The sequence below is a fragment of the Oncorhynchus mykiss genome, chromosome 4 (genome assembly GCF_057628025.1).
Source record: "Oncorhynchus mykiss isolate SJ-2025 chromosome 4, ASM5762802v1, whole genome shotgun sequence".
Lineage (NCBI taxonomy): Eukaryota > Metazoa > Chordata > Actinopteri > Salmoniformes > Salmonidae > Oncorhynchus > Oncorhynchus mykiss.
The window spans coordinates 60,789,789-60,853,145 of record NC_143025.1 but is presented as its reverse complement, the minus strand read 5'-3'; the positions used below and the strand labels follow the sequence as shown (position 1 = coordinate 60,853,145).

The following is a 63,357-nucleotide window of genomic DNA, read 5'->3' as shown; positions in this document are numbered from 1 at the left end:
TTTCAGCACAACGATGCCATTTGAACTTGTATTCTACTTTCAAATCTGATATTTGACGTGTTTAGCACTTATGAAACCTGTACAGTTATACAACTTCTCGTGTCCTGTTTCTGGTGTCTCCCTTATAAGGGAATCCTTATTTGAACATAAGGTGGGCTGTTTAGACACATAAGGGTTTGTGCTTATATGGTGAAAGGATCAGAGTAATTCCGAACAAAGAGGCGGACCAGCAGACGGACAACATCACATAACCCAGTGGTTCTCAACCAGGGGTACTAGGACCCCTGGGGGTACTTGGCCTATCCACTGTGGGTACATGAGAAGCCTCATGAGACCATAGGTGTACTGGTAAAATACACACGAGGGGGTACTTCAGGGGTACTCCGGGCAGAGCAAAATTCAGTTGTCGGTACAGTAACCAAAAAAGGTTGGGAATCACTGATCGAACTAACCAATCCCCCCCAGACCCACTTCTCTGTTCTCCCTCTGATTACTACACTACCCTCTACAGGTCAATCTGTTGTTTTCGTAGTCATTAAAGGGGTTCTTATGCAACGCAACGGAGTTTCAACAGACAGGTGAGACTACGAAGTGCTACCACTTACACCCCGAATGGCAACCTGTTCCCTTCTTAGTGCACTACGTTTGGCCAGGGAATAGGGCGCCATTTGGAACGCAGCCCCTGAACGTGCTACAAAGGCCCATGAGCCACCGCACCCCGCCCCTCCCTTAAATTAACGACTGCGGTAAGCACTTCTACAGTGGAGGCAGTTCAAACACTTTAGGACTTAATGGTTCTTCCAGCACCAGAAGGTAACAACCACTTTCTCGCTGTGAGGCTATTATCACAACCAATCTCACTGATCCCCATCCTGATATTCCACGGCCACAGACAGGGTTTTTGATGGGGATGGAGAAAGCCTTTGCTCTCTGCCTGGAGAAGTGCTTGCCTTGCAGCAGCAGCATTAATACCAACAACATGTTAGCACTGTGAGAAAGCCCTGAAGTGCACAACGCATTATTTCTCTCTCCAGCTATGCGTGTGTGTCTAGACATCTCTCCACCACCACCACTACCGCCTCATAATTCCAGCTAAAAGCCCCAGGTGAATGCTGTGGGGTTGGTGATGATTGTGGAGATCGATCTGTGCCAGGAGATGGCTGTGGTGATGGCTGATGTGGTGGGGGGTGTGAGTGAAGGCCCCAAAGAGCTATCGATCACAGAAGCAAGGGAACCTGTATCAACCGAGGTCACACCTCCTTAATCCACCACCGTTCAATCAGGAGAGGAGTAGCCTCCATCCATCAAGCCGCACGTACCACTACTTACAGAATACAGGCTGAAGGACAAGACAGACAACTGTCCATCTACCATTCCTTCTCATCACTACCCACAGAGACTCCAGTTGGAGGATAGACAACTGTTGACCGCACAGGTGGCGTCTGAAAGTCATGTACTATCTCCCTTCTGAAAACATGAAGCTCAGGATTTAGAACCGCTTTCAGAGTACAAAATGAAAGTGGTACTCAGAACCCAATGAAACATGCAGAGGGTTGAATCACTTGGTGTGGAGATTGGAGTTGCCAGACAGAAGGATTGTTTGGAGCCAGTCGCCCGGGTGAGAAGATGGAGGTTCTGGCAGAGAGGGTCCCACCATGGCGATGGCGATCTACTCCCTCTCAGCACAGAAGGTCTGAGGATCCTGTCTTCCAGGCTGATGGCACACACTGATTGAATCCCAAATGGTACCCTATGCCCTACGTAGTGAACTACTTTTGACCAGGGCCCTCTGCGCAGTATGTATGGAATAGGGTGCCATTTGGGTCGTAGCCACAGCAATGAGCAGATAGAGGCCCCTCAGCCCTGCTGGCCGCTGGGGAGGGGCCTAGGACAGAGCTGGCTGGGCGCTTACCTACTGATAAATCACTTGGCTTCCTGTGACCGACAGCTGCCTACACTCCAATCACACCAGAGCCCCAGGGGTCCGCAGCAGACAAATGGAACAAGCAGCACTCTGCGCTTACATACAGAACACAAAGCTGAGGGGCCTGTCATATGGGACTATGGGGCGAGAGAAAAGCCCCCACTGATCCAGTGACTTACAGATGAGTCCTCTCAAGCAGAAACAGTCACTCACTCAGTCCCCATTCCATTGAAGCAGAGAATATGATTAGAATTGTCTTAAAACATTGCATGGTGGTTCCACAACCACGTTGGAAATGGAAAGCACCACCCACTCATTGCCATTCACCGTAGCTTTTGCGGTCCCAACCAAGATTGCCGGTAGTCTTTTTAGGCCATCTCCTCGTCTCCATTGGCAACGGCCCACCATCCATATCCTTTCCATAATTAAGATGCAAATACATCTCCATTGAGTGATTATATTGTCCTTCAATCCACGGATTTGCACTGCTGTAATTGGGAATCAACAACATGCCATATTGGTGAAAGAGGGGGGTTATTACAGCTAGTAAGGGCACTGGAGAAAAAGCAAGAAACACCCAGACACAACACAGTCATAGCTGAGAAACACACCCAACACACACATAGCATTATCTAATCATTCCATGCTTGTGAGCTGCAGATTACCAGAGGCCTCATGGCTTGCTGTGTGTCATTCCCAAGAGGAGAACATATTTAAATGCTGGTATTGAAGCGTGTAAATGCATAACACAAATGGCAAAAGCAGGTCCTCTCAGGTGCAACGCACTTTGCCAAATTTCAGATGATTGCAGCTTTCTAATAACAGAATGCAATGTGAGAGTAGTACAAATACGCTGAATGCGATTTCTCAGAATTCATAGAGCACGAAATTCACAAAAGTTACAAGGATTCTCTGAACCGAGACATTCAAAGCTCTGTTTCACATTGATTAGAAAAGTGGCGGATGAGACCTTTTAAAGTACCCTGCATAAAGCCATAACACACACACACACACACACACACCGCACCGAGCCATAGCGAGAACAAAAGCGTTTTGCACGGCCCTGATTTTTCATTACGATGTTGGACAGAGCAGATGAGGGAGGTAGTGGAGAGAGGATGCAGGCATCAGTTGAGCTTCCCTGGGATAGGAGGGCAGGACCGGGCACTGTTCTGCTGGCATTACCCACTGCCCCCGCCCTGCCAGGCATCATCCTCCAGGTTTGGCCACGGAGGGAGGGGGGGGGGCACAGAGGGAGGGAGGAATAATGAGCTCCATGCAGTAAGGGATTCCACTGACTAAAGGCGACATTCACACACACACATACATACATGCACGGACGGGTACACACACACACACACACGCGGGGGCACACACACACACACACACAGACAGTGCGGTCCTCATCAGGCACTTGACAGAAGCAGCTGTCGCTAACAGTGGCATGTTCATACACGGCACGTCATTCCAACGTGCTGCTGGTCTGATTCTGGCAGGTAGGACAAAGCACAACACATTGTCCCACAACAAACACTTCACTAACTGCATTGTTGATAGGGTAAAGAGAAAACACTTTCGAGAATTGCATCGCTCGCCCCATTACATGAGCAGTTTTATTCAACGGGTATACTGTGGTGTTACTGTTATTATGTGTGCATTCATTCATTTATTCATAAAGCACAGGGTAAATAGGTCAGAGTAAAGGTTCGGAATGACAAATGTCCTCTGCCAACGTACATTTTTTTCCCACCAAATCTATTGTAAAACATATAGCCGACTACAAAATGCAGGACTGACGGTCCATTTTAATCCATGCTTACAATTGCTCCACCTATTTGGACCTGGTTCAGAAAGGCCTTTAGGCAGTTGGCCTGAAACCCTGCCCCTGCTGTTCACTATTCATTTCAAATGTATTGGCAGAGATGCTCCGTAATCTATTTAATGTATATTGTCGACAAAGTGGAATTTCTTCTGAATTAAAACTGTACTGATTAAAATACCCCCTACCTCCATTCTCATTCTTTGTTATATCTAACCGTAACCTACAAGTTAGAAAATCAAGTTGAAGAATCCACAGCATATTCATGGTCTGGTCCTGCCGTCTTCACCAGAACACGGCCTGCGTCCCAAATGGCAACCTATTCCCTATGTAGTGCATTACTTTTGACCAGGGCCCATAAGGGCTTTGTTCAAAAGTAGAGCACTATATAGGGAATAGGGTGCCATTTGGGACGCACACACAGTCTAGATGACTGGCTATGGAGCCAGAGAGCCAGAGTCAGACATCCATTAGCAGGCTGGGCCTGGCGCTGCAGGAGTTTTGACAGGTCTGCGTGTGAGCATTAGGGCTGGGGATGCAGGGGGCTGCTGAGACCCACTGGTGCCGTGGAGCTGGGCCTGGCCAGCCAGCAGCACTCCTCCACGTCTGTGTCGGACGCAAGCTGCCGTTCGCCTGGGCCCCTGCCGCCCCTCCGCCCCACAGCACTTGGGCATCCACTTGGCCAGCCGTGCCATTGTCTGGGGTGTCCACACGCATCTGTCATGCATGGGCAACATTGGCACTGACAGACAGCCTATTGTCCCCAGTCTGAGGGGAAGACGGAGACACAGTTTGGGGTAGTTGCTGGTCCTAATTAGTCCCCACACACTCTAACAAACACAGGGTCGGTCGCTCACACACACACACACACTTGAATGGTTAGCTTTCAGGTACTGCTTAGTTTCAGATACCACCTTCTGCTTATCACAGGATAACATATAGAGTCATATGGTCTAAAATCTCAAGAACAATACATCCATTTCAAATGATCAGGGTGTAGCAGGGATGTTGCTTCCAGCTAGAAACAGAGTCGCCGCGTTGCCATGGATGTGGTAACCTGATAGTAGGCTGTGGGAATAAACGTAAGCGCCTCCACCTGGCCTAATCAGCAGAGCAGGGCCCTGTTCCCCCTCCCAGGGGCCACAGCTCTATCACAGCCTCCAAAGCCTCAGATTTAATCTGCTCATAATCAGGTGGAAAAATAGCACGTACTGGAGCAAGTTATAACCAAAGACAAGCAGGGACAATGGTCCAGTCTAACGCCATTAGGTTTCAGTATCATATTTGTTCCTTTGGTGAACTGGTATACTCCTTTTTCGACTTTTTTTTTTTTAGGTGTAATGTGAAGGGAAGCTGTTTTCTTGCAAACCCTGTGGATCTCCGTCTCTAGACAAAGGGTGTGACCTCACAAAACAGTGGTGCTCAGACGTATAGCACACCCACACACACACACACACACACACACACGTGGAGAGAGAGAGAGAGAGAGAGAGAGAGAGAGAGAGAGAAGAGAGAGAGAGAGACTCATCTACTTTTTATGTACATTTGTTACTGTAAGTAAGGCAACCAGCTGTTTGCTCAACAAAATAGCATTAAAGCTGATTCAATGTACAATTGTAAGGCAACCAGCTGCGATAAGAGCATGAGCTTGTTCAACATTTGGACATATAGCTAAGCCAATATACATTCTCAAGTTGAATTGCATTTTTATTTAACTTTTAACTTCAGTTTGAGTGAACATACAATTGAACTTGAGAATTTATTCAACATTATTTGCATATTTCCCTGTGTGCCTATACTTTTCGAGTGAATAGTAGTTACCACCCATGACTGTATTTGTTAGAGACAGAGACATGGTTGTTGCATTCAATGGCTTTCAGTCCTGCAGCATTCACCAAGTGAGTGTGTAAGTGATTATGTTATCTTTAAAATCAAACTCTTTATGACAATACATTACATAAAGTTCCTTCAGAGTCTAAGAGCTTTGCACACCTGGATTGTGCAATAATTGCATATTCTTTAATTAAATAATTATTCAAGCTCTGTCAAGTTGGTTGTTGACCATTGCTAGACAGCCATTTTCAAGACTTGCCATAGATTTTCAAGCCGATTTAAGTCAAAACTAACTAGGCCACTCATGAACATTCAATGTTGTCTTGGTAAGCAACTATAGTGTATATTTACCCTTGTGTTTTAGGTTATTGTCCTGCTGAAAGGTGAATGTTTGTTGGAAAGCAGACTGAACCAGGTTTTCCACTAGGATTTTGCCTGTGCTTAGCTGTATTCTGTTCATTTTTATTTAAAAAAAAATCCCTAGTTCTTGCCGATGACAAGCATACCCAAAACATGATGCAGCCACCACCATGCTTAAAATTATGAAGAGTGGTACTCACTGATGTGTTGTGTTGGATTTTCCACAAACATAACGCTTTGTAATCAGGACATAAAGTTTATTTCTTTGCCAATGTTTTTGCAGATTTACTTTAGTGCTTTATTTCTAACAGGATGCATGTTTTGGAATATTTGTATTCTGTACAAGCTTCCTTCTTTTCACTCTGTCATTTAGGTTAGTATTGTGGAGTAATTACAACTCAGTTTTCTCCTTCACAAATATTAAACTCTGTAACTGTTTTAAAGTCACCACTGGCCCCATGGTGAAATCCCTGAGTGGTTTCCTTCCTCTCCGGCAACTGAGTTAGGAAGGACGCCTGTAACTTTGTAGTGACTGGGTGTATTGATACACCATCCAATGTGTAATTAATAACTTCCCTATGCTCAAAAGGATATTCAATGTCTGCTTTTTTTTAAATTCACCCATCTACCAATAGGTGCCCTTCTTTGTGAGGCATTGGAAACCTTACTGGTCTTTGCAGTTTAATCTGTGTTTGAATTCACTGCTCGACTGAGGGACCTTACAGATAATTGTATGTGAGGGGTACAGAGATGAGGTAGTCATTCAAAAATCATGTTAAACCCTACTATTGCACACAAAGTGAGTCCGTGCAACTTATTTAGGCTTGCCATAAGAAAGGGGTTGAATACTTATTGACTCCAGACATTCCAACATAATTCCACTTTGACATTATGGGGTATTGTACATAGGCCAGAAACACAACATCTAAATTTAATCCATTTTAAATTCAGGCAGTAACACAACAAAATGTGGAAAAAGTCAAGGGGTGTGAATATCATAAGGGCTTTCTTTGAGGGCCTAGTTACACCCTAACACAGTGGTCAGAAACCCCTGGTTTACAGGTCATATCAAGCCTGCAAGTCACATTATGCTGGCTTGCAAAGTGATGTGTAATTCCCATTGGAATCCAGCCTGAGTGATGATATACATCAATTGGAACTTTGAATCACCCGTAACCTGCATTGAGAATGACTGCCGGGGTAGGGTAGATTGATTATTGAGACGACCTCAATCAACTAAACTGGAACAAACATCTCAGTAATGGGTGCAATAAGTCCAACTTCCAACATATTGGATTAGTTTAGAAAATCAACCAACCAATCATGCAAAAACACAGGTATTGAAACAAACAATTCTGAAAATCAACCTGCAATTGAGCATGCTGGAAAATATGATTATGATTGGTGTGGTTTTGAGCAAACACTAGTTTGTAATTTTACTCAACTAGCTTAATCAAATTCAACTCATTTTGAGAAGAGTAAAAAAAACAAACACATTAGCTCAACTCACAGAATAATGCTCATTAAGCAATTGGTTAAGTTGGCTTTTTTACAGTGTGCATGGACACTTCACACATCAGTTGGGACATGCAACATCCACAGCCCAGGTGGTACAGTTAACCTCAGGTTGAGAAACTCATCTGCTACAGTGTATTTACTTTCCCTTCATTTAACTAGGCAAGTCAGTTAAGAACAATGACGGCCTAGGAACAGTGGGTGTTCCTGTTCAGGGGCAGAACGACAGATTTGTACATTGTCAGCTTGGGGATTTAGTAACTTTCAGTTACTAGTCCAACTCTCTAACCACTAGGCTACCCTGCCGCCCCATATAGGCTTGCAAAGTTCAGAGATCAGTGTGTGTCTGAGAGCGAGATCATCCAGGACAACCCAGATGATTGATAGATAAACTCAGCAACAACAAAAAACGTCCCTTTTTCAGGACCCTGTCTTTCAAAGATCCTTCATAAAAATCCAAATAACTTCACAGATCTTCATTGTAAAGGGTTTAAACACTGTTTACCATGCTTGTTCAATGAACCATAAACAATTAATGAACATGCACCTGTGAAACGGTTGTTAAGACACTAACAGCTTACTGACGGGAGGCAGTTAAGGTCAATTATGAAGACTTAGGACACTAAAGAGGTGTTTCTACTGACTCTGAAAAACACCAAAGGAAAGATGCCCAGGGTCCCTATGCGTGAATGTGCCTTAAGCATGCTGCAAAGAGGCACGAGGACTGCAGATGTGGCCATGGCAATAAATTGCAATATCCGTACTGTGAGACTCCTAAGACAGCGCTACAGGTAGCTGATCGTCCTCACAGTGGCAGACCACATGTAACAAGACCTGCACAGGATTGTTACATCCGAACATCACACCTGCGGGACAGGTACAGGATGGGAACACAACTGCCCTAGTTACACCAAGAACGCACAATCCCTCCATCAGTGCTCAGACTGTCCGCAGTAGCCCGAGAGAGGCAGGTCTACACCAGACATCACCGACAACAACATGGCTTATGGGAACAAACCCACCGTCGCTGGACCAGACAGGACTGGCAAAAAGTGCTCTTCACTGACGAGTAGCGGTTTAGTCTCACCAGGTGATTCGCGTTTTTTTGTCGAAGGAATGAGCGTTACACCGAGGCCTGGACTCTGGAGAGGGATCGATATGACCCTCCAGGATGACAATGCCACCAGCCATACTGCTCGTTCTGAGCGTGATTTCCTACAAGACAGGAATGTCAGTGTTCTGCCCTGGCCAGCGAAGAGCACGGATCTCAATCCCATTGAGCACGTCTGGGACCTGTTGGATTGGAGGATGAGGGCTTTCCCCCCAGAAATGTCTGGGAACTTGCAGATGCCTTGGTGGAAGAGTGGAGTAACATCTCACAGCAAGAACTGGCAAATCTGGAGCAGTCCATGAGGAGGAGATGCACTGCAGTACTTAATGCAGCTGGTGGCCACACCAGATTCAGTACTGTTACTTTTGATTTTGACACCCCCCTTTTGTTCAGGGACACATTATTCCATTTCTATTAGTCACATGTCTGTGGAACTTGTTCAGGTTATGTCTCTGTTGTTGAATCTTGTTATGTTCGTACAAAAATGTACACGTTAAGTTTGCTGAAAATAAACGCAGTTGACAGTGAGAGGACGTTTCTTGTTTTGCTGAGTTTAGAGAGAGAGAGAGAGGGAGAGAGAGAGAGAGAGAGAGAGAGAGAAAGGTTCAATGTTTTTTTAGAATCCTGCATCTCAGAAAATAATAGAGTGATTCTGATCATATCCTGTCTGCAGAATAATCACAGTATAACTTCAGAGTTATATGGGCAAATACTATATGCAGTTTGTGTAATACATCACAAGTTAACAGGTGCACATTAGAGCTAGACCAGAGAGTACAGTAGGAACGATGCTCCTCCACAGCTCATAGTAATTAGCAGGTTTCAGAGCAGAGCCTATTGATTGGTCTGTATGGAGTGTGTGTGTGTGTGTGTGTGTGTGATGAGCTGAGCTGAGAGCAGAGCAGCTGCTTTCATCAGAGTGGATGGATACTGTCCTTTATTTCACAACAGTCTTTAGAAGCTGCTCTGCACCATCACTCTTATCAGCCTGGTTGTATACATCTGCCTCTACTGCCTTATGCTGTGGGACATTATGTTACTAAATACACCAAGGCCAGGCTCCTTTACTTATCTGAGCTGTCTGGATCTTGCTTAGTTAATTAACATGTATTTTTCCTGGTTTTGATCGAGCCGGCACGGTTTTTGGTTTCCATTGTTTACTGAACGTTTTCAATGACTGACTGCCGTCGAGTCTGAAGGTGTTCAATCAAATTAGTTGCAGCCAAATCATCATGCGGGTTGAATAACCCACGGTGAATAAACTTAATAGATTTCTTAAGTCAGAGATTGCTTCATGGTTCATACTGTGTGATGACAGGAATAGATATTAACAGCTCAAGGGGAAGACAGACAGAGAGCTCTCGGTGACATTGCATCAAAGTCTGAAGAGACAAGGAGAGCACGCATTAGGGCATCACAAACCCTCGAAGTGAAAGAGCACAAGTGCTAACACTCCATAGGCTTAATAACTGAAACTGGCTGCCTACGGTATGACAGAGAATGAAGGGGATATTTCACATTAGAGGATTGTAGGATTGTATGTTGAGCGGAAGGTAGCCTAGCGGTTAGAGCATTGGGCCACTAACTGAAAGGTCGCTGGTTTGAACACCCGAGCCGACAAGATGAAAAACCCGTTGATGTACCCTTACGCAGGGCCCTTAACCCTAATTTGCTCCAGGGGCACTGTACTACTACGGCTGACCCTGTAAAACAACACATTTCACTGCACCTCTTCGGTGTGTAGTATGTGATAATAAAACGTGTTTTTATTTTTTTTATTCCATAAACTCAGTCAGATGTAAAGGTTTAATTAACAGAAAGAAAAGCTAGGTGCTACTTCAAAAAGTGGTCATTGCCATAAATGTGCTGTATATTTCTTAGCGAGTGTTTCTGAGAGCTTACAGGGAGTTCTGCTACACAAACATTCTTGACATTGATCACAACAACTTCCCCCATCATCATCAGCTACCCAGGGTGAGGGGTCATAAACCACCTAACTGACCACATATCTTATCTCAGGCTGTTATGTGCTAGCCCCATCTGCCCCTGCCTCCGCCCTGCCTTCGTACTGCCTTCCTCCTGCCTCTATCCACCCTGCCTCAATCCATCCGCCCGCTCAAATCAGGCTGTTTAAACACTGACCAGTTTTACTGCCCTGCTCTGTAAATACCTGCCACGTTCTTTTGCTCCCCACCTGGAAAATCAATCAATTGCATGTTCACTGGGTAAACACCTGGCTATCGCAGAAATCACTTAATGTCTTTTACTACTTTCTTTCCTGTAATTATAGATAGAAGGAGGAAGAGAAAACAGCGTCTGGCGAATGGAGGCAAGAAGAGGGGAGGGGAGGGGCTGTTGTGTGATGTTTAAATAGTGAGCTTTTATTCTTCTTCATTTTCCATTCAGCTTACCGTTTCACTTGTGTTTGTTAAATGTACAAACTCCATCTGAAAGGACCGCGTGGACAGACCCTCCCCTCTGCGTTGGCAGCTGCTTAGGGTGCGTCCCAAATGGCACCCTTCTCTCTTTATAGTGCATTACTTTTAAAAGTGCCATTTGGAACAGTACGCACTCTTAGTCTTTACTCCAACAGAAAGCCAATCATAGGGAATAGGGTATAGGGTGCCATTTGGAATACAGACTTAGTATTTCCTCCATGAGAAAGCCTATTAGCTATTAGGAGAGGGCTACTAATCCTATACCTTACCCAAAGAGGGAGCTGCATTTTGAGATTAAGGTGTCCCAAATGACACCCTATTTTCCATAGGGCCTTGGTCAAAAGTAGTGCACTATGTAGGAAATAGAGTGCCAATTGGGACATAACTAAACACACTACATGACCAAATGTATGTGGACACCTGCTCGTTGAACAGCTCATTCCAAAATCACAGGCATTAATATGGAGTTGGTCCCCCCTTTGCTGCTATAACAGCCTCCACTCTTCTGGGAAGGCTTTCCACTAGATGTTGGAATATTGGACTTGCTTCCATTGAGCCACAAGAGCATTTGTGAGGTTGGGCACTGATGTTGGGCGATTAAGCCTGGCTCGCAGTCGGTGTTCCAATTCATCCTAAAGGTGTTCGATGTGGTTGAGGTCAGGACTCTGTGCAGGCCAGCCAAGTTCTTCCACACTGATCTTGACAAATCATTTCTGTATGGACCTCGCTTTGTGCACTGGGGTTTGACCTCGCTTTGTGCCAAAAAGTTGGAAGCACAGAATCATCTAGAAGATTGTATGCGTTAAGATTTCCCTCCACTGGAACTAAGGGGCCTAGCCCAAACCATGAAAAACAGCCCCAGACCATTATTCCTCCTCCACCAAACTTTACAGTTGGCACTATGCATTCGGGCAGGTAGCGTTCTCCTGGCATCCACCAAACCCAGATTTGTCCGTTGGACTGCCAGATGTGAATCATCACTCCAGAAAATGCGTTTCCACTGCTCCTGTAACGATCGTCATAATGGGTAGATGGGAAGACCAAGGCGCAGCGTGATTTGGGTTTATCATAATTTATTTAAATGTGAACCAGCAACAAAACAATAAAGAGAAACAAACAAACGAACGTACAGCCTTGTAGGGCTCAAAAGCAAAAACACAAAAACAGGATCCCACAAACAACAGGTGGGAAAAGGCTACCTAAATATGATCCCCAATCAGAGACAACGATAGACTCTGATTGGGAACCATACCAGGCCAACATAGAAATACAAAAACTAGACTACATATAGAAATAATAAACTAGAACACCCCCCCCCCCCCCAGTCACGCCCTGACCTACGCCACCATAGAAAATAAAGGCTTTCTATGGTCAGGACGTGACATCTCCAGAGTCCAATGGCGGCGAGCTTTACACCACTCCAGCCGACGCTTGGCATTGCGCATGCTGATCTTAAGCTTGTGTATAGCTGCTCGACCATGGAAGTCCATTTCATGAAGCTTGGAACTCGGTAGCACTTGACGGTCCCATTCTGTGAGCTTGTATGGTCTATCACTTCGCGGCTGAGCCATTGTTGCTCCTAGACATTTCCACTTCACAATAAAAGCACTTATAGTTGACCGAGGCGGCTCTAGCAGGGCAGAAATTTGACGACTTGACTTATCAGAAAGGTGGCATCCTATGATGGTGCCACGTTGAAAGTCACTGAGCTGTTCAGTAAGGCCATTCTCCTGCCAATGGTTGTCTATGGAGATTGCATGGCGGTGTGCTCAATTTTATACACCTGTCAGCAACGGATGTGGCTGAATTAGCCGAATCCACTAATTTGAAGGGGTGACCACATACTTTTGTATATAGTGTATATACAGGCAGCTCAGCCATATTGATATATGAGTTAACCTTGTTAATGTTTCCTGTAATTTTCCCCAACCTCTAGAAATAGCTATCCTCATTGACAGTTGTCCAATATAAAGCAATATAGTAAGCAGTGGCACTGTACTCTTATAACGCCATGCCAAAGGTACTCTGACAAAACCTTGTCATTGTGAGTGAGGAAATGAATGGCTGGCATTCAGGAGGAGCCTGATGTTATTTGATGCGGATATGACTTTATTTGATCTCACTGAGTGACTGGCTAGATGGTTTATGGCATTGTGTCAGGAGAGGAGAGGCGGATAAAGTGACCTCGGAAGGAAATGAGTGTCGTGTAGTGGAGTAGTCTTTTTGTGTCCTTTGTTTTCTGTCAACCACTCATATGAGCACTAGTGTCCTATGGTAACACTTTACAATAAGGTTCCTTTTGTAAAAGGGGTTATAATGACATTATTAATGGTTATTTAATCATTTGTAAATGCATTATAAACCATTAAACGTTTGCATTGGTCAAAAAAGTGCAATCATTTTTCATTTAACCTTTATTTAACTAGGCGAGTCAGTTAAGAACAAATTCTTATTTACAATGACAGTCTACACAGGTCAAACCCAGATGACGCTAGGCAATTGTGCGCCGCTACATTGGACTCACAATCACGGCCGGTTGTGATGCAGCCTAGAATTGAACCATGGTGTCTGTAGTGACACCTAAAGCACTGAGATAAACTGCCTTAGACCGCTGTGCCACTCGACTGGTCAGTGTTTGCCAAATACTGCGCCAATATTTACCTCCAGTTATTAATTATTTATTAATGCACATATAAATTTAGAATATGTTACGAACACAGTGCACTAAGTGTTATAGACTTGACCCTTTGGCAAAGTTTTTTTAAATGGTCGTTTAGAAGGAATGAATGGTTGAATTAAAGTTCTGCACAAGCTCACTTCATAGAGGAGGCGTTCCCTAACGGAAACATGCAAATACATCCTACAACAGGGCCAATAGGATCTCGCTAGCTCGTGCTAGGCTTTGCCCACCTCCTTGCTTGTTCTGCCCACTTTGCTTAATTTGCTCCCACTGTAAATGCCACAGATGACCTATCTTGAGTTAGTTATAAATATATTTGACACTAGTTAGCTAGCTAGTTAGTCTTAAAATTGGAACCACTCATGATAGTGTGCTGAAAAAAGGATGGCTAATAGATGGCTCACTAATTGGCAAGCACTGACTGGCTTTCACACAATTTTGACCAAGTTTTTAGAACCCATTTATTACTAGTTTATAATACATCTACAAATGATTAAATAACTGTTAATAATGTAACCGCAAACCCCTTTACAAATGGAACCTTAATGTAAAGTATTACTCTGCTTTTCTTTGTCTCCATAACACTCTTTTTTGATTTGGATGTTACAAAGAAAAGCAGTGCAATGCAGCGTTGTTGGTCACCTGACTCACCCTAGATGCTGGGTTTAAGAGTGCTAATACATATCTACTGTTTCATTTTAGACTCACTGTGTGAGTTTACAAAGGTATTGCTGCACAGGCTGGTCTCATGGACTAGACGTAACATAGTAAAAAAAAAGAATCCGGGACACTCAAATTAGAATGATATGCTACGTTTGGTATGGTTACATAAGACAGAAGGTACTTAAGGCAAAAATTAAAGGAGGGGGGTTGATAGGGTGGATGGGTATGTGTATAACACAAAAGTCTTGCAACCAAATGGTTGCGTGTTCAAATCTCATCACTTTAGCATTTGAACAACTTTACAACTACTAGCTAACTTTTTAGCTACTTTGCAACTACTTAGCATGTTAGTTAACCCTTCCCCTAACCTTACCCTTTAACCTAACCTTAACCCCTAACCTAGCTAATGTTAGCCCCCTAGCTAACAATTCTAGGGAGAGAGAACGTTTTGGTAACGTTACCAGTAATGTTCCCCTAATGTTTGAGTGTCCAGTTTTCCATTAATTAGGGGAACATTCTATGTTAGCAAAAACATTTAGATAACTTTTTTTTGCACGTTTTGTTTTTAAGAACGTTCCCTTAATGTCGAACAGATCTTATCTAGAACATGGTTGCCATTTTCTCAGAAAATAAGATATGTTCTAGACACGTTTCATATGACGTTGCAATATCATTCACGTGTCCAGTTTTCTGAGGGCGAGGAGAATGTCCCATCAACATCCCACCAAATATACTTAGAACATGGTTGGCATGTTCTCAGAATACACAATATGAATGTTCTAGACACCTTTCATGGGAACGTTGCAGGAACAGTTATGTGTATCAGTTGCCAGGACGTCGTCTGATCGTCCCAAGAAAACGTTCTCCCAACAAATCTGTTGCCAAGCCCATCAAGGCCACATCAGCTCTCGCCATTGCATTTCTATCTATAACATTCATAATTTGTTGCCAAAATACTGCCCAGGTGGTAGTGTTGCTTATGATAGAAACATACCAATAACCCAGAAGGTTTCCACATTCTCAGGACATCATAAATATGTATATTTACAGAAGCATATCTATACTTATTTATATTTGCCATTTAAGCAATGATGATGCAAGTTATACCAAAACAATACACAGCAGAGTTCCATCTCCAAGTTTTAATGGGGAAAAACAGACAAATTGCAAAAAGAATCCCTTGGGACCAGTGTTGGGGGTAATATATTACTTTGTGAGTAATGGAGTAATGAGTCACTGTCTTCAAATATTGTAATATTATTAGTTACTATTTCAAGTAACCCGTATATTACTTTCAGAAGCATCTCTCTCTCAAGTCTCATGCTAACGGAATTCATGCTATATTCTCATTTGTTTCCAGTAGGCTATTGTAAATCTGAAAATCTAAGAAAGATGCAGTTACTCTGCTTATTTTCCTTGTGCAAATGCTCCTATTATTTTGAGTTGATCGAGGAGAAAGACAACATTTTTGTAAAATGCAAACTCTGCAAAGGCAGCATTCATCCACAGATACCACATCAAACCTGAAAAAGCATCTGGAGGTTGTGCACAAAGGCACAAAGCTGGTAGCCACATTTCCAGAAATCCCTGAAACAGGAGAAATCTATGCACATTATGATACTAAACAAAGATGCATAAATAATATTTTCAAGTGTTCTAATTACATTTCCATATAACAATCTAAATGTCTGATAAATGCAATTAAAAACGACAATAATGACATTAACATATAGTTCTAAGAATGTTAGAGTATGGTGATTCCCCTTGTAGGTCATGAACCCAGGACACCAGCACCAATGACAAACAGCCTAGCCACTGTCCCAATAAGGGGTATCTCAGGGGCATGTGCTTATTGGGCCAGTATAGTTAGGCCTTGTCCAGAAGAAACCCTACCCCTCCTCACTAGGCACTTGTGTAAATCTGAAACAACGTGATAGATGCAGTGATGACCCTTCATTAAGGGCATATGGGTTGGTGATCTTCTCTAGCGTTCTGTCACTCATGTGGACACCACGTCACCCCGAAATCTACAGGCAGGCTAGAAGTTTTTTTATCCATTTTACCAAGTAAGTAGACTGAGAACATGTTCTCATTTACAGCAACGACCTGGGGAATAGTTACAGTGGAGAGGAGGTGGGATGAATGAGCCAATTGTAAACTGGAGATTATTAGGGGACCGTGATGGTTTGAGGGCCAGATTGGGAATTTAGCCAGGACACCAAAAGATGGCACCCTACACAGGGCAGTGTCCCCAATCACACATTGGGATATTTTTTAGACCAGAGGAAAGAGTGCCTCCTATTGGCCCTCCAACAACACTTCCAGCAGCATCTGGTCTCCCATCCAGGGACTGACAAGGACCAACCCTGCTTAGCTCCAGAAGCAAGCCAGCAGTGGTATGCAGGGTGGTATGCTGCTGGTTTAATCTCTCTTGGGTGCTGCCATATAGTTACATTAGAAGTGCCCATCCAAGAAGGCTCAAGGTCATTGGCCACAGATAAAATGACGTCAAATCATGTTATATCTACTCTAGCTTTGGTTGGCCTGATCTTAGCTAGCAAGATAGACAAGCAGTCATCTTAATGCAACACGTCGACAATCTACTGGCAAATCCTTATCATATGAAGAGAAATTATAGATAAAACGTTTCGGTGCTCGTCGGCCATTGGACATAGACATTACACAACATGTTGGAAATCGCAAAATAAACAATGAGTGGTTTGGAAGGTTTGCAAAGCAATCGCCATTTTGCTTCCCCTGCCTGCTATTCGGTGGAGAGGGTGTGTGGTCCAAATCTGGGTTTAAGGGTCTCTTTTCCCAGCTTAAAAGGCTAAACATTCACACGCAACACCATGGGCCAGAAAAGGTTGAAAATATTGGCCATGCTGTCAACACAGCTTGACTTTTGCCACATTCAAAACAAGTGGAATCTTGGAACTGGAAAATCTCAGACGTCAGTGAGTTCAAGACAATTGGGAACTTGGGGAAAAAACAAGCTCCGACTGGGAAAATACATATGGAACGGTCATCCAACTCAGAATTCCATGTTGGGAACTCCAGCCTCTTTCGAAAGCTCCGATTTGAAGATCACTGACGTCATGACTCAACCTTGTTTTTTTCCCCAGAGTTCCCAGTTGTCTTGAAAGCGCCATAAATCCAGAGAATGCTAGACTTTGGTGACAAAGTTAGCACAAAATTTGTCCACAAGAAGGACCGCCGCACCACCTTCCTGTTCAAGTGAGCACAGCACAACAAGGTGAGTCCAAAAATGTCTTGTATGCTGCTGCATAAATGATTTAATAGGCCAGGGAGATATGTATCACCCTAATAATTCCCCCCCTCATAACTTAGCCTACTGTTCTGACTTGGTGGTGCACATGCAGCCTATAGCCTGTTTTAGAGAAATGCCATCATCGAATAATGTAAGAGCTTTCATTGTCTGCTTATATGCGTCCTTTATTTATCCTACAGTTCTGACATGGTGTACAGGAAGAATACTATAAGAACGTCCCATAATCTGAATCCTGTCGCTGAACAAATAGTTATATAGACTAATGAGCGAGCTATGACAAATGTAAGGTCTTCATCAAAATTACGGATTGCCTCTTAACCGCTCGTTGTCCCCTTATGCCATAGTTTGTGCATCTCAATTGTCAGTAGAAACCACATTAGTTTAAGCAAGTCAGCCATTTCAGCTATGTTTTAAAGAAAGGCAGTAAATGAGGCTGAATGAACTGTTTCGCTGCCAGACAAGGCTCCGCTGAGAGCCAGGTGTAGTGATAGTAAGGAATTCACTCCATGGTGCTGAATAGAAAGCTCTGCTGTTGGGACAGCTTTATGTAGGCCCTAACAGTGTGTGGGCACCGTTTGTCACCGTTTGTGTAGTGTTGTGTAGTGGCTTTGCTGGCATGCATAAAAAATAAAATAAAAAGTTGAGTTTGCCTGACCTGGATTTACATGCTAAAATTGCCACTGGATAGGTGTAAGCAATTGGGTGAATGCACTTTGAAGTAAATCTCAGCTCTGCTAAATGTATACTCAAGAAAACAATTTTATTTAACCTAGTGATTCAGGAGCATCGTTAAAACAGGCTAATATGCCCCACCAACATTAAACAACTATACAGAAAGCCCTTCAATTGCTGAAATAAGTACATAAAATCAATGATGAGAAAATAGTCAGATTAATTGATACCTGACATAGATATGGTGGTGTAGCAGGAAGAGCTGGAGTACTGTGAACCTAGAGGTTGTGAGTTCAAATCCCAGGTGAAGACATGTTGAATAATAAAACTGGTGTACATACTCAATGTAATTATGTATGTCAAAAACATAAGTTACAAGTGTGTGAGTATCCTTGCCAACAGACAAAGAGTTATGAATGGATTATCAACCACACTTATTTATAAAGCCGATGTCACAAAGTGATGTACAGAAACCCAGCCTAAAACCCCAAAAAGCAAGCAATGCAGATGTAGAAGCACAGTGGCTAGGAAGAACTCCTTAGAAAGGCCGGAACCAGGCTATGAGGGGTGGTCAGTCCTCTTCTGGCTGTGCCGGGTGGAGATTATAACAGAACACGGCCAAGATGTTCAAACGTTCATAGATGACCAGCAGGGTCAGATAATAATAATCACAATGGTTGTAGAGGGTGCAAAAGGTCAGCACCTCAGGAGTAAATGTCAGTTGGCTTTTCATAGCCGATCATTCAGAGTTAGAGACAGCAGGTGCAGTAGAGAGAGAGTCCAAAACAGCAGGTCCGGGACAAGGTAACAGGTCAGGGTTCCATAGCCGAAGGCAGAACAGTTGAAACTGGAGCAGCAGTATGACCAGGTGGATTGGGGACAGCAAGGAGTCATCAGGCCAGGTAGTCCTGAGGCATGCTCCTAGGTCTCAGGTCCTCCGAGAGAAGAGAGAGAGAGAGTAGAAAAAGAGAGAGAATACTTAAAATTCACACAGCAAGGAGTCATCGTGCCAGATAGTCCTGAGGCATGGTCCTAGGGCTCATGTCCTCCGAGAGAGAGAGAATTAGAGAGAGCATACTTAAATTCACACAGGACACCGGATAAGAGAGGAGAAATACTCCAGATATAACTGACTGACCCTAGCCCCCCCAGACACAAATTATTGCAGCATAAATACTGGAGGCTGAGACAGGAGGGGCCTTGATTGGCTCTGAAAAAGTAACAAGATGTGTAATTACAGTTGAAGTCGGAAGTTTACATACATCTTAGGCAAATACATTTAATCTTAGTTTTTCACAATTCCTGGCATTTAAGCCTAGTTAAAAAAGTACCTGGCTTAGGTGAGTTAGGATCACCACTTCATTTTAAGAATGTGAAATGTCAGAATAATAATAGAGAGAATAATTTATTTAAGCTTTTATTTCTTTCATCACATTCCCTGTGGGTCAGAAGTTTACATACACTCAATATGTATTTGGTAGCATTGCCTTTAAATTGTTTAACTTGGTTAAAACATTTCAGGTAGCCTTCCACAAGCTTCCCACAATATGTTGGGTAAATTTTGGCCCATTACTCCTGACAGAGCTGGTGTAACTGAGTCAGGTTTGTAGGCCTCCTTGCTCGCACGCGCTTTCAGTTCTACCCACAAATGTTCTATAGGATTGAGGTCAGGGCTTTGTGATGGTCACTCCAATACCTTGACTTTGTTATCCTTAAGCCATTTTGTCACAACTTTGGAAGTATGCTTGGGGTCATTGTCCATTTGGAAGACCCATTTGCGACCAAGCTTTAACTTCCTGTCTTGAGATGTTTCTTCAATATATCCACCTAATTTCCCATCCTCGTGATGCCATCTATTTTTCCTCCAGCATCTTCACAAGGTCCTTTGCTGTTGTTCTGGGATTGATTTGCACTTTTCGCACCAAAGTACATTAAATCTCTAGAAGACAGAGCGCGTCTCCTTCCTGAGCGGTATGACAGCTGCGTGGTCCCATGGTGTTTATACTTGCGTACTATTGTTTGTGCAGATGAGTGGTACCTTCAGGCGTTTGGAAATTGCTCCCAAGGATGTACCAGATTTGGGGAGGTCTACAATTATTTTTCTGAGGTCTTCGCTGATTTCTTTTGATTTTCCCATGATGTCAAGCAAAGATGCACTGAGTTTGAAGGTAGGCCTTGAAATACAGCCACATGTACACCTCCAATTGACTCCAATGATGTCAATTAAGCTATAAGAAGCTTCTAAAGCCATGACATAATTTTCTGTAATTTTCCAAGCTGTTTAAAAGGTACCGTCTTGTGATACAGTGAATTATAAGTGAAATAATATGTCTAAACAAGTGTTGGAAAAGTTACTTGTGTCTTGCACAAAGTAGATGTCCTAACCGACTTGCCAAAACAATATTTTGTTAACAAGAAATTTGTGGAGTGGTTGAAAAACAAGTTTTAATGACGCCAACCTAAGTGTATGTAAACTTCCGACTGTATGTGCAACATTCTCATAAAAATGTGTCTAACAACATGTTCTGAGAACATGTCAACCATGTTCTTTGATGTTTGGTGGGACATTTAGTATTTGAAATATTTAGGTCTAACATATTCCTTGCCACCCATTCTGAAACTGCAGCTCTATGTTAAGTGTTGCAGTCATTTCAGTCACTGTAGTAGCTGATGTGTATGGTGATGAGTCATCCGCAAAGCTTTACTCAAAGCCAGTGGCATGTTGTTAGTAAAGATTGAAAAAAGCAAGGGGCCTAAACAGCTACCCTGGGGAATTCCTGATTCTACCTGGAAGTGCTTGAGAGGCTTCCATTAAAAAAACACCCTCTGTTAGACAGGTAACTCTTTAGCCACAATATAGCAGGGGGTGTAAAGCCATAACACATACATTTTTCCATACATTTTTCCAACAGCAGACTATGATTGATAATGTCAAAAGCTGCACTGAAGTCTAACAAAACAGCCCCCCCCCCCCCCCCCAATCTTTTTATTATCAATTTCTCTCTGCCAAGCATCAGTCATTTGTGTAAGTGCTATGCTTGTTGAATGTCCTTCTGTTGTCAATTTGTTTACTGTAAAATAGCATTTTATCTGGTCAAACACAATTTTCCCAAAACTTTAATAAGGGTTGGTAACAGGTTGATTGGTCAGCTATTTGAGCCAGTAAAGGGGACTTTCCTATTCTTAGGTAGAGGAATGACTTTTGCTTCCCTCCAGGCATGAGGGCACACACTTTTTAGTATAAATTAAATTGAATATATGGCAAATAGGATTGGCAATATCATCCTCTATTATGTTCCATCCAAGTAGTCAGACCCCGGTGGCTTGTCATTGTTGATGGACAACAATTTTTTCACCTCTTCCACACTCACTTTACGGAATTCAACGTTACAATTCTGGTCTCATAATTTGGTCAGATATACTTGGATGTGTAGTTTCAGTGTTTGTTGCTGGCCTGTCGTGCCTAAATTTGCTAATCTTGCCAATTAAAAAAAGCATTAAAGTAAATTAGCAATAGGAGTCGGTTTTGTAATGAATGAGCCATCTAATTCAATGAATGACAGAGCTGAGTTTGCCTTTTCCCTCAAAAAATTATTGAAGGTGCTCCAAAGCTTTTTACTATCATTCATATTTGTTTCATAGTGTAGTTTCTTATTTTTATTCAGTTTAGTCACATGATCTGGATACTGCTTTCAAGCAAATTTCTGCAGCACTAGTAAAGCTGTGATCAATACATGTTGATGATTTCATTCCTGTGCTGTTTGTAACTACACTGGTAGGTTAACTGATAACCCGAACCAGGTTGCAGGCACTGGTTACAGTTTGAAGCTTTTTCTTGAGTGAGCAGCTTGATGAAAGCCAGTCAAAAAATGTTAAATCACCCAGAAAATACACCTCTGTTGATATCACATACATTATCAAGCATTTCATACATATTATCCAGATACTGACTGTTAGCACTTGGTGGTCTATAGCAGCTTCCCACAAGTATGGGCTTTAGGCTGTATGTTCCTGTTTATATAGTAATAATGCCATTTAGCAGACACTTTTATCCAAAGCGACTTGTGTGCATACATGTTACGTATGAGTGGCCCCGGGAATCGAAAACACAACCCTGAAGGTGCAAGGGCCATGCTCTACCAACTGAGCCATATAGTACCACCAATTTTTCACACAGGCCATCTTCCCCTCGCCAAAATTGTTTGGGAAGTTTTTTGGCCAAAATTAGAGTGTACCACTTCTCCAGGCACCATCCACTGGATGGACATCCACAAAATAATACATACAGTGCAGTCGGAAAGTAATTAGACCCCTTGACTTTTTGTTACGTTACAGCCTTACTTTAAAATGGATGAAATCATTTTTTCCCCCCTCATCAATCTACACACAATACCCCATAATGACAAAGCAAAAACAGGTTTAGACATTTCTGCAAATGTATTTAAAAAAATATTTAAAAAAAAATGCAATATCACATTACAACCTCAACTCTTCTTGGTTATGACACTACAAGCTTGGCACACCTGTATTTGGAGAGTTTCTCCCATTCTTCTCTGCAGATCCTCTCAAGCTGTCAGGTTGGCTGGGAACATCACTGCAGAGCTATATCCAGATATGTTCGATCGAGTTCAAGTCCGGGCTCTGGCTGGGCCATTCAGAGACTTGTCTCGAAGCCACTCCTGCGTTGTCTTGGCTGTGTGCTTAGGGTCATTGTCCTATTGGAAGGTGAACCTTTGCCCCAGTCAGAGGCCCTGAGCGCTCTGGAGCAGGTTTTCATCAAGGATCTCTCTGTACTTTGATTCGTTCATCTTTCCCTCGATCCTGACTACTGTCCCAGTCCCTGCCGCTGAAAAACATCCCCACAGCATGATGCTGCCACCACTATGTCTCACCTTAGGGATGGTGCAAGGTTTCCTCCAGACATGACGCTTGGCATTCATTGCCAAAGAGTTCAATCTTGGTTTCATCAGACCAGAGAATCTTGTTTCTCATGGTCTGAGAGTTTTAGGTGCCTTTTAGCAAACTCCAAGAGGGCTGTCATGTGCCTTTTACTGAGGAGTGGCTTCCGTCTGGCCACTCTACCATAAAGGCCTGATTGGTGGAGTGCTGCAAAGATGATTGTCTTTCTGGAAGGTTCTCCCATCGCCATAGAGGAACTCTGGAGCTCTGTCCGAGTGACCATTGGGTTCTTGTCCACCTCCCTGAACAAGACCCTTCTCCCCTGATTGCTCAGTTTTCCTAGAGCTGGCCAGAGTTTTGATGCTTCCAAACTTCTTCCATTTAAGAACGATGGAGGACACTGTTCCTGGGGACCTTCAATGCTGTAGAATTGTTTTTGTACCCTTCCCCAGATCTGTGCCTCGACACAATCCTGTGTCAGAGCGCTACGGACAATTCCTTCAACCTCATGGATTGGTTTTTGCTCCGACATGCACTGTCAACTGTGGGACCTTATGTGTGCACCTTTCCAAATCATGTCCAATCAATTGCATTTACCACAGGTGGACTAAAATCAAGTTGTAGAAACATCAAGGAGGATCCACGGAAACAGGATGCACCTGAGCTCAATTTTGAGTCTCATATCAAAGGGTCTGAATACTTATGTAGAAAAGGTATCTGTTTTTTAAATACATTTGCAAACATTTCTAAAAACCCGTTTTCGCTTTGTCATTATGATGTATTGTGTGTAGATTGATGAGGAAAACATTTATTTAATCAATTTTAGAATAAGGCTGTAACGTAACAAAATGTGGAAAAAGTGAAGGTCTCTGAATACTTTCAGAATGCACTGTACCATACCATGTAAGATATTATACTAATTTCAGTGTCCAGGATTTGTGTTTACTGTGTTACGTCTACCCCTGATGCAGGTTGTGCTGCACTGTTACTCTAATGAAACAGCTATAATTTATGATGCAATTCACAGTTGAGGGACACATAGATGAACGCACACAAATGCTGCTACTCTATCACAATATGATGTGGCCAATATTTAATCATTTACAAATAACCTGTTTTGGTTTGTGGGCAGATTATGTTTATGTTATGACTACAAACACCCAGCCAGCTAGCGTTGGGTGAATTGCTAATAATGATAAAGGGATCTGGTAATTACAATCATATTTTAAGCCTGTCATTGTTTTGGGGTAGGATTGCGTTATCCCTTTACAAAAGGTTTTTTTGGACTGGCACTCGTCCAAACAAGTAATGAGTTGGAGCCAAATCTCTGTTGGCCAGCTTTAGCAAAGTGGCACCACAGAGAATGCTGCCCAATCATGCCCATAAGGAGGGTCTTTTATACTGGAGACATTTTAGAGGTAGACTTGGGCTGCGTCCCAAATAGCACCCAATTCCCTATATCACTTCTTTTGACAAGAGCCCTATGGGAGAATAGGGTGACATTTGGGACGCACACTTGTGGTGTGGGTAGAGCACTGCTGATGCTGAACCTGTCTTGCTAAGGTTATTTGCTGTGCTTTGGTATAGCAGCCAAATCCTTTGGCACATCTTTGAAATACTATCACCACAGCTATTTGTTAAATCATATATATAGTTCCTTTCCTCTATTTGAAAGGTGGGTTGAAGTGTGTTTTGAGTTGCTTGCTCTCTCACAATCACAATAGTTTGCCACTCTTCAATTAATATGATTATTATTATGATACCGGTGTAACACATTTGAAATGGAGAGAATCCCCGTTACACCTCAGCCTTGTGTCTTCTCAGCTGACTTTCATAATCAAAAGCTTGATTTCTTACACCACAGCGCCATCTAGAGAGTAAACAATGACAGAGCACCCTACCACAACTAGATTAAATGCACATGGCCAACATCAACATGCATGGCCCAGTAAACTACACGTTGTATATAGATCTTTGATGACATTTGATAAAAGGCATATAAAAACATTAATCTCACTCAAATTAAATTGTCACGTTTATTGCATAAGCATTATTTTACCCCTGAAGTATTATGAATTGAATGTAGCCTACTACAAATTTGAATAGAGTCAAATATGTTTATCTATTTAAATTGCTATAATAAACATATGCAGAATGCTTAGAGACTACACCTAAGCCTAAATCACTACTCCTCTCATGTTTATCAAGACAGACAGTCTAGAATGAATTGACCATTGCATTAAATGTATGAGACAGGATCAAATTCAGTGTTTCCTTAGATATATTTTAGCAGCGGTGGCAAAGGTCGCTTTAGCCATGGCAACAAAAAAAAATACGTTTGTTTTTGCCATGGCTAATTCTGTGTTCTTATACTCAAACATTATAATAAATTCAATGGGAACCCCAATCGGGGGCCCTGGGTATGCCCGGTCTGTAATCCAGCTATGCCAAATGTACTCCTAAATGCATTATTTTATTTTATTGGTTTAGCTTTTATTTTTGTGATTTCTAGTTCTCAAAGATTGTATTATCATTATTTTTAAACATATAAGTCAATTTTTCATTCATGAAATGCATTTCTAAAATTGGTATGGCAGCAGGAATTTAGCAGCAGTAGTGTGCCGCTGATAAACGAAACACAGAAATTGTGGCCGCTAGTGCATTAGGGTAACAAATGTAATACATTGTATTGCATTAGTTAGTCTCCATAGGCCACAAGGACCATCAACTGCCAACCTTCAGCTCAGTAAACACTTAGAGGGCAACAGCTTTCAAATTCACTTCATCCCCATTCCAACATAACAACATGTTTTGCACGCTGGAGCACAGGTGTTTACGTCCAAGGACACATAGCACAGCCCACACAAAAGGTCACTGCCAAGATGATTAGTGAAGAATGTGTCCTCTGCAGTGGAAATTTTTCTCCCTGTGTCTGAATAACACGTTTTCACAATTGATGCCCTTCGGTAGCATAGCAGGGGTGAGGAGGTCCGCGTGTGTGTGTGTATGAGAGAAAGAGAGAGGTCAAACAATTGAGTTGGGTGTTGATTTTACATAGGAAATAAACCACTAGAATTGTAGGCTGACTGTTCAATTAAAAACGATTACATTGCAGTAGGCTATTTACCAGAGTGTTTTAAAATAGTGAATAAATACCCTCTCTATGTAAGTTAGCCTACCTACTAGGGTATATTCAGCTTGCAGGCCTGTGTCTGGGGAGCCACAAAGACTCTGTCTAGTAATTATCAAGCAGGTTTGAGGCCATATGCGTGAAATAACATTATGATGAAGAGTACGTGATAACTGAGCAGTTTCAACAAAATTAGGCTCTGGCACCAACTATTCAACAGCAGGTGGCAGTAAAAGCCAATAAATTGGGGCAGAAGAAAATACGCTACGGGCAATAATATTCGGTTTATCATGTAGCGTAGGCTACTACGTAATGCCCATTTAATTACCAATATTTAGGATTTTAAGGGGTAGACTACAGAAAACAGCAGTGGGGTGTGTGTTTTAACTACAACGTTCAGCAGTTCGTGCACCGGAATCTGTGTAACTTCACCTACTACTTTATCAAAACAAGGGGAAGTTAACCTTTTATTAAAACAGTGCCACGTTATGCAAGTGGCAGGAAAAAAATACACAACTTCAATCCTAAACTGACGGTCTCTTTGAAAGTATGGTGAGTTGACCGACTGTTTCCTGCTTTAATACACGTCTTGTTTTACATCGGTTTTCAAGGTATTTAGATTCATAAATACACTAGTTTGGCTAACCTTCCTTCGTTCTAAGGCACTCCACGGGAGCAACATATCACACAAGGTACAAAATACCTTGAACATAGGATGTGCACACCAAGTGCTATTTGTGCCTCCCTCCCAATTAATTCGGCTTTCTATAGGTCACAGTAAAGTGTTTGCATAGACCTGCGTCTTCTCATTAGCGATGTCAAGATCGGGTGAGCGGGAATGTGAGCATCCGAGTTGCTGCGTGTGATGTTCATAGGCCTTTAACCTATAACTAGCCCAATAATGTACTCGTAATGACTGTAGGCAAGCCTACTGTTACTCCTTAAGGTCTAATGACTTTAATGTTATGGTCCCCCACGATGAAATCGGGAAGGGGACTGTGGATCTGTCTCCGTTCGTAAATTTGTTCATGCTGCGCTTAGACAAGGGACACAGAGGGTGACGAGTGTTGGTAAAAACAAGCCAGCACCTTGGAATGCGTTGTTAAATTACACTGATTGGCCAGATGGCAGCGCCATAACAAGAGATTGAAAATGAAAACTTGGGAAGTTGACGGCCCTCACCCACTGACGCAAAGTCATCAAATGCAGTACCTTGGTCCCTCTCCTCACAAGGAACAAATTTGCCTCAGGGTCCGCCATTTAGAATTTTGTGAAAAACACTAAATTAACCATTTGCACAAAACTTGAAATGTGGCACCTATGGAGAAAGGTCTCAACAGTGAAGCCTCCTCAGAGGAGGAAGGGGAGGACCATCTTCCTCAGTGAATTGCATAGATAAAACTGTACTAAATATAGTCACACGTCACCAAATAATTGATTAAAAAACATGTTTTGCAATAAAGGTATCGAGTAGCCTCAACAGCGCAGAAAGGTAGCACCATGGTGTATTAGCCGGAGGACAGCTAGTTTCCGTCCTCTGGCTTCAATACAAAACCCAGGAGGCACATGGTTCTCATCCTCTTCCATAGACTTACACAGTAATTATGACAACTCCTGGAGGACGTCCTCCAACCTGTTAGAGCTCTTGCAATATGAACTGATATGTTGTCCACCCAATGAAAGGATCATGGAATAAATCTCATACTGAAAGCATATGCTAGCTAGCGCTGCAGTGCATAACATTTGGTGAGTAGTTGACTCAAAGAGAGAGAAACACAATAGTTGAAGAGTTTAAGAAATTAATTTGTTCAAAAATGAAGGTGACGCAAGAGAGCTATATTTGTATTTTTTTTCTTTCATTTTCACTTACTGCGAATGCAGCTAGCTAGTTTAGCCTACTAAAAACATCTGGCTCAAACAGAGAGGGATGCTAGGTCAGTTTTATTAGTTTATTGCCATCAGGGCCAACCGGTGTAACTGCTAAACTGCTGCAGGATTGTAGCGGGTTTACTAATGCGTTAGTTCTAGTAGCTATATTGACTATGACGTTGGCTAATAATGGTGACAACGATTTAGGCTGCGTGTAGCAGTTAGCGGTTATGATATAAAGGTTTGGCTTGTTAAGATTTTTTCATCTAGTCAGACAGCTGATGTGTTGTGCACTGAAGTCCACAAGCTAAGGGAAAAGGTGAGAGGAGGAGAGCGCATAGATGCAAGAAGGAATTATAGCTACAAACATAGCTGCAGGAAAATGTTTTGGGGTGAGGGTGCTGAAACAAAATGTTGCCCGCACTACAGACAGCTATGTCGGTCCGCTAATACAGGACTAGTAAAGTTCTAAACTTTCATTCATAGGCTAGGTTGTTATAACCTCATGATGGGTATTGGGAACATTTGAGAATCATCTTGTAGCCTAAACTTATCAATGTTACATTGAGTTGGGTGAATTAAATATGAGTGACAGTCATCCAATATGCTGTAATATAAGGTCATGCTCATAAATTTAAAATATATATATATTTTTTTTTTAAAGTCCTCCCTCATCTTCAATGGTGCCGACCGCCACTGCTCTCAACGCAATATTTTCCAGGGCCCAGTTTCTCGATAGCGATAGAACTTAGGCGTATGGGTGTTTTAACGATGCAGCTTTTCTACAGCAGCCAATATGTAACGTGTTTCCCAAAACATGCTGCTCTCAAGTCAGCTTTATCATTTAAAATCTTACCTTATCATTAGAATTATTTCACAATACTGACGACGGATCAGCTCCTAGAGAGATATTACCACCCATGGCTACAAATATTGAGGTGGCTTATTCTAATGCTTACCCAATAAAAATGCACTAAATCACTGATTTGGCACATCATTGGGCACACGTCATAAAATAATATTGAGACAAATGATAGACAGTACTCTAAAAGTAGCAAAATATAATGATTTATTGAACATGAAATGGGCTATATCATACTGTATTTCAAATCAAAATGATTTTTTTATTTCACCTTTATTTAACCAGGTAGGCTAGTTGAGAACACGTTCTCATTTACAACTGCGACCTGGCCAAGATAAAGCAAAGGACACAAACAGAGTTACACATGGAATAAACAAACATACAGTCAACACATGCGCCGAATACAACAGTGAAATGCTTACTACAAGCCCTTAACCAACAATGCAGTTAAGAAAATACCTTTAAAAAGAGATAAGAAAAACTAATAATTAAGGAGCAGCAATAAATAACAATAGCGGGGCTATATACAGGGGGTATCGGTTCAGAGGCAATGTGTCAATGCACTGATGTCGAGGTAATTATGTACATGCAGGTCGAGTTAAAGTGGCTATGCATAGATAATAACATTGAGTAGCAGCAAGGGGGGGTGCAAATAGTCTGGGTAGCCATTTGATTAGCTGTTTAGGAGTCTTATGGATTGGGGGTAGAAGCTGTTTAGAAGCCTCTTGTAACTAGACTTGGCGCTCCGGTACCGCTTGCCGCGCGGTAGCAGAGAGAACAGTCTATGACTAGGTTGGCTGGAGTCTGACAATTTTTAGGGCCTTCCTCTGACACCGCCTGGTATAAAGGTTCTGGATGGCAGGAAGCTTGGCCCCGGTGATGTACTGGGCCGTACTCACTACCCTCTGTAGTGCCTTGAGGTCGGAGGCCAAGCAGTTGCCATACCAGGCAGTGATGCAACCTGTCAGGATGCTCTCAATGGTGCAGCTGTAAAACCTTTTGAGGATCTGGGGACCCATGCCAAATCTTTTCGGTCTCCTGAGAGGGAATAGGTTTTGTCGTGCCCTCTTCACAACTGTCTTGATGTGCTTGGACCATGTTAGTTTGTTGGTGATGTGGATGCCAAGGAACTTGAAGCTGTCAACCTTCTCCACTGCAGCCCCGTAGATGAGAATGGGGGCGTGCTCTGTCCTCCTTTTCCTGTAGTCCACAATAATCTCCTTTGTCTTGATGACGTTGAGGGAGAGGTTGTTGTCCTTGCACCACATGGTCAGGTATCTGACCTCCTCCCTATATGCTGTCTCATCGTTGTCGGTGACCAGGCCTACCACTGTTGTGTCATCAGCATACTTAATGATGGTGTTGGAGTTATGCCTGGCCGAGCAGTCATGAATGAAAAGGGAGTACAGGAGGGGTCTGAGTACGGACCCCTGAGGGGCCCCCGTGTTGAGGATCTACGTGGAGGATGTGCTGTTAACTGCCCTTACCACCTGGGGGTGGCCCGTCAGGAAGTCTAGGATCCAGTTGCAGAGGGAGGTGTTCCCAGGGTCCTTAGCTTAGTGATGAGCTTTGAGGGCATTATGATGTTGAATGCCCAGCTGTAGTCAATGAATAGCATTCTCACATAGGTGTTCCTTTCGTGCAATAGAGATTGCATCATCTGTGGATCTGTTGGTGCGGTATGCAAATTGGAGTGGGTCTACTAGGGTTTCTAGGAAAATGCTGTTGATGTGAGCCATGACCAGCCTTTCAAAGCATTTCATGGCTACGGACGTGAGTGCTACGGGTCGGTAGTCATTTAGGTAGGTTACCTTAGTGTTCCTGGGCACAGGGACCATGGTGGTCTGCTTAAAACATGTTGGTGTTACAGACTCAGACAGGGAGAGGTTGAAAATGTCAGTGAAGGCTGTTGCCAGTTGGTCAGGTCATGCTTGGAGTACACGTCCTGGTAATCCGTCTGGCCCAGCGGACTTGTGAATGTTGACCTGTTTAAAAGGTCTTACCCTCATCGGCTGCGGAGAACGTGATCACACAGTCATCCGGGCCAGCTGATGCTCTCATGCAGGTTTCAGTGTTACTTTCCTCGATGCGAGCATATAAGTTATTTAGCTTGTCTGGTAGGCTCGTGTCATTGGGCAATTCTCGGTTGTGCTTCCCTTTGTAGTCTGTAATAGTTTGCAAGCTCTGCCACATCCGATGAGCGTCGGAGCCGGTGTAGTACGATTTGATCTTACTCCTGTATTGACGCTTTGCCTGTTTGATGGTTCGTCAGAGGACATAGCGGGATTTCTTATACGCTTCCGGGTTAGAGTCCCGCTCCTTGAATGCGGCAGCTCTACCCTTTAGCTCGGTGTGGATGTTGCCTGTAATCCATGGCTTCTGGTTGGGGTATGTACGTACAGTCACTGTGGGGACGACGTCCTCGATGCACTTATTGATGAAGCCAGTGACTGATGTGGTGTACTCCTCAATGTCATCAGAAGAATCCCAGAACATATTTCAGTCTGTGCTAGCAACAGTCCTGTAGTTTAGCATCTGCTTCATCTGACCCCTTTTTTATAGACCGAGTCACTGGTACTTCCTGCTTTTATTTTTGCTTCTAAGCAGGAATCAGGAGGATAGAGTTATGGTCAGATTTGCCAAATGGAGGGCAAGGGAGAGCTTTGTATGCATCTCTGTGTGTGGAATAAAGGTGGTCTGGATTTTTTACCTCTGGTTGCATATTTAACATGCTGATAGAAATTCGGTAGAACTGATTTAAGTTTCCCTGCATTAAAGTTACCGGCCACCAGGAGCGCCGCCACTGGGTGAGCATTTTCCTGTTTGCTTATGGCAGAATACAAGTCATTGAGTGCGGTTTTAGTGCCAACTTCGTTCTGTGGTGGTATGTAGACAGCTACGAAAAATACAGATAAACTCTCTAGGTAGATAGTGTGGTCTACAACTTATATACTCTACCTCAGGCGAGCAAAACTGAGACTTCCTTAGATATCGTGCACCAGCTGTTTACATAAATGCATAGGCCCCCACCCCGTGTCTTACCAGAGGCTGCTGTTCTGTCTTGTCGATAGTGTATAACCCACCAGCAATATGTTCTTCATGTCGTTGTTCAGCCACGACTCGGTGAAACATAAGATATTAGTTTTAATGTCCCGTTGGTAGGATATACAGTTGATGTCAGAAGTTTACATACACTTCGGTTGGAATCATTAAAACACATTTTTCAACCACTCCACAAATTTCTTGTTAACAAAATATAGTTTTGACAAATCGGTTAGGACATCTACTTAGTGCATGACAAGTCATTTTTCCAAAAATTGTTTACACAGATTATTTCACTGTATCACATTTCCAGTGGGTCAGAGGTTTACAAACACTAAATTGACTGTGCCTTTAAACAGCTTGGAAAATCCCAGAAAATTATGTCATGGCTTTAGAAGCTTCTGATAGGCTAATTGACATCATTTGTGTCAATTGGAGGTGTACATGTGGATGTATTTCAAGGCCTACCTTCAAACTCAGTACCTCTTTGCTTGACATCATGGGAAAAAAATTGTAGACCTCCACAAGTCTGGTTCATCCTTGGGAGCAATTTCCAAACGCCTGAAGGTACCACTCATCTGCACAAACAATAGTATGCAAGTATAGACACCATGGGACCACGCAGCCGTCATACCGCTCAGGAAGGAGACGAGTTAGAGATGAACGACTTTGGTGTGAAAAGTGCAAATCAATCCCAGAACAGCAAAGGACCTTGTTTCCTTCAGCATCTTCACAGGTACAAAAGTATCTATATCCACAGTAAAACGAGTCCTATGTCGACATAACCTGAAAGGCTGCTTAGCAAGGAAGGAGCCACTGCTCCAAAACCGCCATAAAAAAAGCAAGACTACGGTTTGCAACTGCACATGGGGACAAAGACCATACTTTTGGAGAAATGTCCTCTGGTCTGATGAAACAACACTGTTTGGCATAATGACCATCGTTATGTTTGGAGGAAAAAGGGGGAGGCTTGCAAGCCGAAGAACACCATTCCAACTGTGAAGCACGCGGGTAGCAGGATCATGTTGTGGGGGTGCTTTGCTGCCGGAGGGACTGGTGCACTTCACAAAATAGATGGCATCATGAGGTAGGAAAATTATGTGGATATATTGAAGATATTGAACATCAAGACATCAGCCAAGTTAAAGCTTGGTCGCAAATGGGTCTTCCAAATGGACAATGACCCCAAGCATACTTCCAAAATGGCTTAAGGACAACAAAGTCAAGGTAATGGAGTGGCCATCACAAAGCCTTGACCTCAATCCTATAGAAGATTTTTGGGTAGAACTGAAAATGTGTGTGAGGAAGGAGGCCTACACACCTGACTCAGTTACACCAGCTCTGTCAGGAGGAATGGGCCAAAATTCACCCAACTTATTGTGGGAAGATACCGAAACGTTTGACGCAAGTTAAACAATTTAAAGGCAATGCTACCAAATACTAATTGAGTATGTAAACTTCTGACCCACTGGGAATGTGATTAAATAAAAGATTAACTAAATAATTATATTTTTCTGACATTTACCATTCTTAAAATAAAGTGGTGATCCTAACTGACCTAAGACAGGGAATTTTTACTAGGATTAAATGTCAGGAATTGTGAAACTGAGTTTAAATGTATTTGGCTAATGTGTATCAAATCAAATATATTTATATAGCCCTTCGTACATCAGCTGCTATCTCAAAGTGCTGTACAGAAACCCAGCCTAAAACCCCAAAACAGCAAGCAATGCAGGTGTAGAAGCACAGTGGCTAGGAAAAACTCCCTAAAAAGGCCAAAACCTAGGAAGAAACCTAGAGATGAACCAGGCTATGAGGGGAGGTCAGTACTCTTATGGCTGTGCCGGGTGGAGATTATAACAGAACATGGCAAAGATGTTGAAATGTTCATAAATGACCAGCATGGTCAAATAATAATAATCACAGTAGCTGTCGAGGGTGCAGCAAGTCAGCACCTCAGGAGTAAATGTCAGTTGGCTTTTCATAGCCGATCATTAAGAGTATCTCTACCACTCCTGCTGTCTCTAGAGAGTTGAAAACAGCATGTCTTGGACAGGTAGCACGTCCGGTGAACAGGTCAGGATTCCATAGCCGCAGGCAGAACAGTTGAAACTGGTGCAGTAGCACGGCCAGGTGGACTAGGGACAGCATGGAGTCCTCATGCCAGGTAGTCCTGAGGCATGGTCCTAGGGCACAGGTCCTCCGAGAGAGAAAGAAAGAGAATTAGAGAGAGAGCATACTTAAATTCACATAGGACACCGGATAAGACAGGAGAAGTACTCCACTCCAGATATAACAAACTGACCCTAGCCCCCCGACACAAACTACTGCAGCATAAATACTGGAGGCTGAGACAGGAGGAGTCAGGAGACACTGTGGCCCCATCCGATGATGCCCCAGGACAGGGCCAAACAGGAAGGATATAACCCCACCCACTTTGCCAAAGCACAGCCCCCACACCACTAAAGGGATATCTTCAACCACTAACTTACCATCCTGAGACAAGGCCGAGTATAGCCCACAAAGATCTCCACCACGGCACAACCCAAGGGGGGGCGTCAAACCCAGACAGGAAGATCACATCAGTGACTCAACCCACTCAAGTGACGCACCCCTGCTAGGGACGGCATGAAAGAGCACCAGTAAGCCAGTGACTCAGCCCCTGTAATAGGGTTAGAGAGACCGAGTCTGCGTCTCTCACATGGGTAGGCAGACCATTCCATAAAAATGGAGCGCTATAGGAGAAAGCCCTGCCTCCAGCTGTTTGCTTAGAAATTCTAGGGACAATTAGGAGGCCTGAGTCTTGTGACCGTAGCGTACGTGTAGGTATGTACGGCAGGACCAAATCAGAGAGATAGGTAGGAGCAAGCCCATGTAATGCTTTGTAGGTTAGCAGTAAAACCTTGGAAATCAGCCCTTGCCTTAACAGGAAGCCAGTGTAGGGAGGCTAGCACTGGAGTAATATGATCACATTTTTTGGTTCTAGTCAGGATTCTAGCAGCCGTAATTAGCACTACCTGAAGTTTATTTAGTGCTTTATCCAGGTAGCCGGAAAGTAGAGCATTGCAGTAGTCTAACCTAGAAGTAACAAAAGCATGAATTAATTTTTCTGCATCATTTTTGGACAGAAAGTTTCTGATCTTTGCAATGTTACGTAGATGGAAAAAAGCTGTCCTTGAAACAGTCTTGATATGTTCGTCAAAAGAGAGATCAGGGTCCAGAGTAACGCCAAGGTCCTTCACAGTTTTATTTGAGACGACTGTACAACCATTAAGATTAATTGTCAGATTCAACAGAAGATCTTTGTTTCTTGGGACCTAGAACAAGCATCTCTGTTTTGTCCGAGTTTAAAAATAGAAAGTTTGCAGCCATCCACTTCCTTGTATGTGTATGTAAACTTCCGACTTCAACTGTACGTGCCTTCAGTTTGTCCCATTTATTTTCCAGCATTTGAACGTTAGCTAGCAGAATGGCAAGGGCAGATTAGCCACTCGTCGCAAGGCACTCGGATCTTTTGCCTCAATCTGTTTCCTTCTTCAGCGAATCATGGGGATCGGGCCTGGTGTCTGCAGTATATCCCTCGCGTCCGACTCATTGAAGAAGAACTCCTCGTCCAATTTGATGTGAGGAATCCCAGTTCTGATGTCCAAAAGCAATTTTCGGTCATAAGAGATGGTAGCAGCAACATTATGTACAAAACAAGTTACGAATTGCATGATTGGTTGAGAGCCGATAATACGGCAGCCCTACCCTAGTGGCACCGGAGGGTAGGACTCCAAAAGTATTGGTGAGCTCCAAAGGTTACCATTTTTGAAACTATACAATGACTGAGGTTAAAGTGCAGACTGTCAGCTTTAATTTGAGGGTATTTTCATCCATATCAGGTGAACCGTTTACTAATTATAACACTTTTTGTACATAGGCCCCCCATTTTAGGGGACCAAAAGTATTGGGACAAATTCACTTACAGTATCGGTCAAAAAAGTTTGGACACCTACTCATTCAAGGGTTCTTTATTTTTACATTGTAGAATAATAGTGAAGACAGACTATGAAATACATGGAATCACGTAGTAACCAAAAAACAAATAAAAATATATTTGAGATTCTTCAAAGTAGCCACCCTTTGCCTTGATGACAGCTTTGTACACTCTTGGCATTCTCTCAACCAGCTTCATGAGGAATTATTTTCCAACAATCTTGAAGGAGTTCCCACATATGCTGAGTACTTATTAACTGCTTTTCCTTCACTCTGCAGTCCAACTCATCCCAATTGGGTTGAGGACGGGTGATTGTGAAGGCCAGGTCATCTGATCCAGCACTCCCATCACTCTCCTTGGTCAAATGTGTATTAAAGTAGTAAAACGTTATATCCCTAGCACGTAATGACTACATCAAACTTGTGACTCTAGACATTTGTTGGATGCATTTTGTTTGTTTTGGTTGTGTTTCAGATTATTTTGTGTCCAATAGAAATGAATGGTAGGCTAAATAATATATTGTGTCATTTTGGATTCACTTTTATTGTAAATAAAAACAGAAGTGTTTAGAAAAATTATATTCTTATTTACAATAAAAGTGACTTTAATACACAAGTGAATTTGTCCCAATACTGTTAGTACTCTAAAATGGGGGGGGGGGGGGGGAGGGGGGGGGGGGGGAGGACTGTGTTAAAAAAAAGGAGGTGCTGTAATTTCTAAACAGTTCACCCCATACAGATGAAAATAGCCTCAAATGAAAGCTGACCATTTGCAGTTTAACATCCTATATTGTATAATTTAAAACCCAAAGTGCTGGAGTTCAGAGCCAAAACAAAAAAATGTGTCACTGTCTCAATACTTTGCTAATTTTAATGCATTTATTTCGTTTTTCATTTTAAGCATATTTTATACGTCGCTTGTTTCTATCAATTGCAACGACATTGGTTGGCAACATTGTATGTGTAGTCAACTTTGTTCTGAAGTTAAGTGTTCACAGAGGGCCGATAAACCATGTGATTATATTGTATAAAGTGATGAAGAAGGGCAAAAAAAAGCATCTAACGATGCACTTCGCTGATCTACATTTAAGTGCAACGTTAATAACGATGGTTTTGGAAAACAGCTCGAGATATTCTGATGCTCCTACGAAGGCTCGAATGATGAATTTAGCCTAACGATGCTTTTGGGAAACTGGACCCAGACTACTACCTAATTTCCCGAGGTAGACTGGCTCTGGCAGCCAAATACCCCATCTAAACATGAATCGAATCTCAATTGCGATACTGTTCTGGACACATAAAGCCATTTACTTTCATATCTCCGCAAAAATATTTTCAAAATACACACTTACTGTACGCTGTTATAAATCAGCCTTATCACAGTTGCAGCCAACAGTATTTGTCAGTTACAACACGTTTCTGGTGGCCTTCTGTTACACACAGGTGTGCTGAGCATGCTAGATAGTTAATTAGACCAGGTGGTTGCCTCTAACATAGGAGGTATGGCTGTGTGGGCTGTGTGTAGTAATTTAAGCTTTTAAAAAAAAAAAAATTATATCTGATATGAAAGATACATGTTGGAAACATAAGGAACGTCCCACAATCAATGCGCATTTAAGATACCATCAATAGGTGCTAATGAACGGGGTAACCTATAACAAACATAGCAATATAAATGAAGTGTAACGTCATCTGCCCATACGAGATTGCATTATGCCTGTATGTATGAATATTTACACGCTTTGGCATCTTCTCTTTTGAGCTCATTTAAAGTTTCCCCATAAATAAATGTGCATTAATTGTCATTGTCAAACCAAAATGTCCTTGCATAATCAAGCACACTACAGCTACTCCAAACATGTATTCATCACCTGAAATATTTGGGTTGTCTTGATCACTTGGTTGTACAAGTGTTTATTTGTGGTGATCCAATCCAGGGGATTTTAAGTAGTTAGATGAGCAGGAGAGAGTGACAGAGAGGTGCTTCACAGAGGTTTGATAATTATGTGCTTTAAAAGCGTGCAGTCATCAGAGCCTCTCTCTGCTCTGTGACAAAGCTGGAAGTTGCTTGTTCAGATCCAGGGTTACAATCACTGTTTTGGTTCAAACAAAAGTCCCCTGATTGTGTTTGTGGCAGGTTAGATACTAACAAACCCTGTTACAAACATTATAGACCACCAGGGCCTAAAATTAACACCTGCCATATGCGGGTAGATTTTGTCATTGGAGGGTAAAAGGTGCTTAGTAGTCAATCTGTAATCTGCATTGGGCTGTGCAGAATTTACGGGGATACGGCCTCAGCAGAAGTCAGGGCATTCATCCTTCTTGCGCTTCGCGGAGCAGCACAGACCTGTTGTGAAGGAAGTTGTCAAGGACGTGTGTTTGTGTTTATACAGGACCTCCCGTCCCCGCCTACCATCAACCAATCATGTAAATTATGGAGCTACATGGACCCATCCGTATTGTTACAATATTTGGGAGGCGCACAATGACACAGTATGGAGCACAATTTGGCCTCCGGAGGCTCCACGATTGCGTCACAACCTCCATACGGAGACTAACCACATTTTCAGATATTGGCTTTAAGATGTCTATTTCACCAGCCACATCGGCGGGTGGTCAGGGCTCCACAGTGCGAGCATTTCACTCGCATTTGTGAATAAAAAAAAAAAAAGTCAAATATGATCACATTTATAGTAAAATTAATGCTGCAGTTGATGTTTAAAAAGTATTTATGCCGTTTTGTTTTATAGCTGGTAAATTAAATCACACAAATTCTAGCCTATTCCACCTCGTGCTGGAACACTGCCTGGCTGGGGGCTGTGCTCACGTGAAGATAATTAATTCATGGTTCATTTTTAGAGGCGCTGCACACTGGCATAAAAATTGGTCTAATTTACTTGACTTTGCCCATGTGTTCCATGGCAATTGACATAGACAAACAACCTAGCTTGTGAACCAAACTGTTTGAGTTTCAACTGTTGGTGAAGAGAAGACAACGCTTCTACACTGAACAAAAATATAAACGCAACATGTAAAATGTTGAATACAAATTTGTTTACATCCCTGTTAGTGAACATTTCTCCTTTGCCAAGATATTCTATCCAATTGACAGATGTGGCATATCAAGAATATGATTAAACAGCAGGATTATTACACAGGTGTACCCTGGGCTGGGGACAATAAAAGGCCACTTTAAAATGTGCAGTTTCGTCACACAACACAATGCCGCAGATGTCTCAAATTTTGAGGGAGCGTGCCATTGGCATGCTGACTGCAGGAATGTTTACCAGAGCTATTCCCAGAGAATGTAAAATTAATTTCTCTACCAATACCTGGCAACAACGATTCAGTCGCGAAGTGGTAGGCCACACAAGCTCACAGAATGGGACCGCTGAGTGCTTAAGTGCGTAGCGTGTAAAAATTGTCTGTCTATTGCAACACTCACTACCAAGTTACAAACTGCCTCTGGAAGCAACGTCAGCACAAGAACAGTTCATTGGGATCTTTGTGAAATAGTTTTCCATAGCCAAGCAGCTGCACAGAAGCCTAAGATCACCACGCACAATGCCAAGTGTCACCTGGAGAGGTGTAAACCTCGCTGCAATTGGACTCAAACAGTGGAAACGCGTTCTCTGGAGTGATGAATCACACTTCACCATCTAGCAGTCCGATGGACGAGTTTGGGTTTGTCGGATGCCAGGAGAACGCTACCTGCCCCAATGCATAGTGCCAACTGTAAAGTTTGGTGGAGGAGTAATAATGGTCTGGGGTTGTTTTTCATGGTTCGGGTTAGACTCTTTAGTTCCAGCGAAGGGACATTTTAACGCTACAGCATACAATGACATTGTAAATGATTCTATGCTTCCAACTTTATGGCAAGAGTTTGGGGAAGGCCCTTTCCTGTTTCAGCATGACAATAACCCTGTGCACAAAGCAAGGTCCATACACAAATGGTTTGTCGAGATCGGTGTGGAAGAATTTGACTGGCCTGCACAGAGCTCTGACCTCAACCCCATCAAACACCATTGGGATGATTTGGAACGCCGACTGCGAGCCTAATCGCCCAACATCAGTGCCCGACCTCACTAAGGCTCTTGTGGCTGAATGGAAGTCCCCGCAGAAATGTTCCAACATCTAGTGGAAAGCCTTCCCATAAGAGTGGAGGCTGTTACAGCAGCAAAGGGGGGACAAACTCCATATTAATGCCAATGATTTTGGAATGAGATGTTCAATGATCAGGTGTCCACATACTTTTTGTCATGTAGTGTATTTTTGTTCATCCATCCATGATAAATATTATATAAGCTATATAAGCTATATGAAACATTGCCTAATGATCTGAATAGGGGCTAAGTAATTGGACAAAACTTAGATGCTCACATCCGGGGGGCTCCCGAGTGGCGCAGCGGCCTAAGACACTGCATCTCAGTGCTAGAGGCATCACCACAGACCCTGGTTCGATTGCGGGCTGTATCACAACCGTCCGTGATTGGGAGTCCCGTAGGGCGGCGCACAATTGGCCCAGCGTCGTTAAGGTTTGGCTGGGGTAGGCCGTCATTGTAAATAAGATTTAGTTCTAAACTGAATTGCCTAGTTAAACAAATACATTTTTAAATGTGCATCAATAACGCAAATGTTTCTCCTTTCATTCTTGTCCACCAATCCAGTCTGACTCCTCCCATCATCCTCCTCTGACTGTTGCATTCTGGAATCTCCTCCGCTGCTGGGAGAAAAGGATGATACCAGAGCTGCTGGTTTGAATGAAGGATTTGGAGAAAGAAAGACAGAATATCCTCCCTTTCCTTTATTGTAATGAGCTACTTGCCAGGTGGTGCTTGTGGTTGTGGATTTCTGAGTTGAACCACACATGTACCAGTCCTGAAGACTGGCTCAATTTCAAGATGAAGCCTAACTTTCCAATACAAACTCATTGGCTTATGGTCATACTGTATGATTTGCCTCAATTTAATTATTGATAAATTGTTGATTAGTCTCATGAAACCGACTGACCTCTACGCTCCCATTGCCTTTCAGTTTGTGTAATTTGAATGTGTAGTTCATGAGATCAGGTTGGTTGAACGAGGCAAGCAGTGGATAGCTTTAAGAAAAATCATGATGTTATGGTTTACTTCTGTAATGCAGAGCTGCTTTTTCAGGCGGTTGAAGACCAGCAGGGTGAACACTGAGTAAATGAGAATACGATATGGAATCCGTTGGAAAGAACACCGAGGTGGTGATCAACTCATTTGCATACACCGGCTGGGGCCCATGTCTTTACTGCAGGTTATGGGGTCAGGCTCGTATTTAGTTAACCGTGATGATCCTGTTAAAGAACTGAATGGACCACCATCCTAGCGAGTGTGCCTCTAGAGTCTATACCTCTATCCTCCTCCCCTCTCCTCTCCCTCTGTTCCCCTTCACCCAACATCTGAACTATGATTAATGGACTTCTTGGGCTCAATGACTGCGAGAAACCATAATTGGGTCAAGCCAGGCCTGGAGCAATAGAGAGCAGCCCCAGATTGAGAAGGAGAAAGAAGCGATGGCTGCTAGGGGTTGGGAGTGAATAAAGTTTGGGAGCTTTGCAATGCTACAGTTCGCCACCAGCCCAGTACCAAACATGCTCATGTCTCGGTTTACCCCCCCCCCCCCCTTCTATGTCCACTGTGCCTAGGCATCTGCAGGCTCTGCCCTCAAGGTCCACGCAGTACGCTTTGGGCCGGGACAGGAGCTGCTGTGCTCCCTGCTGGCATTCGTGGAGGAGAGAAACCTTAAAGCGCCATTCATCATCACCTGCGTGGGCAGCGTAACCAAGGCAACACTCCGGCTGGCAAACGCCACTGCAGGGAATACCAATGAGGTACTTGGCAGAAATGTTGGCTGGCAACCAGCCGTCATGCTTCTGGTGAAGTGTCTAAATTGTTGTTGTAAATGAAAAGACAATGTCGGCATCCCAAATGGCACCCTATACACTTCATAGTCCACTACTTTTGAACAGGCTTCTGATGGTTCTGGTCTAAAGTAGTGCACTATATAGGGAATCGGGTACCATTTGGGACATAACCAAGTCTTGTAAGTGCCTCCACAGAATTCACAGGGGTTTGGGTTGGGACTGAGTGGGATTGGGAGGACATCTGGCAAGATGTCAAAGGACATGATGAAAGGGCCTTTGAGCACTGTTGTACACACAGCAAATCTCTCATAAATGGGTACGTGTTGTGTTATAGTACGACAATATACTACAGTAATACTACACTACAGTCTCCCTTGGGAAAGAGGTCCTCTGAGCTCATTTGGACTACCTGCTTAAAGTGGAACTGACAGCGTTTTAGCAACAACAAGCTTATTAAAATCTTATTAAAATCTGTTCATACATAAAAAAAAATCAAAAAATAAAAGTAGTCATTCTTCCTGGTGGTGCATACTGTTACTACTGTTTTAGATTTATTTAAATCAGACAAAAGAGCACTTATATATGGTCATTTTAACGTTTTAATGTTTGGATAGGACGTATAGTAAGGCATTTGTGAACATTCTGTGGCAATAGAGTGGGAACACGGCTGTGCGTTTGGACAAGTAGACACTGCAGTAAATAAAACCTAATAAATACATGTCTAGACCAGGGCTGGAGTCTACGCAGACCATAGCCAATCAGAGCTACAGTAGGCCTGTATGCAAATAAGCAATTTGCTATAGGGGCCTGCCATCATTCACTTTGAACTGGACTGTCTGTTTACAGGCAGTAACAACAGCAACATTTTAGACCATTTAGAACACCACACGCCACCTGAACGGATTTCTGCAAGTATGTCAAATATGTACCACAGGAGTCCTCTGACATTTGAGAACGTCACAGTCCTATTCGTTAAACAACCATGAAAAGGTAAGCTCTCCCTCAGTTGCCTATGCACATCAACAACTAATGCTAGCCAGAGCGAGATTAGCTCAAATCTCACGGGGGAACATTAGATAAACCCTCTCAAACTTTTTCAGCCTGTTGGGCCATCAAAATTGCACTGATCAACAATGGGGAATAGTATCCTGCTTGTCCTTATGCAGCTTGCCTGCCAATGCACGCTTGTTTCCAACCCACGTTTTGACAACTGAATGGGAACTTGCCTGCCCGTCCATTTGATCGATGCCAAATAACTAAGATATGCTAACATATCTAGCTAACTTCAGCTAGCAAAGCGATTGACATTTTTCTAGCTAACCAAATGACACCTGCATCTCTAGCTGTAGCCACCGAAAAAAACGATGAGGGTAACAAGTCGGTCACTCACCCACTCCTCAAATGACATCCTCCCAGCAGCTAGCTAGCTAAAGTTAGTCTCCCGTGTTTTTAGCATTCTAAATAAATAGCTAGCTACGTAAATGGATACGCTAGCCCAGGTGTGTCAAAGTCGAATCAGCGCACGGCCATATTTTTTTTTTTAAACACAAGGAATTCACGGGCCAGACGTAACCTAGTTGTCTTTACAAAAATTGCAACTGCGACCCAAACTGGCCTTTGTTTTATTTGATTAAATATAGCCCTTGTATAATGTCCACATACAAAAAATATACATCATTTGTGCAGAATATGCTGCGACCTTAATCGAGAAGTATTTAATAACTCCAAATAACAAAGACGTAGATGCCAAGTGTCACCTGGAGTGGTGTAAACCTCGCTGCAATTGGACTCAAACAGTGGAAATGCGTTCTCTGGAGTGATGAATCAAACTTCACCATCTAGCAGTCCGATGGACGAATTTGGGTTTGTCGGATGCCAGGAGAACGCTACCTGCCCCAATGCATAGTGCCAACTGTAAAATCACCTGTGCGATTGAATGCAGCGTTACTGTATCGGGCACACAACATGTATTGTAGTTGAGTAGCCGGCCTAGGCTACTTCTCAAATGTTGCTGTAATAGGCCTACATATTTCTCCTTTGCATGCTGTTTTGTTGATTTTTTGTGGGTTATTCATTGTTAACCATTAAAAACCCAAGCCAGACTGCAACATTTTAGTAGCCTAGCTAGGACCGTGGCATGTCTGTACACTTTGTTGAATTCACCGATAACTTATTTATACTTGCTTGTGTTTTACGTAATTATGACATAACATTGAAGGTTGTGCAATGTAACAGGAATATTTAGACTTATGGATGCCACCCATTAGATAAAATACAGAACGGTTCCATATTTCATTGAAAGAATAAACGTCTTGTTTTCGAGATGATAGTTTCTGGATTTGACCATATTAATGACCTAAGGCTTGTATTTCTGTGTGTTATCATGTTATAACTAAGTCTATGATTTGATAGAGCAGTCTGACTGAGTGATGGTAGGCACCAGCAGGCTCGTAAGCATTCATTCAAACAGCACTTTTGTGCGTTTGCCAGCAGCTGTTTATGATTTCAAGCCTATCAACTCCCGAGATTAGGCTCGTGTAACTGATGTGAAATGGCTAGCTAGTTAGCGGGGTGCACGATAATAGCGTTTCAAACGTCACTCGCTCTGAGACTTGGAGTGGTTGTTCCCCTTGCTCTGCAAGGGCCGCAGCTTTTGTGGAGCGATGGGTAACGCTGCTTCGAGGGTGGCTGTTGTCGTTGTGTTCCTGATTCGAGCCCAGGTAGGAGCGAGGAGAGGTACGGAAGCTATACTGTTACACTGGCAATACTGAAGTGCTATAAGAACATGCAATAGTCAAAAGTTAATGAAATACAAATGGTATAGAGAGAAATAGTCCTATAATTCCTATAATAACTACAACCTAAAACTTCTTAACTGGGTATATTGAAAACTCATGTTAAAAGGAACCACCAGTTTTCATGTTCTGAGCAAGGAACTTAAACATTAGCTTTCTTACATGGCACATATTGCACTTTTACTTTCTTCTCCAACACTTTGTTTTTGCATGATTTAAACAAAATTGAACATGTTTCATTATTTATTTGAGGCTAAATTGATTTTATTGATGTATTCACTTCAAATAAGTGTTCATTCAGTATTGTTGTAATTGTCATTATTACAAATAAATTGTCAGATTAATCGGTATCGGCTTTTTTTGGTCCTCCAATAATCGGTATCGGCGTTGAAAAATCATAATCGGTCGACCTCCAGTGGATTTTATTTGAGTTTGTTTTGGAGGTAAACCGTTACAATACAGTTTTAGTTTTTCAAACAGGTTTGTTAATTATTTACTAAATACTGTTTGAGTAGCTTTCATTTTAGTTTCAATTTAAGTTTACTTAATGTATTCAGACCCCTTGACTTTTTTCACATTTTGTTACATTAGCCTTATTCTAGAATTGATTTCTCAATCTACACACAATACCCCATAATTACAGCAAAAACAGGTTTTTGCAAATTGTTTGCTAATAAATAAAAAACATTGAAATATCACATTTACATAAGCATTCAGACCCTTTACTCAGTACTTTGTTGAAGCACCTTTGACAGTGATTACAACCTTGAGGCTTCTTAGATATGACGCTACAAGCTTGGCACACCTTTATTTGGGAGTTTCTCCCATTCTTCTCTGCAGATTCTCTCAAGCTCTGTCAGGTTGGATGAAGAGCGTTGCTGCACAGCTATTTTCAGGTCTCTCCAGAGTTGTTCTATTGGGTTCAAGTCTGGGCTCTGGCTAGGCCACTCAAGGACATTCAGAGACTTGTCCCAAAGCCACTGCGTTGTCTTGGCTGTGTGCTTAGGGTTGTTGTTCTGTTGGAAGGTGAACCTCTGCCCCAGTCTAAGGTCCTGAGCTCTCTGGAGCAGGTTTTCAACAAGGATCTCTCAGTACTTTGCTCCGTTAATCTTTGCCTCGATCCTGACTAGTCTCCCAGTCCCTGCCACTGAAAAACATCCTCACAACATGATGCTGCCACCACCATGGTGCAATGTTTCCTCCAGATGTGATGCTTGGCATTCAGGCCAAAGAATTTAACCTTGGTTTCATCAGATCAGATAATCTTGTTTCTCATGGTCTGAAAGTCCTTTAGATGCCTTTTGGCAAACCCCAAGCGGGCTGTCATGTGCCTTTCACTGAGGAGTGGCTTCTGTCTGGAAACTCTACCATAAAGGCCTGATTGGTGGAGTGCTGTAGAGATGGTTGTCCTTCTGGAAGGTTCTCCCATCTCCGTAGAGGAACTCTAGAGTGCTGTCAGAGTGACCTTCTCCCCCGATTGCTCAGTTTGGCCGGGCAGTGACCTCTAGGAAGAGTCTTGGTGGTTCCAAACTTCTTCCATTTTAGAATGATGGAGGCCAGTGTGTTCTTGGGGACCTTTAATGCTGCAGACATTTTTTGGTACCCTTCCCCAGATCTGTGCTTCGGCACAATCCTGTCTTGGAGCTCTACGGACAATTTCAAATCAAATCAAATGTATTTATATAGCCCTTTTTACATCAGCTGATATCTCAAAGTGCTGTAAAGAAACCCAGCCTACAACCCCAAACAGCAAGCAATGCAGGTGTAGAAGCATTGTGGCTGGGAAAAACTCCCTAAAAAGGCCAAAATCTAGGAGGAAACCCAGAGAGGAAGGGGTGTGAGGGGTGGCCAGTACTCTTATGGCTGTGCCGGGTGGAGATTATAACAGAACATGGCAAAGATGTTAAAATGTTCATAAATGACCAGCATGGTCAAATAATAATAATCACAGTAGTTGTCGAGGGTGCAACAAGTCAGCACCTCAGGAGTAAATGTCAGTTGGCTTTTCATAGCCGATCATTAAGAGTATCTCTACCGCTCCTGCTGTCTCTAGAGAGTTGAAAACAGCAGGTCTGGGACATGTAGCACGTCCAGTGAACAGGTCAGGGTTCCATAGCCGCAGGCAGAACAGTTGAAACTGGAGCAGCAGCACGGCCAGGTGGACTGGGGACAGCAAGGAGTCATCATGCTAGATAGTCCTGAGGCATGGTCCTAGGGCTCAGGTCCTCAGAGAGAGAGAGAATTAGAGAGAGCATACTTAAATTCACACAGGATAAGACAGGAGAAGTACTCCAGATATAACAGACTGACCCTAGCCCCCCGACACAAACTACTGCAGCATAAATACTGGAGACTGGAGACAGGAGGGGTCAGGAGACACTGTGGCCCCATCTGATGATACCCCCGGACAGGGCCAAACAGGCAGGATATAACCCCACCCACTTTGCCAAAGCACAGCCCCCACACCACTAGAGGGATATCTTCAACCACCAACTTACCATCCTGAGACGAGGCCGAGTATAGCCCACAAAGATCTCCGCCACGGCACAACCCAAGGGGGGCGCCAACCCAGACAGGAAGATCACATCAGTGACTCAACCCACTCAAGTGACGCACCCCTCCTAGGGACGGCATGGAAGAGCACCAGTAAGCCAGTGACTCAGCCCCTGTAATAGGGTTAGAGGCAGAGAATCCCAGTGGAGAGAGGGGAACCGGCCAGGCAGAGACAGCAAGGGTGGTTTGTTGCTCCAGAGCCTTTCCGTTCACCTTCACACTCCTGGGCCAGACTACACTCAACCATATGACCTACTGAAGAGATGAGTCTTCAGTAAAGACTTAAAGGTTGAGACCGAGTCTGCGTCTCTCACATGGGTAGGCAGACCATTCATAAAAATGAAGCTCTATAGGAGAAAGCCCTGCCGCCAGCTGTTTGCTTAGAAATTCTAGGGACAATTAGGAGGCCTGCGTCTTGTGACCATAGAGTACGTGTAGGTATGTACGGCAGGACCAAATCGGAAAGATAGGTAGGAGCAAGCCCATGTAATGCTTTGTAGGTTAGCAGTAAAACCTTGAAATCAGCCCTTGTCTTAACAGGAAGCCAGTGTAGGGAGGCTAGCACTGGAGTAATATGATCAATTTTTTTGGTTCAAGTCAGGATTCTAGCAGCCGTATTTAGCACTAACTGAAGTTTATTTAGTGCTTTTTCCGGGTAGCCGGAAAGTAGAGCATTGCACAGTAGTCTAACCTAGAAGCAACAAAAGCATGGATGAATTTTTCTGTATCATTTTTGGACAGAAAGTTTCAGATTTTTGCAATGTTACGTAGATGGAAAAAAGCTGTCCTTGAAACAGTCTTGATATGTTCATCAAAAGAGAGATCAGGGTCCAGAGTAACGCCAAGGTCCTTCAGTTTTATTTGAGACGACTGTACAACCATCAAGATTAATTGTCAGATTCAACAGAAGATCTCTTTGTTTCTTGGGACCTAGAACAAGCATCTCTGTTTTGTCCGAGTTTTAAAGTAGAAAGTTTGCAGCCATCCACTTCCTTATGTCTGAAACACAGGCTTCTAGCGAGGGCAATTTTGGGGCTTCACCATGTTTCATTGAAATGTACAGCTGTGTGTCATCCGCATAGCAGTGAAAGTTAACATTATGTTTTCGAATGACATCCCCAAGAGGTAAAAATATATAGTGAAAACAATATTGGTCCTAAAACGGAACCTTGAGGAACACCAACATTTACAGTTGATTTGTCAGAGGACAAACCATTCACAGAGACAAACTGATTTCGTTCCGACAGATAAGATCTAAACCAGGCCAGAACTTGTCCGTGTAGACCAATTTGGGTTTCCAATCTCCCCAAAAATGTGGTGATCGATGGTATCAAAAGCAGCACTAAGGTCTAGGAGCACGAGGACAGATGCAGAGCCTCGGTCTGACGCCATTAAAAGGTAATTTACCACCTTCACAAGTGCCGTCTCAGTGCTATGATGAGGTCTAAAACCAGACTGAAGCATTTCGTATACATTGTTTGTCTTCAGGAAGGCAGTGAGTTGCTGCGCAACAGCTTTTTCTATTTGAGAGGAATGGAAGATTCGATATAGGCCGATAGTTTTTAAAATATTTTCTGGGTCAAGGTTTGGCTTTTTCAAGAAAGGCTTTATTACTGCCACTTTTAGTGAGTTTGGTACACATCCGGTGGATAGAGAGCCGTTTATTATGTTCAACATAGGAGGGCCAAGCACAGGAAGCAGCTCTTTCAGTAGTTTAGTTGGAATAGGGTCCAGTATGCAGCTTGAAGGTTTAGAGGCCATGATTGTGTCATCATTGTGTCAAGGTATATAGTACTGAAACACTTGAGTGTCTCTCTTGATCCTAGGTCCTGGCAGAGTTGTGCAGACTCAGGACAACTGAGCTTTGGAGGAATACGCAGATTTAAAGAGTCCGTAATTTGCTTTCTTTTCCTCAAAGAAGTTCATGAATTTATTACTGCTGAAGTGAAAGCCATCCTCTCTTGGGGAATGCTGCTTTTTAGTTAGCTTTGCGACAGTATCAAAAATACATTTCGGATCCTTCTTATTTTCCTCAATTAAGTTGGAAAATAGTATGATCGAGCAGCAGTAAGGGCTCTTCGATACTGCATGGTACTGTCTTTCCAAGCTAGTCGGAAGACTTCCAGTTTGGTGTGGCGCCATTTCCATTCCAATTTTCTGGAAGCTTGCTTCAGAGCTCGGGTATTTTCTGTATACCAGGGAGCTAGTTTCTTATGACAAATGTTTTTTGTTTTTAGGGGTGCAACTGCATCTAGGGTATTGCGCAAGGTTAAATTGAGTTCCTCAGTTAGGTGGTTAACTGATTTTTGTCCTCTGACGTCCTTGGGTAGGCAGAGGTAGTCTGGAAGGGCATCAAGGAATATTTGGGTTGTCTGAGAATTTATAGCACGACTTTTGATGCTCCTTGGTTGGGGTCTGAGTAGATTATTTGTTGCGATTGCAAATGTAATAAAATGGTGGTCCGATAGTCCAGGATTATGAGGAAAAACATTAAGATCCACAACATTTATTCCATGGGACAAAACTAGGTCCAGAGTATGACTGGCAGTGAGTAGGTCCAGAGACATGTTGGACAAAACCCACTGAGTCGATGATGGCTCCGAAAGCCTTTTGGAGTGAGTCTGGACTTTTCCATGTGAATATTAAAATAAAAAATTAGAATATTATCTGCTATGACTACAAGGTCCGACAGGAATTCAGGGAACTCAGTGAGGAACACTGTATATGGCCCAGAAGCTCAAAAGACAAAAACATGAATTTTTTTGTAAATTGAAATTTGCTATCGTAAATGTTAGCAACACCTCCGCCTTTTCGATGCACAGGGGATATGGTCACTGGTGTAACCAGGAGGTGAGGCCTCATTTAACACAGTCAATTCATCAGGCTTAAGCCATGTTTCAGTCAGGCCAATCACATCAATAATATGATCAGTGATTAGTTAATTGACTATAACTGCCTTTGAAGTGAGGGATCTAACATTAAGTAGCCCTATTTTGAGATGTGAGGTATCATGATCTCTTTCAATAATGGCAGGAATGGAGGAGGTCTTTATTCTAGTGAGATTGCTAAGGCGAACACCGCCATGTTTAGTTTTGCCCAACCTAGGTCGAGGCACAGACACGGTCTCAATGAGGATAGGGGATAGCTAAGCTGACTCCACTAAGCTGGCAGGCTGGCTAACAGAACGATCCAAAATGTATTTTTGATACTGTCGCAAAGCTAACTAAAAAGCAGCATCCCCCAAGAGAGAATGGCTTTGTGGAGCTAGAGGAGTTAGAGCCCTGTCTATGTTGGTAGATAAGATGAGAGCACCCCTCCAGCTAGGATGGAGTCCGTTACTCCTCAGCAGGCCAGGCTTGGTCCTGTTTGTGGGTGAGTCCCAGAAAGAGGGCCAATTATCTACAAATTCTATCTTTTGGGAGGGGCAGAAAACTGTTTTCAACCAGCGATTGACTTGTGAGACTCTGCTGTAGAGCTCATCACTCCCCCTAACTGGGAGGGGGCCAGAGACAATTACTCGATGCAGAAACATCTTTCTAGCTGATTTACACGCTGAAGCTATGTTGCGCTTGGTGACCTCTGACTGTTTCATCCTAACATCATTGTGCCGACGTGGATAACAATATGTCTATACTTTCTACACTCGCCAGTTTTAGCCTTAGCCAGCACCATCTTCAGATTAGCCTTAACATCGGTAGCCCTGCCCCCTGGTAAACAGTGTATGATCGCTGGATGATTAGTTTTGGGTAATGGAGTCGCCAATGACTAGTGTTTTCAATTTGTCAGAGCTAATGGTGGGAGCCTTCGGCGTCTCAGACCCCGTAACGGGAGGAGTAGAGACCAGAGAAGGTTTGGCCTCAGACTCCGACTCGCTGCTTAATGGGGAGAACCGGTTGAAAGTTTCTGTCGGCTGAATGAGCGGCACCGGTTGAGCATTCCTACAGCATTTCCCTTCAGAAGCCATGAGAAAGTTGTCCGGCTGCAGGGACCGTGCGAGGGGATTTGTACTAACGTTACTATCTGTACTTACTGGTGGCACAGACGCTGTTTCATCTTTTCCTACACTGAAATTACCCTTGCCTAAAGATTGCGTCTGAAGCTGGGCTCGCAGCACAGCTATCCTCGCCGTAAGGCGATCGTTTTCCTATATATTATGAGTACAGCGACTGCAATTAGAAGGCATCATGTTAATGTTACTACTTAGCATCGGCTGTTGGAAGTCCTGACGAACCTTGTCCGGAGTGAAAAAGTTGAGTGAGGGAAAAACAAAAAATATAAACGGTAATTAAAAAGTAAAAACCGTAAAGTTGTCAGGTAGCAAAGTAAGGTTGGCAACAGAACGCACAGCAACACGTCAACAAGTCTGCAAGTTGTGACCGGAAATTACGAAAATAGACTGTAATCCTGTATAGTAAATAGACCTCATGGCTTGTTTTTTTGTTGTTTTTTTCCTGACGTGCACTGTCATCTGGGACCTTTATATAGACAGGTATGTGGCTTTCCAAATCATGTCCAATCAATTGAATTTACCACAGGTGGATTCCAATCAAGTTGTAGGAACATCTCAAGTACGATCATTGGAAACAGGATGCACCTGAGCTCAATTTAGAGTCTCATAGCAAAGGTTCTGAATACTTGTGTAAATAATGTATTTGGGTTTGTTTTTTTACAAATGTATAAACATTTCTAAAAACCTGTTATCATTTTGTCATTATGGGGTATTGTGTGTAGATAAAAAAATAAAAAAAACATTAATGCATTTTATAATAAGGCTGTAACATTACAAAATGTGGGGAAAAGTCAAGGGGTCTGAATACTTTCCGAAGGCACTGTAATAACCTTGTTTTACCACCCTAAGTTGTTTTTTTCCTCCAACCTGTTTCCAGGTGATCCATCTTGACGAGCGCTTTGAGATCGTGTCCCTGGTGGGCACGTTGAACAAGGAGGCTCACCTCCACATCTGCCTGGCCGACAAGGAGGGGAAGACATTGGGAGGACATGTACTGGGAGACCTGGAGGTGTTCACCACGGCTGAGGTGGTCATCGGTGAGGCCTCTGATCTGCTGTTTGACAGACAGATGGACCATCGCACAGGCTTCCCTGAGCTGGTCATCCAATCCCGCTCTGAAAAGAACTAGACGAAGGAGGAGGCCTTTATTCTCCTATACTCACCTCCATATTTATTTGGACAGTGAAGCATTTTTAAAATTATTTCTCTGTAATCCAGAATTTTGGATTTATGATCAAATGTTTCCTATGAGGCGACAGTACAGAATGTCACCTTTCTGTTTTACTGTTAAGATATGAAAACACTTCATGTATCAAGTTTCCCCATTTTAAAGAAGTCATAAGTATTTGGACAAATTCACTTATAGGGTATTGAAGTGGTCTGAAGTTTAGCATTTGGTCCTATATTCCTAGTACACAATGATTACATCAATCTGGTGACCCTACAAACTCGATGGATGCATTTGCAGTTGGTTTTGGTTGCGTTTTGCCCAATAGGAACTGAATGGTGAATGATGTCTGGAGTAGTTATCTATTCTAAGTGAATAGATAAGATGTTTCTCAACACTTCTAAATGAATCCTGTAAATGCCACGATTAAGAACAATCAGGAGAGAACCAGGAATAATGACGATCGAGAAGGTTACAGAGGCTACAACAAAACATGCTAACCTCTCACCATTACCAATAGCAGGTTAGCATTTTCATTTATTAAACTTCTGTAGCGCTTTTCATAGAATCTCAAAGTGCTTCAAGTAATATGAAACATTTGATCTCAAATCCAAAATGCTGGAGTGTAGAGCCCCCCCCCCCAAAAAAAAAATGCTTCACGCACTAAATTCATATGGATGGGAGTGTTTGGATGTCTAATAGAAATCATCTTCTCCTCTAGCAGTTTAATATAAATAGATTGTAATGAGATTTAATTCATTCTGCTTGTGTACAATGGCAGTGTAACACTTTATACCAGATATTTGGAGACAGCTTTGTCTTTGTCGTTTACTACACTCTTATTACGCTTTTGTAATGTAGTATACTATGTTCACCAAGACCAGCCTTAATACAGCACATCTCCCTAATCTAACCCGCTTCTTGGTCACTTTCTTAAGCTTAGTGTTCTTATTCTCCCCCACACATACAGCCACCAGTGAACAGTGGTCTTCACCAGAGCAGTCCTTGGAGAGCGCTGACAATACCATAAGGATGTTTGTAGCATATGTCAACAGCTGACGGAACAGCCAACTGGAGAGAGCACGCTTCCATTTTGTTGTCTCTTCCAGTTTCCACATGTAGATGTTGGGTTTGGCTCTTTTGTTCACTGGGAGGTTGTAAAATTGATAGGAAAACAGCCATTTCACAGTAGTTATATATTCTTTTCTGCCACCTTTCCTCTGCTAATGTGAACTGACGATCCCCAAATACAGCCTCCATAGAGCGCCTTTGGACGGTAACACTTTCTATGGAGCAGATGACTAATGATGTAACACCGAACAGCTGTGGGAGAAATCGTTTCGAACAGAAACCCTCCCTCCCCTGAGCTTGGAGTCGTTCTGACCAATAGGAGAATCTCTAGGGGCCTGGGCAGTGTTCTGCTAATAGATGTTTAACCAAAGCATGTCTTTTTAATGGCTCTGACCGCCTGTTTGCTGAGACACAATGTGAGAACTCCCCCAGGATTAGCAGTGACATCCACACAGCCCCAGCCGCCCGACTGAAGAAAGTAGGCTAGCGCAGGGCCGTCTGAGGGGACAGATACATGGTTGTATGTGGGCAGGGAGTGGTAACAACATTTTGATGGAGCAGGGTTCACATAGATCTATGTGCTTTAATTAGGCCCGATGGAGGGAGGGAGAGAGGGGTGACATTGAAAGCATACCTGTATGTGTTGTAAGTGCTTACTGAGCGAGTGCTACATTAAGTTGTTCTTCAGATCAGAGTGTTGATGATGACTCAAATAGGAGCTAGACGGTACATAACTAAGCCCTTCACCACATTTCCTAAAGGATTTTACAGATTTTTTAGCATGGAAATTTGTATCCATTGTATGCATCTTCTCTGGCTTTTCCCTTCCAGGCACCTGCTGGTGTGCCTGTTGTCATTCTTAAATGTCAAATGGCTAGTGAAGGAGTGAGCCATCAAGGCCTTACCGGTCTTATCGTAATAGATCCCACAACAAAGTTCAATCAGGAATACAACATGGAATTGGGCTGGAAACAATACAATAGATTATATAGCTTTTGTCGTGGGTTCCTGCTTATGAGTCACCGCAAAGTCTTGGTAGGCTGGAGGAGGAAGCTAGACTGAGGATGCATTCCAAATGGCACCCGACTCCCTATAAAGTGGGCCCATAGTCTCTGGTCAAAAGTAGTGCACTATGTAGGGAATAGGATGCCATTTGGTCCGCATCCTGATTCTAGAGAGACAGTTGATTGTGTTTCGGATTACAGTCAAAGGGCTAGAGCAGTAAAATTAGAGTTGGAATAAGCAAGCAGTTTAACATACTGTAACTAACCCATTACATTATACTTTTTTTTTTTTAAAGCAGGAAACCGTGATCAATATATTGTACATTTAACTGCATCACACAACTCAAAGTTTACATGGTGCTATTCTGAGAGAGCTGTATTTTGTGTGTACTATAGTTCATGTTCCAAATGAACTCAAAGTGTGCAGGACGGAAGAGTGCCTCAAAGCACAGCAATAGGTACAGCGAGGTTTTTGACATTGACGAAGGGACACATGGATACACACTTACTCACAGGGCAGCACTACAGATACATTTTCACAGTATGTGGACGAGAGGCTGAGCCTCTAAGTGCCCATTGAAATGAGCCGGAGCATCACTTACTACTGGGCTCCCAGTGCTTTCAGCTCTGAGCGGGCATGCTGAAGTGGCCATGCACCCCTCTCCCCAACAATCCCCGCTTTGGGGTGGAATGCTAATCCTGTCACAAAAAAAATCCCATTTTAGTTTTTCATTTTTACATCAGACGAGCCATTGGTTCATGGCTTTTTTAATGTCCTCTCTTAAGCCATATTTGTAGTGTCACCACTCATGTTTTTTTGTGTGGATTACCCTCAACACCAGGCGATGTTCTTGTATGAATTTCTTTCCTTCAAGAGGTAGCTAACTCTTTGTCTTTCTTGGTATCATTTTATAATGATAACACAATGTCATGTTAATGTAGAATTTCACTAAAACATGCAGAAGGCTGATATAACAGTAAGAATCCAGAAAGACGTGTATTGACACAGCTGCCCACTGGGAGTAGGGACAATCAACTGGAATATTCTCCCCAAAAAGGGCATTTAGTCACTGTTACTGTGTCACAATAACGGATGGTTCCAGTCCAAGGGGATACAGCGAGATGCCTGCAGGGTAGAAGCAAATCAAGCCAGAGGTTGAGGGAACTATAGAGCTCCCGCGGCAAGCATCTTTGTGCTTTTGTTTTGATCTGTTTAAACAGCATGGTGGCCGAATGTGTTGGTGGTCTGCCCCCGTGCCCACTGGGACTGCTTTAGCTACACGTACTGCTAAGCAGCTCAAAGTCCTCTTTTGTGACAAATGAGCAGGCGAGCAACAGTGACCCCAAACGGATGTTTCTGGATTTGAAAGAGATATACTGTTTGATCTACATCCTGAGATCTAAAGATTAGCTACAGTTCTGCAGCATATTGATCTTGCCGTAAGTGTTCAGAGATCTGTGTTGTTGGTTTTCATTGCTCTCCGAGTCCAACGTGCCCTTAGTGTTTCTGAGTGAGAGAGAAAGTGCTTAGTTTTCCACCCTCTACTGTGTTTAACTGCTATATGCAAATTCTGTGATTGGGGGTGGTCATGGTTGGAGCTCTCTCTGCTCTGGGGCACACTGTCTGGATTGTGGTGATCCTGCAGAAGGTTGCACTCTACCTGGAGACTTACACAAAACACCACAGGTGGTTGGTGACACCTTAATTGGGGAGGATGGGCTCATGGTAATGGCTTGAGAGGAATGGTATTACATTCATCATTTTGATGCCATTCGCTTCGCCGTAGCCGTTATTATGCCGTCCTCCCCTTAGCAGCCTCCACTGACGTACACGACAGCCTCTGTCTGCGGAGGAAGCTTGTTATTGTTCCCCCGCGACAAGAGAACGGAGCAGATAGAACTTGACCGAGGCGGCTACAGTACTAAACAAAATGCTTTTGAGAGTCCACTGGAAGGCAATCTGTCCTTTTTTACTGACTGACAAAAATGATTTGTCTCCAAATATACAGTATAATGGTCTAATGAAATGTGCCTTGACATGTTGCGCCTGTTAAATATATCAATTGTGTCTTGAAAATAATTGGAAATGAATTTAATTGATGTGGAGGCACTATCCGATGATAATTGGTTGGAAGTATGACATATTTACACATTTCCCTTTCAACTGCATGGGACTAGATTCATGCTGGAATTTTGTTGGGAAAAAAAAAAACACTTCAACGCCAAACCAATGAGCTACAGTGAAATGGATGCAATTACTAAAAGCTATTTCACAAATGCATTTCAGGTGAGGTCAAGGAGAATTGTGATAAAGAAGAAATGTAATAAACGGAATGCTGTTCAATGTGCATATAAAATGACAGCTTGATACTGGAAGGCAATCTATGGTTTCGATTTAAGAAGCTCTTTATTTATTTTTGTACATCTTATGGTATAAGGGAGTAATATGACAACAAAAAAAACTGTGTTAAAAACATTTTAAGTACATTTACCCTAAATCCTACCCTACTTTAAACCCTCTACTAAAGACCTACATTCAGGGCTCACTTGAAAAAGAACAATCTCAAAGTAACTTCCCAAGTTAAATAAAGGATAAAATAAATAAAACGTTGTATTCATTTGAGAATAAACTGCACATACAGTAAGGAAACACTTTAGTAAATGAATGAGGCCTGATGTCACTATAGTACAGTTTTGTGCTGTGAAATCCAAAGGCATCAATCTCTCTACGCTAAATGATTGATTGGCTTATCATCCTCCATCCGTTTCATAGCTTCCGGAATCGTGACACAGTCGTCCGTAGATTCGGTACACACAATGGCCTCTATCAATGGGACAAAGAGTAGCTTTGCTGCTGCGGGCACTAAACAGTAGCATTCAGTCTTTCTTAATGAGGATGGAAAAAGCAATAGTTATTTGTGGACAATCTTCTTTTGTGTTGCTCTCTAGCATAAATTATCCCCACTGACAACATCATTAACCAGAGAGTATTTATTGGTTCCTACACTCAATGCCCTGGCTAACAGAACTAAATGTGAATGCCCCCTTCACTGTGTCCTCATTTTACATCTGGATAGATTTCCTAAAAAAAAGGGGTGAATTCTTCCCTCCTGAATACACGGTTGTGCTAATGAATCATTTAAGAGCACCATTACATTTGAAGGATCTCTCATTCATTCACAGCAAACTGTGCAATAATCCCCCTTTCCTGTTCCATGTGTATAGAGAGGCAGCGGTGGCTGGCAGTCATAGTAGTGTGGGCAGATGATTAGGGATGAGGGCTTGGAGTGAATGAGTGGGACTGGAATAATTTGGCAGCTAGGAGGAGGCATAACAGAAGCCTCTGCTCTGCTAAATCGATCTCTGGCTGCCATTTGTCTTTTACAGCATTTGCATTGTTTGCCATCCTCAGAATGTGTAATAGGCGACAACTATCCGTGTTTCTTGTTAATATTGCACATACAGTAGGCCTGGATGTATAATTCCCCAAAGAAGGCCATGATTTTGTGATAAGGCAAAGTAGATCGATGGTATGACTCCTGGTTTCTCGTGTCCTGTCATTGGTCTATCGCCCTTTCTTCTTCAGTCGTTGAAGGCTTTTTCTTCCCAGTTATTTATCATCGTTATTATTGTCCCTCTACAAGGGATAGATAAAGCTGCAGTACGAAGAAGATAACGGAAGGCCTAAGTGAAATATCCTGCATTTTGTGTTCGTGTGTGTGTCGGTCAGCGTGTTGATGTTGTGTGTGTCTGTTGATGTTGTGTGTGTCTGTTGATGTTGTGTGCGCCTGTTGATGTTGTGTGCGCCTGTTGATGTTGTGTGTGTGCCTGTTGAAAGCAGCCAGGGCAGTTCAGAGAGCTCCTATTTAGCGTGTGTTTTCTCATTAGTGACTTTTCCTTATCGATGCCTTTGTTTGTGAGCCATATTAGTGATATAATGAGATGGTCTACAGTTGCAGGTTCAGTAGCTCTGGCTGCTTAGTGCCCCACCTCCCCTGCCGTGGGCCCCTAAACACAACCAAATCCATGTCATTATCGCACGTCTGCTTAGCAGTCTCTGATCTAGCTGTGAACTGAGAGAACAAGAAAAACGTGCCAACTGAGCAGTACCAATATGCAAGTCCCCTGAGCGGGGAATATGGTCACCCCCCCTGGGGTGCCGGCACTGATTGGGCAGAACTGTCGCTCTTACTGGTGTCACGTAGCTTTCATGTCAAAGCCAAAGTTTCCCAGCCTAATGACAGGGAGATCTGTTTAAATCACAGCACGGGGCTTTGGCCTCGGGCTGAATAACTTAGTTGACAAATCACTTATTGGGGACAGAAGTTGTTATGGTGTCCGCCTGGTTCCGTCCCAAACGGCACCCTATTCCCAATACAGTGTACCACTTTTGACCGGGGCCCATGTGACTCTGGTCAAAAGTAATGCCCTGTACAGTGGGTATTATTTACTGTGTACAGTACACACTCGGATGTCATGTTGATAAGGGCTGTTTGTTATAGGGGACACACAGCGGGCATTCCTATTTCTATGCTAAAATCGTGAGATAAGCGGAATAATGAACTGTGGTTGTGGAACGCTTTCAAGCATGTGTCCATGATCACACTGCGGTCTCAAACGTTACATTCCCAGACTGCACAGCACAATCTACGTAAAAGGGGACTAGTAGAAGACCACGTTCAAAGAGCAACCTGTACACCCGGTCTCCGAAGCGACACAGCCGCGTTAACCCATGTTGGACCTTGTGCCCATACTTAGTTGACTTTCTAAACATAAATCGTAGAAACCTGGGATAAATGTGTGCAGAAAGGACATTAAAGTATTGAATACTTGAATATAGAACATAGCGACTCCACTGGGCCTAATGCTCCAAGGCCACCTGACTGGAGCTGAATGTGCAGGGCACACAGACGGGGGAAGAAAAGGGCCATTACAGCTTCGATAGATAGGCAGCTGAAAGACCGTTATTGTGACAGACAGAGCGAACTTATCTGAGGCCTGAATGGATCCCATCGACTGCTGTAGAAAAGCAGCTAGGCACACAAAAGTTAATCAAGTGGATCGCACTACTATGCACAGATATTCATGAGTACACACAATGTGAAAGTAGGACTCGCATGCGCAAGCAGATACACAAGAACTCTCACCATGTATTGTGATCAGTTCTGCTTACTATTTTTTTCTTGTTTCTGTTATTTTATGAAGTCTTTCACTTCCTGTAAAACGTCTGCTTAGCAGTCTGCTATTCTGTTTTGTTCATATAATACGGCATATTATTTGGGGAATCCGTCACATTTTACGACTTTACGATGTGGATTCCAACTAAAGCAAGATTCCCAAGGCAGGACCAAGACGATCCCTATTCATTTAGGTGTGTGGCCTCACTCGAGTGGGGTTGTTGCTTGTAATCTTCGATGTGATTTCACAGTTTGGACTGAGCCCTAAGCTCCTCCACAAACACATCTGAGAGAGGACATCTGGGCAGCCCGAGATCTGTTGACTCTGTGCCGTATATTGACTGATTCATTATGATGCTGTTTTAACAAGTCATCAACACTATACCCACCTCCTTCACATAGGAGATTTCAATTCATGACCTTAGACAAATAAAATCTGCCCGTCCTCAGGGAGAGCATCAGTGACAATCCTCTGCTGGTTCAACACTCTACCAGGTGGGGGCAGTCTTGACCAAGGTTAGCCTATATGACTGCATTGACAATAACCACAGGCTAGTCTGGTATAAGGGAAAGGGATAAGGAGAGGGGGATACCAAGTCCGTTGTACAACTGAATGCATTCAACTGAAATGTGTCTTCCGCATTTAACCCAACCCCTCTGAATCAGAGAGGTGCGGGGATATATATATATATATATATATATAAGGCCAGAGTAGACAATCTTGTGAGCAGCAAAGCTCCTGCTTTTGTTGCTGAAAACCCCAACCTTGCCAGTGGCCGTGTAGTTCCCACACACCACCCTCTTTAAATTACTTGTCATTATTCATTATTGTTGGTAGTCAACCTTGTTTCAATTCGCACTGTAGAGGCCCAAATAGAAACTTAAATGAAAGGGTTTTGCTCTCCGCCACACAAGTCCCAAGGTCACAGTATTGAACGGACTCAATGGGGAAAATGTAAGCCATGTTTTTTTCTAGGTCAGTAGTAACGGACTTACCAATAGGCAGAAGTGGCCTCAGACCTCACATCATCGAGCGGCGTCATGAGCGGGGCATAACCTCCCCCCCCCCCCCCAGGCAGAGGACATGTATGTGTAGCCATAAATACAACATCCAAACAGTGTACTGTGCACCCACAAACTTTCCTTAGTTTCAGCCACTTGCGAAACTGTCTCAACGGAGAAAGCATCTGAGCGAGAAAAAACGGCGCTGTCTTACTATATGTAGACCATGTATCTGATGCTTTCTGGCCAAAAAGATTATGGCATGTCATACTCTTTTTGGCCAGATAGCATTTTGAAACATCTACATTTTAAAAAGCCTAATAAATCCATGTAATATAGCCTACACCATCACAATAAATCCATTATTTATTTTAGACGGGTCTAAAGAAACATGAAATGAAGAAAATGTAGTCTGTTTCAGAAGAACAGAATAGCATACTCTGAGTTATCCTTATGTTATTCAGTTGACGCGATCTCAATCGCACTCCACACTGCCCTTTTCCACCTGGACAAAAGGAACACCTATGTGAGAATGCTGTTCATTGACTACAGTTCAGCGTTCAACACCATAGTGCCCACCAAGCTCATCACTAAGCTAAGGACCCTGGGACTAAACACCTCCCTCTGCAACTGGATCCTGGACTTCCTGTCGGGCCACCCCCCCAGGTGGTAAGAGTAGGCAACAACAGGTCTGCCACGCTGATCCTTAACACTGGGGCCCCTCAGGGGTGTGTACTTAGTACCCTCCTGTACTCCCTGTTCACCCACGACTGCGTGGCCAAACACGACTCCAACACCATCATTAAGTTTTCTGACGACACAACAGTGTAGGCCTGATCACAGACAACGATGAGACAGCCTATAGGGAGGAGGTCAGAGAACTGGCAGTGTGGTGCCAGGACAACAACCTCTTCCTCAATGTGAGCAAGACAAAGGAGATGATTGTGGACTAAAGGAAAAGGCGGGCCGAACAGGCCCCCATTAACATCGACAGGGCTGTAGTGGAGCGGGTCGAGAGTTTCAAGTTCCTTGGTGTCCACATCACCAACGAACTATCATGGTCCATACACACCAAGACAGTCGTGAACCTATTCCCCCTCAGGAGACTGAAAAGATTTGGCATGGGTCCCCATATCCTCAAAAAGTTCTACAGCTGCACTATCAAGAGCACTGGTTGCATCACCGCCTGGTATGGCAACTTCTCGGCATCTGACCTTAAGGCGCTACAGAGAGTAGTGCGTACGGCCTAGTACATCACTGTGGCCAAGCTTCCTGCAATCCAGGACCTATATAATAGGCGGTGTCAGAGGAATGCCCATAAAATTGTCAGAGACTCAAGTCACCCAAGTCATAAACTGTTTTCTCTGCGGTACCGGAGCACCAAGTCTAGGACCAAGAGGCTCCTTAACAGCTTCTACCCTCAAGCCATAAGACTGCTGAGCAATTAATCAAATTGACTATTTGCATTGACCCCCCTACTCGCTGTTTATTATCTATGCATAGTCACTTCACCCCTACCTGCATGTACAAATTACCTCAACTAACCTGTACCTCCGCACACAGACTCAGTACCGGTACCCCCTGTATATAGCCTCGTTATTGTTATGCTATTGTGTTACTTTTAATCATTTTACATTTTTTCACTTTAGTTTATTTGATAAATATTTTCTTAACTCTTCTTGAACTGCACTGTTGGTTAAGGGCTTGTAAGTAAGCATTTCACGGTGAGGTCTACACTTGTTGTATTCGGTAAATGTGACAAATAAAGTTTGATTTGATGTTAGGTCCTGATCTGGCTATGCCATATGCCTGTAGGCTACACTATTTCATTTAGCAGACAAGATTTGCTTTATATTATTTTATAGTATGAAGAATACAATTGAACATATCTGAATAAAATATAAAGGATGTTTTCTCCAAACGATTTGGAGAAGTGCGCACATGCGGCTATTCTGTATTGATAGGTTAACAAGGAAACAGGTACTCCTAAATGCTTAATTTAGAGTTATGTCACTTTAGTTGTGAAACAAACATTGTGCTATATACTTTACTTTATATACTTTTTAATACATTCTAAGGCTGAATGATGCAACTCTAATGAGGATTTGAAGAAGTTGCATGAAAGGCATGAGCTCTGCTTTGTGGGATGTGATAGATCCCAAATGAATACAACCACTAGCATCAAAACAACTTTTTTAGGTAATGAGGCTGTCGCAACAGATTAGAACATTTTAGCTGAAGATATTGATAAATTATTAGGCTATTTCTTCACATTATAAGCACAGTAATGCGCACATGGCAGTAGGCTATAAGCGCAAATGTTCCATTAGCAGGAAAACACCATTCTCAAAAGTGACCACAAATGCGATTATGCATGTAATGCTATTCAGACTATTCTTGATTTAATCTTATCTTTACATATACTAAATAATATATGTGTGACATTTTTGGGATTTAGAATGGACCATTACCATGCACCTGTCTGGAAACACAGGCAGGGGGAAAAAAATACAGGTAATCTATGCACTTAAATAGCGAATGGAGCACGCTATTCCCAAGGTTCATTTTCATGCCAGCCAGGTAGGCTATACTCAT

General features: G+C 43.0%; 1 protein-coding gene across 1 annotated transcript; it reads left to right on the top strand.

Annotated features, from left to right (window-relative positions):
- The first annotated feature begins 26,554 nt into the window (after positions 1-26,554).
- On the top strand, positions 26,555-53,421 carry LOC110522082 (uncharacterized). The gene is made up of 3 exons (XM_036975627.2): positions 26,555-26,888; positions 41,765-41,950; positions 52,218-53,421. The coding sequence occupies exons 1-3, from the start codon at positions 26,886-26,888 to the stop codon at positions 52,467-52,469; spliced, it is 441 nt and encodes a 146-aa protein (XP_036831522.2). The 5' UTR covers positions 26,555-26,885; the 3' UTR covers positions 52,470-53,421.
- The last annotated feature ends 9,936 nt before the right edge of the window (positions 53,422-63,357 follow it).

What these genes read in the sequence shown, in the direction of transcription:
- LOC110522082 (XM_036975627.2), top strand. An exon ending in CTGCAGGGAATACCAATGAG is followed by an intron (nt 41,951 to 52,217) that starts GTACTTGGCAGA and finishes ACCTGTTTCCAG; the next exon opens with GTGATCCATCTTGACGAGCG.